The 72,089-nt window shown below is 37.8% G+C and overlaps 2 protein-coding genes and 1 pseudogene across 2 annotated transcripts; 1 reads left to right on the top strand and 2 right to left on the bottom strand.

Annotated features, from left to right (window-relative positions):
* Nucleotides 1-20,179: 20,179 nt before the first annotated feature.
* On the bottom strand, nt 20,180-20,279 carry LOC113362413 (annotated as a pseudogene).
* Nucleotides 20,280-38,152: 17,873 nt separating this feature from the next.
* On the top strand, nt 38,153-48,063 carry LOC113355967 (nudix hydrolase 3-like). The gene is made up of 21 exons (XM_026598955.1): nt 38,153-38,362; nt 38,491-38,670; nt 39,249-39,326; nt 39,499-39,595; nt 40,088-40,221; nt 40,910-40,991; nt 41,428-41,514; nt 41,951-42,057; nt 42,795-42,966; nt 43,131-43,387; nt 43,501-43,582; nt 44,407-44,472; nt 44,732-44,809; nt 44,887-44,982; nt 45,753-45,859; nt 45,998-46,166; nt 46,587-46,670; nt 47,029-47,123; nt 47,210-47,300; nt 47,386-47,532; nt 47,693-48,063. Exons 1-21 carry the CDS (start codon nt 38,292-38,294, stop codon nt 47,756-47,758), a joined length of 2,346 nt encoding a protein of 781 aa, XP_026454740.1. The 5' UTR covers nt 38,153-38,291; the 3' UTR covers nt 47,759-48,063.
* On the bottom strand, nt 48,001-49,021 carry LOC113355968 (ethylene-responsive transcription factor 1B-like). The gene has a single exon (XM_026598956.1). It carries the CDS (start codon nt 48,847-48,849, stop codon nt 48,145-48,147), a length of 705 nt encoding a protein of 234 aa, XP_026454741.1. The 5' UTR covers nt 48,850-49,021; the 3' UTR covers nt 48,001-48,144.
* Between the last annotated feature and the right edge of the window lie 23,068 nt (nt 49,022-72,089).

Genomic DNA, 72,089 nt, shown 5'->3' with positions numbered 1-72,089 from the left:
AGTCAAACTGATTATATTTCTTAAGTATGGATTCAACATAATGAGACTGACTCAGACTATAGCCATTAAAAGTTTTTCTAATCTTCATCCCTAATATGACATCAGCGGGGCCTAAGTTTTTCATGTCAAAGTTCTCATTCAACATTTTCTTTGTGGTATTAATAACATCCATGTTTGTACCTAGTATAAGAATATCATCAACATACAAGCATACAACCACACAGGCATCCTTGACAAGTTTAGTATAAACACACTTATCAGATTCATTAATTCTAAAACCACTAGAAATCATCACATGATCAAACTTATCATTCCACTGTTTAGGTGCTTGTTTCAATCCATACAAGATTTCTTCAGTTTACAAACCTTCTTCTCACAACCTTTAACTACAAAGGCTTCGGGTTGTTCCATATAAATTTCTTCATCTAATTCACCATTCAAAAACGCTGTCTTTAGATCCATTTGATGTGTTTGTAGGTTATGGACAGAAGCTATAGCAATTAACATCCTAATGGAGATAATTCTACTTACTGGTGAATATGTATCAAAGAAGTCTATACCTTCTATCTGTTTATAGCCTTTCGCTACCAACATAGCCTTGTATTTTTCAATAGTTTCATTTATATTACGTTTCCTCTTGAAAATACATTTACAACCTATGGCCTTAGACCCTGGAGGTAAATCTACAAGTTCAAAAGTACCGTTTTATCGAACGGAATCCATTTCACTAATTGAAGCTTCTTTCCACCACGGAGCTTCAGGACAAGTCATGGCTTCTTTATAAGTCTGAGGATCAGACTCGGCGAGGTATGTAATGCAACCAGGATAGGTTTTCTTAGTTTTAACCCTTTTACCTCTTCTAGGTTCTATTTCTGGTTCATCTTCCTCTAAAGGTAATGACTGACTGGATGATGGAAATTCTAGGGGATCATCTAAACATCTCTTTCGAGAATCACGTTTCATAGGAAAAACATTCTCAAAGAACTCAGCATCCCTAGACTCCATGATAGTATTCAACCCTATGTCAGAAATTTCAGAACTCACAACCATAAACCTATGAGCACTAGAATGCTCAGGATACCCTATAAAAACACAATCAACGGTTTTGGGTCCTATCTTATTTGTCTTAGGAGGAGGGATGGCCACCTTTGCCAAGCACCCCCACACTTTGAAGTAATCATAAGATGGTTGTTTACCTTTCCATAACTCATATGGAGTTTTATCTGATCCTTTAAAGGGTACTCTGTTCAGGATGTAATTGGCTGAGAGGATAGCCTCCCCCCACAAATTCGAAGGTAATCCTGAACTAATCAACATGGCATTCATCATATCCTTAAGGGTACGGTTCTTACGTTCAGCTACACCATTGGATTGAGGTGAATAAGGGTGTAGTTTCATGTATTATGCCATGTTCTTCACAGAAATCTCCAATAGGAATTAGATACTCACCACCACGGTCAGACCTAAAAGTTTTAATGGTAGCATTCAATTGGTTTTCAACTTCACGTTTATATATCTTAAAGGCTTCTAAGGCATCGTCCTTCCCTCTAAGCAAATAAACCTGACAGTACCTCGTACAATCATCTATAAAAGTGACAAACCATTTCTTACCACCTCTAGTTTGAACTGACTTCATGTCAACTACGTCTGAATGAATCAATTCTAAGGGTTTAGTGTTTCTTGGACATTCTTCCTGAATGATTTCTTAGCATGCTTAGATTCTACGCAAATCTCACACTTATGACTTTTATCTAAAGTGAATTTGGGTATGCAGCCTACGCTAGCCAGTTTATGCATTGATTTGTAATTTACATGACCAAGTCTACCATGCCAAACATTCGATGACATACACATGTAAGAAGAAGAATCATTCAATTTCACTTCAGGACAGGTTATATTAAGTTTGTAAAGACCCCCAGTCTTATAACCCTTACCCACATAATCATTGCCCTTAGTTACTATAAGTTTTCCAGACTCAATTGAAACTTTAAAACCCTTATCATCTAAAACAGAACAAGAAACAAGATTTTTGCAGATGTATGGAACATGAAGAACTTCATTCAATGTGAGAGTCTTGCCAGATGTGAGCTTCAGACCGACCTTTCCTTTTCCTGCAACCTCTGATGAAGATGAGTTACCCATATAGAGTTTCTCGCCTTCCCCTACCCTCTGGTAGGAGGTGAACAGGTCTCTGTTCCCACAAACATGCTTGGTAGCTCCAGAGTCTACCCACCAGTCCATCACATTGGTCACCAAATTAACTTCAGACACTACAGCAGAAAACTCATCCTTGTTCTTTTCAACCAAGTTAGCATTATCCTTCTTGTCCTTACGATGTCTACAGTGAACTGCCATATGGCCAGTAACTCCACACGCATAACAAGCACCCTTAATTTTAGTAATGCTAGACTCTGGTTTTCGAAACATACCTTTCTTAGGAGGACCACGCTTAGAGTTACGATTGTTACTCTCACGTTTTCCAGCTTTGGAAGATCTATGTTCAGTCATATGAGCTTTATTACTCATGTCCCTTGCAGAAGACACGTTCTTATCTTTGGAGCACAACAACTCTTCCACTTGAATCTTCTTCCCTAATTCAACCATGTTGATCTCGCCAGTTTCATGTCTTAGCTTTTTCTTGTACTCAGACCAGGAAGTTGGTAACTTCTCAATTACCGCAGATACTTGAAACGTCTCATCACTTCAGCAAGAATCTCATTAATAATCTGTTGAAATTCGAGGAATTGATCAACAACAGGCTTATCATTCGTCATCTTGAAGTCCATAAACTTCGCCACCAGAAATTTCTTGCTCCCTGCAGTCTCTGCTTGATACTTTGCTTCTAACGCAGTCCACAAATCATAAGCACTGAAATTTTCTTTAGCATTGTAAAAATCATACATCGTATCTTCCAAACCATTTATGATATGATTTTTCGTCAGAAAATTACACCGCTTGTTATACTCGATCACCTCCTCATTTAAAGCTTCAGCATTCATCAATTCATCATGTGGAACAAGTACATAATCCAGTTCATGATGGCTTAGATAAAACAACATCTTGGATTGCCATCTCTTGAAATCCTTTCCATTAAACTTCTGTGGTCTTTCAACGTCGTTCTTTCCCATTGTTACAAGGAATAATAATGTGTTAAGATTGTTGGAGTCTTGCAACAATAGAAGAAACGTCAGATGTATCAAACAATAAATATAAAGAACCGTATCAAACAACTCTACCACGAACAAATTGATGAGGGCAGAATCACAGGTTCAACAAGCTGTCTTTAACACATTAGTTCGCGGGTATACTCTAAAGTAATGCTAAACCCCAACGTGCGAAGATGTGTCCAGGATAAGACTGCCCGATATAACTTGTATTAGCACAATACAAGTTACCCAACGGGGATGGAAGTAAAACGCCGCACGAAAATAAAAGCAAGAAGATGAAGAAAAGTAGACCTAGAGATGGTCGCTGCTTGTGTGTTTTGAAAAGAGATTTTCGAGTTGTATTTATAGGAAAATTAACTTGCAAATCAAGTTAGGTTTAAGTTTTTTCTTATAAAACGAGTTTTGTTTCTTGTAAAACAATTAACCACAAAAAAAAAGGAATTTTCCCATAAATAAAACTCTTAAATAAATTATTTATCAAGTTAAAAACTTGCAAAAAATAATTTCAAGTAGACACGGACTTGGTGCTTGGTACACGCGCATGAACATGGGTCGAAACATGTATTTTTCGAAACACCCGCTCCACCCACATTGTTTTACAACACATCCATGAGAACATGGTAATATAGTGGAGCACCTCTTTAGTTTTCCACAATGTGGGACTAAAGGTTCCATTTCATTCACTCAAAAATGAGTGAGTATCCTTAGACTCTTAGGTCATGAGATCAAATCACACTAAGACCAAAAAATCATTTATTAAATAACTCATTTTCACCAACAGTTTCACTTCGAGATTACACAGATTTTGATATGAGTTTTTGTAACCTTATCAAGATAATATTACATGAACTGCCTTATTATGCTATTAACATTTTCATTTTTCACCAACCGACTCTTTATATTAATTTATAGGGTGGTCGCTTAATCAATGATACCTTCACTAATGAATTGATGTGGGCCTTCATTTCTAACCGTGCTCTCAGGGGAATCAGTTTACTGGTTCAAAACTAAAAATGACCAAGTATATGTCCCAACTCCATAAAGGCAAAGGAATAGAGGTCATGGTGTCTAATGGTTATTTTGATGGAAAATTACATCATGTTTGTTTTTTCCTCTATGTAGAGGCTAACCTCTATTAGCCTCTATATAGTGGTGGGTCCCATTTATTTGGTGTTTGTTTTTTCCACTACCTCTATAAAGATAGAGGCAAATCTCTATCTATGTAGAGGAAATCAAATAGCACCAATGAGGTGCTATTTTTGAGCCTCTACCTCTATTAAACCTTCAAATGACTAATATATCCTCGAACAAACCTATAATGTCCAAAAATAATTCCTTAATTTAAAATCTAAAATTTTACATGTTTCAAGAAAAGTGATACTTTCGCCCGTTTCAGAAAAAGGGATATTTTCGCTCTGTTTCAGAAAAAATTGATATTTTGCTCCGTTGCAGAAAAAGTGATACTTCCCCCGTTTCAGAAAAAGTGATACTTTCACACCGTTTCAGAAAAAGTGATATTTTCGCCCCGTTTCAGAAAAAATGATACTTTCGCATGCTTCAGAAAAAGTGATACTTTCGCGCCGTTTCATAAAAAGTGATATTTTTGCTCCGTTTCAGAAAAAAGTGATTTTTTCCAAGTTTCAGAAAAAGTGATATTTTTGCCCTGTTTCAGAAAAAGTGAAATTTTTGCCCTGTTTCAGAAAAAGTGATATTTTCGTTCTGTTTCAGAAAAAGTTATGTTTTTGCCCCGTTTCAGAAAAAGTGATTTTTGCCCTGTTTCAGAATAGGTGATTTCTTTTTTCCGTTTCATAAAAAGTGATACTTTCGCCCGTTTCAGATAAACTGATACTTTCGCCCGTTTCAGATAAAGTGATACTTTCGCCCGTTTCAGATAAAGTGATATTTTTGATCCGTTTCAGAAAAAGTGATATTTTTACCCCGTTTCAGAAAAAAGTTATACTTTCGCTCCGTTTCAGAAAAAGTGAACATCTTTGGTTGTATTTTCTAATACATTTTTTCCTTTTGGAATTTTTGAACATCTTTGGTTGTAATGGATATTCATGGATTTTTTGAATATTATAAGGGTAAAATGAGAAATATATAAAATTGGGTACACAATATAGAATTGTTAGATAGTGGTCAAACAAACATGATTTTAAGAGAGATTATATAGTGATATTTATATAGATATAGAGGTAAACCTCTATATAAAACACTCTACCTATATAGAGGAAAAAACAAACGCGTTGTTAGTAAAAGACAAATACTTTTTAAGTTTAAAGAATAGGTTGTTTTAGTGACAATGTAGTTAGTCGTGGAGGTTTCGAAACGAGTTCTAATTTATTTATTTTTAATTTGATGTAATGGCACATGAGCACAACTGCACAAGTAATGTGATTCTTAGTGTCCAGTCCAGTTACTAGGGTATGGTTTTGAGTTGTCGTTGTTACCGTATAATGTGATCTTATCAACTCGTTTGAATGTTTGAACGAACTACTTTAAGAAGCCAAATAAATAAAAAAAAAATTGTAATATTTATTACCAAACAACCATTCGTTACTTGATACAGCTTAGATTGCCATTGTCCTGTATAGGCACACTTTATGAATTAGTATTGTGATCATTTATGAATTAGTAGTGTGATCATAAGTGCTGAGAGTGAACTTGTTTTTCTGATAACTTTCTACCGAAAGGTACAAAGGAAAAGTTAAAATATTGTGGAGGGGAACTGAAAATATTCTTAGCTAATACATACTAAATAAAATAATTTAATTATATTAACAATCTGAAACAACTAGTATGTGAGTGGGAACGGTGATAACCTTTGTTATTGATTATCAGATGTTAATACCATTAAATGTTTTCACTTTGGATAACGAAAGAAAAATCAGTATCCGTATCAGAAACAAATAATTGGAAAATCTTTTTCTATTTATAAGGGTTGGTGATCTGTCAAATTTAGTTTAAAATTAAGTTATCACCGTTTAATTAAGTTTTATTATTTGAGCTGATGGCTGAAACGTATTTTATGACTAACCTTACTTTTTGGCAGACATATCTAAGATTCTAAATGCAGTAGAGGGTTGTGATACTGTATTTGATACACGTGAAGAATTTAAGGGTTACATTATACTTTTCTTCCCCTTTCATGGTTAAGAAATCAACCCAAATGAAGCTTAGGTTAAAAAAAAAAGTAGTGAAATTACTTGATTCGAGTTAATTAAGCTCCATATGAAGGGCAACCTTGTTCGTTTTCTATTATTCTTTAGTTTTCATTGCATCCTGTAATCATATAGATATCAAGTAACTTGGTGTCGTATTAAAACTATCGTTCATTTACTTTCCTTATTAAACTTGATGACACTTCATTTTTTTTGCCAGGATTGAGAGATAAACTAGCCTTTTAGAAGCAACCATGTTACCCAAAATTTAAGATTATTTTTGAAGCAAAAATCACTAAATTAACATTTAAAACCAACCTTAATTTTATTGTCTGATTTGTATTTGCTCAAATAAAAATTTGTCGATAAACTGTAACTTCTTTATATATTTTTGCTTCCTCAAGAAACTTCAAATGAATCAATAATACAGTTAAAATGAGTGTTGTTAGAGCATTGCTCGGTCGAACTCGCAAGCGCTGCTATCTCAAGCTTGTTTGTCAAGTTTAGTTGATCAAAACTATAACTTATAGCTATGTCTCGGATTAGGATAGAATGTGTAGTTGAGCTTTAGACTTCATGGCGTTCATCGATTGAAGACGAAGATCTACTGAAGAGAACTTGTATGAACTTCATGAAGGAGACTAAAACTTATCTGTCACTCAGAAGTCTATTCTATTCTATCTCCTAATGAGACTAAGTCGTATAGCTATATAGACTTTTATATTATACATATTTGATATTTCGAACCGAGTTTAACTCGCTTATCTATTTCTCAAAATATGTGTTGGAAGATTTTTGCTTTAGCTACGTTCATCATATTCTTTACGAGTTTAGTTGGAAACAATTTATTTGTTGAAACTAAATAATAAGTCAAAATATGATCATGTGAAAATTGCCTTGAAACATCTTACATGATTTGTGTAAGACAATCATTTGATGTTGACTCGGAAAGTTTCGTATTGATCATTCAATCACTTGAAAATTACTTATAAGCTAATAGTTTGTGTGAGACAGTGTTTGTGTGTAAAAACAGTTTCTGCTGGTTTTGGTCAATTTGGGTGTGTGGATGAGAAACGAGCCTAAACCTTAAACAAATGCACTGCACGGGAGTACTTTAGATTCGAGAGATCAATCTGTACAATCCTGGCCTAAACCAAGAAATGGCCATTTGAGGCTTGCTTCGGTCACAAAGTGAAGGAGAAGGGTTGGTCTTAGGGAGGGAAGCGAAGAAGGTGTTGAGACCAGAATGGTTAATTCTTAAGGTGTGGCTATTTAATGACTTATATCAGAATGTGGAAATGGCTTGCGGAATGTAACCTATCAGTTCTCTGGTGTTTTCTGGATATTGTGTTGTTGTTAACCAAAAACTTGTTTTTCGGTTGAAATAGGTAGAACCTACTTATACAAGTCATATTGAACACACCCTGATCTCGTAGAAAGTGGTATGATTGAGTGATGGAGAAGTGGGGAAATGTGTAAATGCCAGAGACCACGTTCCCACTATGAAGGAGACAGGTTAGTTTACACCCACTACTTCTTTCCTCCACTAATTGCCCTGCTTTCTGACACTTTCTTGTAACGGGCGTGTTACACGCCGCACGCTGTAAACCGCCAGACCAATACCCTAATGAGCATCCCCCACTTTGTGACATGTTTGATGTCTCGGGTGTTTTCGTGGAAAACGTGTAGCAGTTTGCTATGTGTGGCAGGTCAAATTCAGAAGACTTGCCATAGGAAAATAGTACGTGACACTATTTAGGCTTGCCTTGGATGGTCACCTAAGACTTTCCACATGCCTGTCAATTCGGTGCCGAATTTAGACGACTGAGATTGTAACTCATGAGAAAGTATGGCCATTGATTATGTCCACATTCTGTTGGTATCTTTTAATAGTATAGTGGAGCCATTGACACATGCCAGTGACAAAATTAGGGCTTAGCGGCATGGCCGAGCTAGGATTTGGCACCGTGGCCAAAATTAGGGCTTGGCGGCATGGCCAAGCTAGGATTTGGCACCGTGGCCAAAATTAGGGCTTGGCGGCATGACCAAGCTAGGATTTGGCACCGTGGCCAAAATTAAGGCTTGGCAGCATGGCCAAGCTAGGATTTGGCACCGTGGATAAAATTAGGGCATGGCGGCATGGCCAAGCTAGAATTTGGCGCCGTGGACAAAATTAGGGCTTGGCGGCATGGCCAAGCTAGAATTTGGCGCATATTGGTGTTAGACCCAAATATGGCTTCGGTAACATTGGCTCCATTTTCAATATCAAACTTAATTCCCTAAGGAGCATTACTTGGCTTGGTTGGCGTGGCAACCTTAGCTAAGTTAGGGTTTGGCCGAAACCCTAATTTGCGCGTGTGGCATGTGACCGCGGCACGGTGACGTTTTTGTGCAAACGACGCCATGGCCACACCATAGGAATTATGGTGAAGCCAAAACGTGGGGATGGTCACAAAAGCAAGGGAGGATATGAGTGGCCATAGCGTGGCGCCATTTTTAGGGTTTTCCGGTCCCACATTGCTCATGGCATGTTGTGGGGCCCAAAGTGGCGTAATTTGGGCCACGACCAAAATTAGGGTTTCAACTAATGCCACTAAAGGAAATCGTGTTCTAGTTGGGAAACCTTGACCAAACTCTATTATGGCATTGGCCACGAACAGAAAGTGGGCTAGCACGTAGACGCGCTATTTATGGCACGTTAGCACGTTCGGCATGCTGCTGTGGCAAAGTGGCATGTTTGGCATGCACATTCAATACATTGACGCAGCATGGCATGTTTGGCATGCCATTAGCATGCGTAGCGAGATGACACGTTTGGCATACATGTTCGCATGCCATTGACATGTCGGTGCGGTTTTGGAAAGCCAATTTGGCATTGTGACCATCTGACACAATTTTGCCTCTTTTAATACTGTGGCAAGTTTAGAGCGACCTGATTGGTCGATAAAAATAGGGTCTGTCCAAGCACGGGTGTGGCCACACTTCCAGGTGCACGTAGCGGATTTAAAGCGACCTGATTGGTCGACGAGAAATATGACCGATCGGGCAACATGGGATGTGGCTATTTGCAAGTGGTGCCGACTGGCCTATGGCATGGCCACACCTCCCTTTGCTGCAGCTCATATTCCGTGGCTCCTTTTATTCCTTGTTTTATGATTTTGGGTAGGATTTTGCACCTACTAATCCATGGCGGATTAATTGCCTAGTTTACCTAAGCTTAATTTCGACCGGCGGGGTCTAATATACTGTGCAGGGCGCAAAACCCTAATTTTTGCAAATTATTCAGGGTAATATATGAATCTTATGAATTATCACAAAATTGATTGAATTCCATGTGTTGACACAGAGTTCTTTAAGTTTATTGCTAGAGAGCAGTATGCTTTCCGATTGAGTACTTTTATGAAAGGACCTTTGATACTTGGAAATTCGTGCTACTCTGCTGCGAGTGAACACAAATTTTCATGCCTTAACAATATTAAGGGTTCAGCCGGCGAACATAGCATAGGAAAAATACTCGGCAGGCTCCGACATTAGTGAGTAATGCAGCTAGGGGCTTATATACTCATTAGGCTCTATACTAGTGAACAATTCATCTAGGAGCTTGAGTTTCAATATAGTATGAAGAGAGACATAGACACTCATCAGATTTTGATATATTCTCCAAATTTCCTATGGAGTATAGACATATCAATGTCTACTACATCTGATGCCGGGTCAGGTAGATAGACTTTTACAGTTTTCGCCTTATACTAAAAACCACTATCAACATTAAGTCCCCTGCTTAGCACGTAACAATGGCATTGTTACGGGATAAGAATGACATGGTGACAGTCAAGGATAACAAATCGAAAGGGCAGGACATGAAGAGGTTACCAGGAAAAAATCTGACTGTCCTTTGGCAAGAGGCATGAACAATCCGTGATCTTTGTGTCAACGCGCCTCTGGCTTGGCCACGGAAAACTGGTGTTATATAGTGTTGACACCGCAGAGCATTGCAAGTTGAGCGACTGGCTTGGCTACGGAGTATTGCAGGTTGAGCGGATGGTGTTCCTCGTGTTGGCGCTGCTGGTTCGGTCATGGAGGTTGGTGCCATGGAGCGTTGGCACTGCGGACCCAGCTGCCTTCTTCCATACAGGGCCCAAAAGGAAAATATTCCTCTATTCGAATTCCAAAAGCGCTATGCATATAAAAGGGCGTGTTAACTTCCTTCCCTTTTATTATTCGCTCGTCTGCTTCTTGTGTTCGTTTGCAACAGCTCGATCATAGGCGTGCCAATCGTCCTCGTATTTTTAGCTCTGAGTGTAATATCCATGAGTAGCTGATCAAACTTGGACATTTAGCTCAGTGTGAATGGATTTCTTTGTTAGCGGTGGTAGAGCGAGCGTCAAAGGCAACAAAGCAATCTCCAATAGTTATAATTAATAGCAAGGCGAGCCAGGAGAACTCAAGGTAGGTGTTGTTTTCTCTTTTGCGCATGTAGCCACCCAACAATACTATCGATCTTCTCCAGAATGTGTAATAAGGTTCTGACTCCAGAAGAATGAGTATCTAACCTTTTCAGTGGATTTCAAAATTTACTAAACTTCATTGCACTCCTGAGACGGATGAAATATATGCTCGGTAATGATCATGTCAGGGCTAATATTGGAGAGTGTAGCTGCGTTGTTGATCCATCTTGGACTTTAAGTTATTTGGTGTCTAGACTGTTGAGCCGGTGTCTGGAAGGATTATTCTTGCCTTTCTGGTTGCGGTGATGATATGTCGTGGATGCTTGTATGGTCGAAATCTTCCGGAACCGTTGGGTGAAGTAAACGATCTGAGAGGCGTTGTATTGCCGATGTGCTGCTATCAAGTATCCAAGGACTTCATTCCAAGCGACATCCTTCGAACCATATTCTGAATCTTGGACTATTGTATCGAATGGGATGCGATAAGAAATCCCCAGTTACACTTTCGTCTGGTCATAAATCTGATGGTGTGGCCGGATATGTGAATATCTCTGCGGCGTGCTTTGCTTCTGGAGTCTTTGATGCATGTGTACGGCTACATGTTGAGAAATTCTTCTATTGCATTTGCTGGTTAGCTGGTTGACGAATTGATGAAGGCGGAAATCTTTTGGATTCGCCATTTGTTGATCAGTGGAAGGGAGTCTCACTTGATAGTTCTGCATTGTATCCAATTTCTGGCAGCCCATGCACCCCTTCCATAGGAAATTGGAAATCTAGAAACACCGAATTTGGCTTTGTCGTGCGGCTTCATGCAGGCCTTGGGTAGGCGGTGTTGAGTTATGAGTAGGTGATGTGTCAGACATGGTGTAGTTGGTATGTATGGATTGTTGAGGCGTGACTTTCCTCTTTGATTCTTCACTAACAACAACGCTTATGAATGGTTAAGCCAAATATTGCTTGTTGGTCAGGCGCCTTCCAGACAAGGAGGTGGTGGTATCCTTGCGTTACATCTTTGAAGAGTGGTGACCTTGTCACGGTTATGACTTCTTGGTTGGTTGTCCCTTCTGAGTTAAAAGGTTCTCGACAGTGAAGGGATTCCGTGTTGAGTTTCAATCCCCAAGTGTGGTTTTCGTGGTTCTATCTTGTATGGTCAGTGGGTTAACCATGATAAAGATGTCACCATCTTGCCTCTGTATTGGTGGATCCATTACTTCCTCCATGGGGAACTAAAATATACACAAGTTCGGATTACCTTTGTATATAGTGGTTGTTGCTATGATGAAGCTCTGGCTGGTATCAACAAACGAGCAGCAACGGTTCTTTGCAGCAACTGTGATCAGAAGAGACTGCGTTTTCATGGGAACAAAAACAAGCTGGCTGGTGCTTGGATGACTACGGTCACGATCCTTGACAGGGAGGAGTGGTGACTACGACCATGGATCTTGGAAGGAATGAGCGGCATCTATGAGCACGAACCTTGGACGACCACGGCCATGAACATTGACGGGCTTTGATAACTCAAGTATGTGAGTTTATTCTCTCCTTTTTTTAAAATTTATTTTCGGTGAAGCGGCGGCATCGAATCGGCTCCTGGAGAGAACCGTTGAAGCGGCTTCTGGAGTGAAACGCTGAAGCGGCTTATGGAGCGAACGCTGAAGCGGCTTCTGGAGCGAAACGTTGAAGTGGAGCAGCTTCTGGAGAAACGTTGAAGCGGAGCGGCTCCTGGAGCGAAAAGTTGAAGCGGAGCCTGGAGCGCAACGTTGAAGCGGCTCCTGCATAGAACGTTGAAGCATCTCCTGGAGAGAATTCTAGTGAGGGCGCTATTAACCCTTGACTTCGAAAGACGAGTTGACACGATATGGCAGATGGGAAAATGGTGCACAAACAGTGTTGGTCGACAAGTCGTGTTTTCTCCTCCTGGGAAAGAATATGCTACTTCTGTTTGATTTTCTTTTGCAACTCTCAGAGTCTTGATGGTTACAATGTTGAAGTCGGAGGCCGCGTCAATAAGTACGCTTTTAAACTCGACACCTTTCAGGTGAGTAGTGGTTAGGAGTCCCTAGTTACATTTACCAGTCGTACCTTCCAAGAGAGACTGGGTTTTCGGGGTAGCTTCTCCAATTAAATACAATCACATGCCCGACGCAACACGGTTGAGGGCTGAAAATACCTGCTCCATCATAGATTACACGGTTTTGTGAACAGAGTCCCCAAAAAGCGTTAATGCACAACTCCACCAATTGATGTTCAGTCACATTTTGATCATGACAGTCTAACGCCCGAATTCTGAATCCCTTGACATAATCATTCGGATGTTTGTTGCTTTGCTCCATTTGAGTTGTTGCCATGTCCGTCTGAGTTTTGGAAAGAACTTCGTGTCTCTCCATTAAATCGACAATGGTAATGGGAAGGTTGGTTTCCTATGGCTCCTCCAATCTCTCGTCCTGACGAAGAAGTGGTGGCAGCCCTGGTGATGATTGGAGGCGTCATGCTCGAAGAAATATTAGGAGTAGCGGCGGCTCTGGCTCTGGTAATAAGAGGCGTCACATAAGAGGGGATGCTTCCGGTGCTGCTGTTGTTGGTGGTAGAGGATATAACGCCATGGGACGTGTTGACTGTGCTTGCGGATGGTAAATTGGTGTTGGCCATTCCATTTTTTCTCTCGTCCGATACGGCCACATACTTTATTCGCTTAGGGATCTCTCCACAAAACTGAATTTTCAGGTTGCAAATCTGAGTTTATTGTGTGACGCAATCCTGGCCGCAAGAAGTCCCCAGTCATCCTTTATTGTCTTTGTAACATCTCTATGTCGATCCGCGGCAAGGCGGAGAACCTCCAGTCCCCAGGCGTAATTCCCTAAATAAATTTTTTCTTGTACAATACGCTTTAGAGCGTTGCATTCGTTGGTAGGATGATGACTAAACCTGTGATAGTGGCAATATCTTGAGTCTAGCATCTCCTGATAAGTTGGTGGACGCCCTACCGGGGGTAGTTGGACTACTCCTTCTCGCACCCAAATCTCCAGTAACTCTATAACTCTTTTGATAGGCGACGGGAAGCGTGGATATTTTGAGTCTGGCTTCTCCCGCATCAGTAGTTTTTGTGGCGGAAATTCTTGCAAGCTTTGGCATGAAGCTCTCTTTGAGGACTGAATTCGCTTGAGCGAGCATTGATTCATGAGCGGACCGTTTACTTCTACCATATTGCTGAAAGGTAATTTCTCTTGAGGGGCCTGCGTTAGCGACAGCGACACGCGGTGGCTGAGCTGGATATTGTTTATTGGAGCAGTGTTCGTTTCCATAAGAGTCTTCGTAGATTTTCCCCTCTTTGGGTGCTTCTCTATTCAGCAAAGCAGTCATGGTTGCGAACTGTTGGACAATTCTTTGAACTTCTGCGAGGGTTTGGAGATAAATGTTTTCCAGCAAGGCTTCATAGGACGGCTCTTTACCTTTGTCTTGCAGATGTTGTGGCGAACCTGGCAGGTCTCCTCCCCTGGTCTTGTGAAATTATCATGGCTCTCTGTGTTGGCAGAATCCAATTGGCCGCTCTTCTGCTGCTCCTTTATGATGTAGCTGCGTGCTCCGTTAGCATCCTCATTGGTAGAGGCGCAGGCTTTAGCCAAAGATTTAACATACTTCGTATTACTCTTGAAATTGGTGGGATCCTTCGGATAAGCCTTTGTTGATTTGTCCCACAATCGGCTTATTATACTTTTCAGGATACAAAGTGTCTCGTTTTTCCGCCTGGTAATATCGACTTGGCTAACAACCATATCCTCTAGCATTTTTGTCATGTCTTCCATGGTAGTTGGCTTCCATCTATTCATTGCTTATGCAAGGTTCGAATGACCCGAATACATCTGGAAAGAATCTTTGACTGAAATGGGTTTCAGTTAACGATTGAATTGAGCCTAAGACCAATTGGGATGAAAATGAAATTGAGAATTGAATTTGCAACCGAGAGATTTAATCTCCCACTGTGGTCGCCAATTGTTTGTGAGTAAAAATTGTTTCCGCTGGTTTTGGTCAATTTGGGCGTGTGGATGAGAAACTAGCCTAAACCTTAGACAAATGCACTGCACGCGGGTACTTTAGATTCAAGAGATCAATCTGTACAATCCTGGCCTAAACCAAGAAATGGTCGTTTCAGGCTTGCTTCGGTCACAAAGTGAAGGAGAAGGGTTGGTCTTAGGGAGGGAAGCGAAGAAGGTGTTGAGACCAGAATGGTTAATTCTGAAGGTGTGGTTATTTTATGACTTGTATCAGAATGTGGAACTGGCTTGTGGAATGTAATCTATCAGTTCTTTAGTGTTTTCTGGATATTGTGTTGTTGTTAACAAAAAACTTGTTTTATTGGTTGAAATAGGTAGAACCTATTTATACAAGTCATATTGAATGCACCCTGATCTCGTAGAAAGTGGGAATGATTGAGTGATGGAAAAGTGGGGTAATGTGTAAATGCAAGAGACCACGTTTCCACTATGAAGGAGACGGGTTAGTTTACATCCACTACTTCTTGCCGCCACTAATTGCCATGTTTTCTGACACATTCTTGTAATGGGCGTGTTGCACGCCGCATGTTGTAAACCGCTAGACCAATACCCTGATGAGCATCCCCCAATTTGTGACATGTTTGATGTCTTGAGTGTTTTCGTGGAAAACGTGTAGCAGTTTTTTATGTGTGGCAAGTCAAAGTCAGAATAGTACGTGACACTATTTAGGCTTGCCTTGGCTGGTCGCCTAAGACTTACCACATACCTGTCCATTCGGCGGCGAATTTGGACGGCTGAGATTGTAACTCATAAGAAAGGGTGGCCATTGATTATGGCCACATTCTGTTGGCGTCTTTTAATAGCATAGTGGAGCCATTGGCACATGCCAGTGACATGGTGGCATGGGCAAAGCTAGGATTTGGCGTCGTGGCCAAAATTAGGGTTTGGCAGCATGGCCAAGCTAGGGCTTGGCGGCATGGCCAAAATTAGGGCTTGGCGGCATGGCCAAAATTAGGGCTTGACGGCATGACCAAGCTAGAATTTGGCACCGTGGCCAAAATTAAGGCTTGGCGGCATGGCCAAGTTAGGATTTGGCGTCGTGGCCAAAATTAGGGCTTGGCGGCATGGCCAAGCTAGAATTTGGCGCATATTGGTGTTAGACCCAAATATGGCTTCGGCAACATTGGCTCCAGTTGTCATATCAAACTTAATGCCCTAGGGATCATTACTTGGCTTGGTTAGCGTGGAAACCTTAGCTAAGTTAGGGTTTGGCCGAAACCCTAATTTGCGCGTGTGGCATGTGACCGCGGCATGGTGACGTTTTTTGTGCAAACGGCGCCATGGCCACGCCAGAGGAATTATGGTGAAGCCAAAACGTGGGGATGGTCACAAGAGCAAGGGAGGCTATGAGTGGCCATAGCATGACGCCATTTTTAGGGTTTATCGGTCCCACATGGCGCGTGGCATGTTATGGGGACCAAAGTGGCGTAATTTGGGCCACGACCAAAGTTAGGGTTTCAACTAATGCCACTAAAGGAAATCGTGTTCTAGTTGGGAAATCTTGACCAAACTCTGTTATAGCGTTGGCCACGAACAGAAAGTGGGCTAGCACATAAGTGCGCTATTTATGGCACGTTGGCACGTTCGACATGCTGCTGTGGCAAAGTGGCACGTTTGGCATGCACGTTTAGTACATTGATGCGGCATGGCATGTTTTGCATGCCATTAGCATGCGGAGCGGGATGACACGTTTGGCATGCCATTGGCATGTCGGTGTGGTGTTGGAAAGCCAATTTGGCATTGTGACCATCTGGCACAATTTTTCCTCTTTTAATACCGTGGCAAGTTTAGAGCGACCTGATTGGTCGATAAAAAGAGGGGTCGGCCAAGCATGGGCGTGGCCACACTTCCAGGTGCACGTAGCGGATTTAAAGCGACCTGATTGGTCGACGGGAAATAGGGCCGGTCGGGAAACATGGGATGTGGCTATTTGCAAGTGGTGTCGGCTGGCCTATGCATTGGCCACACCTCCCTTTGTTGCTGCTCCTATTCCGTGGATCCTTTTATTCCTTGTTTTCTGATTTTGGGTAGGATTTTGCACCTACCAATCCATGGAGGATTGATTTCCTAGTTTACCTAAGCTTAATTTCGACCGACGGGTGATAGACACATTTTTTTGTCTGATATAATCTCAATTGTATATATTGTTAGTGCTCGATTTTGTATTTATTATGGCTTTTTGTGTCTTTGTAGGTGTTTTTGGAGAAATAAGCTTTTGCGGGAAAATTGGCTCGAAAAGTGGTATTTGCGCTCGTGGGAGAAAATTACTATTCGGACTCTCAGTTTGGATAAGGGGCACTTACTGATAAGGGGTATCCTCTTTACTATTTACTGTCGCATGTTATTTACACCCCATCAGAGGATAGGGGCACCCCCTTTTTCTTCATCGTTCAAACACAAATTTTGGCGGGAAATTATATTATTATCTGCGTGAATTTGGGAGCATCAGTTGGACGTGAAATAACGAGATTCAATGGCTGATTTTTGATGGGCTGACTTATCAAGAGCAGACAGGCCTATTATGAGAGTTTGGATCGATTGAAATGGGATGGATAATCAGTTCTCGACAACACAGGGATGGATAGTTTTCTCGGGTCCTGGAAAAGACTGAAGAGAGATTTTCATGGAGTTTTTTTTCACGGGATCGTACGGTGATTGGCCTGTTTTATCAAAACAGGGAAGTTGGGGGATTTATTCATGGAAAGAAAGAAGATTTCTTAAAACAGAGTAGATGATTATATATCGGGTACTTTTCTGTTTCAATATGTGGAAGTTACGTGGAAGGATGGAAATAAGAGAGTGTATAAAGATTTTATTAGGGTCTTGAGAGAGTTCTGGAGGCTTGGACAACTCAGTTTACGCGTAGAAGAAAAAGGAAAGGCAGAAAAGTCCGTGACTTGCAGAGAAAAGAACGGGAAGATAATTGAAATCTTTCTCGAAATATCGTCACATGTAGAGTATATATAAGTTGTTTCGAGTCTCATATAGGGGGTACAAATCCTTTCAGAGAAGTTTAGAACACCACAGAGCTCCAGAGATCGAGTTGCAGGAAAAATACAATATTCTGCTGCTGCTGCTGAAGAGGAAGAACATTGACGCACAAGTATCTGTCGCAGAACACTATCGCTATTCAACAGCAGAACCCATCTATCGTTTATCAACAGTAATTGCATTAGGTCTTTAGCTACTGTTTCCTCTTTGTAACAGAGATTCTGCAACACCTTCACACTGTTGCGAATCGGCTGTGTTATCACTTTTTCACCTCCTTGTACACTTTTGAGCTATAAAAACATATTTTGAGAACATGGTTAATATGAGGAGCTAAACCCCATTGCTGAGGCACTAGAGGAAGTTATTTTTCCAACAAGAAGTGGTATATTCTCTTTTATCTATTTATTGCAATTTTATTATGATTATTTTCCTTGGACTAATATCGAATATGATTTTTATTTGAGTAATTGTGATCTATTTTGATGGAGTATGCTTAGTTTAAGACTTTTGATGCTTCATACTTGGTATTTACAATTATTGCTTTTGAAAATCTACTTGTTGCAATAGTAAGAATCAAATTGAACGAGAAAATTGCATGAATACAAAGATTGGATTAAATCACTTTAAACTTGGAAAATAGTGGAATCTTAGCGTTAGTGTTCTTTTAATATTAATATCATCTTTGATTGAGTTTGCTATAACTTTTAGTGTGTTTTCTATTTTAGTTTTAGAATTTAAGTCTATATTTTATCCTTCGCGAGTCTGAGAATCGAACCACTTTTACCACTATCTACAAATCACATCAATTTTTGGCGCCGCCGACGCGGACTTGTTTTTAGGGTTTTAGTTTTTTTATGTTTTTGGGTATTTATCTTGTGTCTACAGGTTCTGGATCATAAAGAAAATTGAGCCAAAGAGTTTGGTGATTTCATAAAGACTTGGAGCTAAAGATTAAAGCAAAAAGAACAGAAAAGAAGACAATTTTATTTTAGAAAATTTTAGTTTAGGGTTTGTTTATTTTTTTAAAAAAAAAACTGTATTAGGGTTTATTATTTTTAATTTTTCTTTTTTTTGGACTTTTGGACTTTGGGACATTATTTTTTTTATTACCCTACGGAAGGGTACTTTAAATATAAACTGTTTGCAGAGAAGGAGGACAATTACGATATTGTCTCTGCACCTTGGGTTCGTACACTAGACATCGGAGTCAGTGGCCCGAGTCGACTACAACCGATTCATCCCCCGTCTGGAACGGGAGGTAAGATTCTAAACACTCGCGAATCCCCTGTCAGCGAGTTACTGGACTCCTTCGTATGCATATATGTTGAGGACTGAATACGGACATTTATTTTTCTAGTAAAGGGCAAGGCCTGGCCATACAAGATAAGGGTTCGGATTTCATCACCGTTCTCTTCTTGCCCGCTTTAGGAACACGTAACCTACGCGAACCTAAGCCTAAAATTTTGACTAGAACGAGACCGATAGGGTAACGAGCTTAACAGGAAAGTCATTCGAAAAATATTGGTTACTATTTTAAGCATACTTCGAAGTTCTTGACGGTTTCTGTAAGTTGAATGCGTGACTGCGCCGCCTTGTAATACCGGTGAGGCCTTGGGTATCAAAGCTCCACCGAGCTTCCCTCGCCTCTATTCAACTTACTTTAACTCGGATTGATTCCAGAGGGGTTTGCTTAAATTGTAACGAATTCCCTTTCGAAGGATTAGAAGCTGGTCTAGAAACAATCTAAGTGGAGCCATCATGCTTTTTGTTTGCTAGAAATCAATAGGTTTGATTTGGTTGAGTCGGCCTTGTTTTGTGATTGAATACCCTTCTTTTTTTTTATGCCTGAACGTAAAAGAGACGCCTAGGTAGATTTGTTAAAGAGAAACCTAGTAGTTCGAAGCGTCTCGATTACCTTAATCTAGAAAGTACGATTTTGAAGAGTCTGTTTTTGAACGTCCGCTTGAGAGAAATCCCTATATTCGATAGTGCCAGAAATGGCAACTTTGAAAGCTTTGTTGAATCCACTAGGACTACTCGTCCTTCGTGTATTAAGTTAGCTGAAACGGAGGCACCCTATGAACTGAAACCTGGGACCTTACAGATGCTCCCAATCTTTTTAGGGAAAGAAAATGAAAACCCTTATTACCATGTTAGGGATTTTGAGGAAATTTGTAGTACTCTAAGAATTAGAGGCTTAGATGATGATGCTTTGAAACTTAGGTTATTCCCATTTTCCCTGAAAGATAAGGCCAAGTCGTGGCTATATAGTTTGGACTCCGAGTCAATTGAGACATATGAACAACTTACATCTGCCTTTTTCAATAAGTTTTTCCCTAGGCACAAAACATCGTCTATTAGGACGCAAATATGCACATTTTCACAACAAGAGGGAGAATCTTTATATAGGTATTTGGAAAGGTTCAATGATTTATTATCCCAGTGTCCTCATCATGGTTTAGAAAAGGTTAGGCTAGTTCAGATCCTTTATGAGGGTTTAGATTATTCCACAACGACCATGGTTGAGTCTCTATGCACTGGTGGATTTGAAAACCAAACTGTTGATGCGGCGATGGAATTTTTTAATGAAATCGCCGAAAAAACCCAGCAATGGGAAAATAGTAGGGCACCCCAGAAAACAATTCTTTTAAGTAGAGGAAACGTTAATAGGGTAGAAGGAGGCTATGAATCAGATGCCAAAATTGCTGCTATAGCAAAAAGGTTAGAAGCCTTAGAAGTGGGCCAGACTAGTGGTAGAGTGGAGCCTTTTTGGGAAGGCCAGAATATTGAAGAGCAAGCCAATGCTCTTTATAATAACACTAGATTTGATAACCGTCAAAATTGACCCATATTCAGAAACCTATAATCCTGGTTGGAGAAACCATCCGAACCTTTCGTGGTCTAAGGGCCAAAGTCAAGGTCAGTTTAGTAATTCTAATGCTCCCCCAGGTTTTGGCTATACTAAGAATCCTTCAGGACTAGCTCAGTTTCAGAATCAGTCAGATAAGAAAATCCTAAGTTTAGAGGAATCTCTCGCCTTGTTAACTCAGCAAACTGCAAAATTTCAGTTATCCGTAGAACAGAGTCTACAAGCTAGTAACAGGATAGGACAAGAAAATAGTCAGGCTATTTCCGAGTTAAAAACCCAGGTTGGTCTGATAAGTGATTCTTTGAGAGAAAAAGGTAAGTTTCCTAGTCAAACACAACCCAACCCTAGAGGAGTTCATGAATTAGGTGCAAAACCATCGAATCAATTGAATGTGTTAGAACCCTTAGAAGTGGTAGAGTTGTAGACAATAAGGTAACCATGCCCGATAGTGAACATACTGTAGTTCACCCCTCAGATCTCACCTCTCAGGACCAGTAGCTGAAGAGACTGATAAAGTTTCTGATGATGTGAATTCGGTTCCTGAAAGGTCTGATTTTAGCCTAGAGCCCCATTTCCTCAGCTATTAGTACCAACAAAGAAGGAATCGAACTTTAATGACATAGTGGAGGTTTTTAAGCAAGTTACCATAAACCTTCCCTTATTAGATGCAATTAGGCAAATTCCTGCTTATGCCAAGTTCCTTAAGGATATGTGTACGCGAAAGCGAAAACTTAGCGTCCATAAGAAAGCCTTTTTAGCTAGTCACGTAAGTTCAATCATTCAGAACACCACAACTCCAAAGTACAAAGACCCAGGTTCTCCTACCATTGCTTGCACAATAGGTAACTTCCGGGTAGAAAAAGCTTTACTTGACTTAGGAGCCAGTGTGAACTTACTGCCATTCCATGTATACTTACAGCTAGGACTTGGTGAAATGAAACCTACTCAGATGACACTGCAGTTAGCTGATAGGTCTGTTAAAATCCCTCGAGGTGTTATCGAGGATGTTCTTATTGAGGTCGACAAGTTTATTTATCCAGTGGATTTCGTGGTCCTAGATACCCAACCTGTCCCTGACCCAGAGAACCAGATACCTGTGATTTTAGGTCGCCCATTTTTAGCTACGTCTAATGCCATCATTAACTGTCGAAATGGTGTGATGAATTTATCTTTTGGTAATATGACTATGAATATGAACATTTTTAATGTCAGTAAGAAACCTCATGATCTAGATGACACATGTGTTGAAGAGGTGAACATGATAGAAGGCTTGGTTCAGGAGTCATTACTAAACATTTTGTTTGAAGACCCATTAGAAAGTTGTCTATCCCATTTTAGTTTAGATTTTGACGACGATAGCACTATCGAACAGGTGAATGCTCTATTAGATTCTCCCCCCGTGTTAGACACTGATAGATGGAAAGCTAGGTTCGAACCATTACCAGTTTCTGAGACTACCTTAATTCCTTCTTTAGAAAATCCCCTGAAGTTGGACCTTAAACCACTACCCGATACTCTAAAGTATGTGTTTTTAGGCCCATCTGAGACTTTACCTGTGATTGTAGTTTCCGATTTGGATAGTGATCAGGAAAGTAGGCTAGTAAATGTACTTCAAGACAATAAGGAAGCTTTAGGGTGGACTATAGCAGACATTAAGGGTATAAGTCCTACGGTGTGTATGCATCAGATTCATTTAGAGGAAGACTCCAAACCTTCTAGGGAGATGCAACGTCGACTGAACCCTAACATGAAAGAGGTAGTTCGAAAAGAGGTGCTTAAGTTGTTAGATGTGGGTATTATCTACCCAATTTCAGACAGTAAGTGGGTTAGCCCCGTTCAGGTTTTCCCCAAGAAATAAGGTATCACTGTAGTCCAGAATGGTAATAATGAGTCAATCCCAACCCGAGTGACCACGGGATGGCGTGTGTGTATTGACTATAGGAAATTGAACAAGGTCACAAGGAAGGATCACTTTCCCTTTCCTTTTATCGACCAAATGCTAGAGAGGTTAGATGGACATAGTCATTATTGCTTCTTAGATGGCTACTCCGGTTATAATCAGATCGTTATTGCCCCATAAGACCAAGAGGAAACCACTTTTACCTGTCCCTTTGGTACCTTTGCGTATAGACGCATGCCTTTCGGGCTATGTAACGCCCCTGCGACTTTTCAGCGTTGCATGATGAGCATATTTTCCGATATGGTAGAAAAGTTTTTAGAGGTCTTTATGGATGATTTTTCAGTGTTTGGTTCGTCTTTCGATGAGTGCTTGCAGCATTTGTCATTAGTGTTGACTAGGTGTAAGAAAAAGAATCTAGTGCTTAATTGGGAGAAATGTCATTTAATGGTTCGATCAGGAATTGTTTTAGGGCATATCGTATCTTATAAGGGTATAGAGGTAGATAAATCCAATGTTGACCTTATCAAGACTTTACAGGTCCCAATAACCGTAAGAGATATTAGGTCATTCTTAGGGCATGCAGGTTTTTACCGTCGTTTCATTAAGGATTTTAGCTTGATTTCTAGACCTCTTTGCAATTTGCTTGAAAAATATGTTAAGTTTGTCGTTGATGATGCTTGCTTAAAGGCTTTTGATAAGCTTAAAACTTTACTCACTACTGCCCCGATAGTCCAGGCACCTAACTGGAACCTACCCTTTGAAATTATGTGTGATGCTTCAGATTATGCTATAGGCGTTGTGTTAGGTCAGCGAGAAAACAAATTACTCCATGTGATTTACTATGCTAGCAAAACTCTGAATGATTCCCAAATGAACTATACAACTACCAAGAAGGAATTGCTAGCCATCGTGTTTGCCTTGGATAAGTTTAGATCCTATTTATTAGGTTCTAAGATCGTAATCTATACTGATCATGCTGCTTTGAAATACCTTTTGTCTAAGAAGGATACCAAACCTAGATTGATTAGATGGATCCTTTTGTTACAAGAATTTTTTCCAGACATTAGAGACAAAAAGGGTGCAGAGAATGTAGTAGCAGACCACTTGTCTAGGCTAGTTGTTAGTTCCCCTAATAACTCCCTTCCTATAAGGGATAGTTTTCCTGATGAACAATTATTCTCTGTTTTCCAATCACCTTGGTATGCAAATATAGTGAATTATCTTTTTACTGGTCGAATGCCTCAAAATTGGGGTAAGCAAGATCGTTCTAGGTTTTAGCCGAGGTTAAGCATTTCTTTTGGGACGATCCTTATCTGTTTAAGTATTGTCCGGACCAGATTATTAGGAGATGTGTATCTGAGAGTGACCAGTCTAGTATTATCTCCTTTTGTCATGAACATGCATGTGGGGGCCATTTTAGTGCTAAGAAGACTACTGCTAAGATTTTGCAGTGTGGATTTTACTGGCCTTCGTTGTTTAAAGATTCCCATAGTCATTGTGTTTCTTGTGAGCGTTGTCAGAAGTTAGGAACCATTTCCCGTAGAAATATGATGCCTTTGAACCCTATTTTAGTAATTGAGGTCTTTGATGTGTGGGTAATTGATTTTATGGGTCCATTTCCTATTTCGTTTGGCTATCTTTACATACTTGTCGCTGTAGACTATGTGTCTAAGTGGGTTGAGGCGGTTCCGTGTAAAACGAATGACCACAGGGTCGTAGTCCAGTTTTTGAAAGAGAATATACTTACACGTTTTGGTACGCCGCGATCTATAATTAGTGATGGAGGTTCACACTTTTTGTAATAAACCGTTTGCTCTTTTAATGAAACAATACGGTATTACCCATAAAGTAGCAACCCCATATCACCCTCAGAAAAGTGGTCAGGTACAGGTTTCCAATAGGGAAATTAATTATTCTAGAGAAAACAGTTAATCCAAATAGGAAAAACTGGTCGTCGAGGCTTACTGATGCCTTATGGGCTTACCGTACTACGTTTAAGACACCCATTGGAATGTCACCTTATCGTTTAGTGTTTGGCAAGGCATGTCACCTGCATGTTGATTTAGAGCATCGAGCCTATTGGGATATTAAGAACTTAAACTTTTCACTTGACAAGGCAGGAGCTCAAAGAAAGCTCCAGCTCAATGAGTTGGACGAGATTCGTAGAGATGCATAAGATAGTGCTAAGGAGTATAAGAACAAAATGAAACTTGTGCATGATAGGAATATTTTACGAAAGTCATTTTCTCCAGGTCAAAAAGTTCTTCTATATGACACTCGGGTGCATCTACTCCCCGGGAAGTTGCGCTCACGATGGACCGGTCTATTTGTGGTCCGTACTGTTTTTCCTCATGGCGCTGTTGAGATTGAGACACTAGATGGTAGTAGTTCTTCAAAGGTTAATGGTCAGAGATTGAAGCCATTTTTAGAACCTTTTCCTACAGGTGATGTTGAGGAGGTCCCTCTGGAGGACCCTGTTTACCTTGATTGACCATCGAGGCGATTTTGTATGTTGTATATTATTTTTGTAGGTTTTTGGTTACACTTCACCCAGGTACTATCTTTCTGACTTCTCTCTTTACTATTTCCTCATGTTACTTATATTTTTGGTATTTTTCTTTAATTAGAAACATTGAGGACAATGTTAGATTTAAGTTTGGGGGTGGGGTAGAACTTTTTGACTTTTTGTTACCTTTTCGTTGCAATAAATAAACTCCAGAGCCTAGAAATTTATCCTTATTAAGGATGGCACTACCCAATCTAAGTGGATGGAAGCATTTTGGTTGTAGGAGTTGAGGGACCAATCTGATTAGACGGAAACATCTAAAGAGTCTATTCATAAAAGCACAGAGCTCAGGTGTTAGAATTAACATGGTAGTTTCGCCATATCTCATTGAGTCCTTTTCACTTTTATTTTTATTTTTTTATTTTTAAAATATGTTTCTCTAAGTGATTAGGTGGGGCTCACGATTCAAGTTGTTACCATTGCTAGGGTGAAATAGAGTGATGAGATAACCATTAAAAAAAAGTTGAAAATAAAAAATAAAAAAAAATTGAGACCAGACCATCAGACCAAATGGAATAAGTTCAATAAAGTCGACCACTGGAACCCTTGTATATGCCAGTTGTGTTGACCTAGAGTTAGGATTATCGACCATTGGTACCCTTGTATATGCCAGTGTGTTGATATTAGTCAGACCGGTATCTCAGTCCATTAGGATAGGTTCATTATGGCAGTGGCCTTCAGACAGATATGAGAAACACCGTTCACCTTAGTCAACATCAAAACCATCTATGTTTTTCTATATCCATCTTCTTAATCTATCCATGTAATTTTTTTTGATTCTGAGTTTGGATGCGACTATCTGAGTAGAGATCTGTCACTTTATATGAATTTTAGTATGCTTGAGTGCGAACTCGTGTACAACAATTGGAATTTCGCATCCGGGTACTTCTTGCCTGTAGTCAATAAGTATGACAACCAAGGAGATTCTTTAGTGGCTTCCAAGGTTCTGTGTAGATAGCTAGGGTCTGGAGTATAAAGCTTTTGTGGGTATACCTCTGGTAAGCCCTCCGGACACAACACTCCGCCACTAGGGCCACCTAGGGTTTAAAGGCTTATTGCATACGCTAAATGCAATCGACGATGCCTGCGACAGTGAGTTAGGATTTTATTTCTATTTTATTTTTGCTCGAGGACTAGCAAATAACAGGTTTGGGGGTATTTGATAGACACGTTTTTGTGTCTGATATAATCTCAATTGTATATATTGTTAGTGCTCGATTTTGTATTTATTATGGCTTTTTGTGTCTTTGTAGGTGTTTTTGGAGAAATAAGCTTTTGTGGGAAAATTGGCTCGAAAAGTGGTATTTGCGCTCGTGGGATAAAATTACTATTCGGACTCTCAGTTTTGATAAGGGGCACTTACTGATAAGGGGTATCCTAGGGGCACCCCCTTTTTCTTCATCGTTCAAACACAAATTTTGGCGGGAAATTATATTATTACCTGCGTGAATTTGGGAGCATCAGTTGGACGTGAAATGACGAGATTCAATGGTTGATTTTTGATGGGCTGACTTATCAAGAGCAGACAGGCCTATTATGAGAGTTTAGATCGATTGAAATGGGATGGATAATCAGTTCTCGACAACACAGGGGAGGATAGTTTTCTTGGGTCCTGGGAAAGATTGAAGAGATATTTTCATGGAGTTTTTTTCACGGGATCGTACGATGATTGGCCTGTTTTATCAAAACAGGGAAGTTGGGGGATTTATTCATGGAAAGAAAGAAGATTTCTCAAAACAGAGTAGATGATTATATATCGGGTATTTTTCTGTTTCAATATGTGGAAGTTACGTGGAAGGATGGAAATAAGAGATTGTATAAATATTTTATTAGGGTCTTGAGAGAGTTCTGGAGGCTTGGACAACTCAGTTTACGCGTATAAGAAAAAGGAAAGGCAGAAAAGTCCGTGACTTGCAGAGAAAAGAACGGGAATATAATTGAAATCTTTCTCGAAATATCGTCACATGTAGAGTATATATAAGTTGTTTCGAGTCTCATATAGGGGGTACGAATCCTTTCAGAGAAGTTTAGAATACCACAGAGCTCCAGAGATCGAGTTGCAGGAAAAATACAATATTCTGCTGCTGCTGCTGCTGAAGAGGAAGAACATTGACACACAAGTATCTGTCGCAGAACACTATCGTTATTCAACAGCAGAACCCATCTATCGTTTATCAACAGTTATTGCATTAGGTCTTTAGCTACTGTTTCCTCTTTGTAACAGAGATTCTACAACACCTTCACACTGTTGCGAATCGGCTGTGTTATCACTTTTTCACCTCCTTGTACACTTTTGAGCTATAAAAACATATTTTGAGAACATGGTTAATATGAGGAGCTAAACCCCATTGCTGAGGCGCTAGAGGAAGCTATTTTTCCAACAAGAAGTGGTATATTCTCTTTTATCCATTTATTGCAATTTTATTATGATTATTTGCCTTGGACTAATATCGAATATGATTTTTATTTGAGTAATTGTGATCTATTTTGATGGAGTATGCTTAGTTTAAGACTTTTGATACTTCATACTTGGTATTTACAATTATTGCTTTTGAAAATCTACTTGTTGCAATAGTAAGAATCAAATTGAACGAGAAAATTGCATGAATACAAAGATTGGATTAAATCACTTTAAACTTGGAAAATAGTGGAATCTTAGCGTCAGTGTTCTTTTAATATTTACATCATATTTGATTGAGTTTGCTACAACTTTTAGTGTGTTTTCTATTTTAGTTTTAGAATTTAAGTCTATATTTTATCCTTCACAAGTCTGAGAATCGAACCACTTTTACCACCATCTACAAATCACATCAGCGGGGTCTAATATACTGCGCAGGGCGCAAAACCCTAATTTTTGCAAATTAGTCAGGGTAATATTTGAATCTTGTGATTATCACAAAATTGATTGAATTCCATGTGTTGACACAGAGTTCTTTAAGTTTATTGCCAGAGAGCAGTATACTTTCCTATTGAGTACTTTTATGCAAGGACCTTAACCTTGATACATGGAAATTCGTGCTACTCTGTTGCGAGTGAACACAACTTGTCATGCCATATCAATATTAAGGGTTCAGCCGGGGAACATCGCATAGGATAAATACTCGGCAGGCTTCGACATTAGTGAGTAATGCAGCTAGGATCTTATATACTCATTAGGCTCTATACTAGTGAACAATTCATCTAGGAGCTTGAGTTTCAATATAATATGAAGAGAGACGTACGCACTCATCAGATTTTGATATATTCTCCAAATTCCCTGTGGATTATAGACATATCAATGTCTACTACATCTGACGCCGGGTCAGGTAGATAGACTTTTACAGTTTTCGCCCTATACTAAAAACCACCATCAACATACAACTATTTTCGTCTTCTAAGGATGTTTCAATGATTGAAATGGGAGTTTAGAACAAAAACCTTTGTCTGGATACAACACAGTATGCGTACCTAGTATGCAAACCGTTTTGATATGATTCAAGTCCGGGAACCTTGTTTCCATACCTAGTATGCTAACGGTTTTAACTGTTAAAGTCCGGGAACCAAGTTTGCATACTAGTATGCGAACGGTTCTACCTGAGTTAAGGTCCGAGACAGCAGTATGCATCCCCGTTTGCAAACTGCTGGACAAGACCACAGTCCGGAAGCTATAGTTTGCGTACCTGTTTGCAAACTTAGTGGTTAAAGTTATAAAATCGGTTAAGTATGTTGTTCATACTCGAGAACAAATGCATTTATGAATTAAGGAATGATGTAACGGACCGGAAAATGATGCCTTTGGCTCGTTGCCCCGCAGGCCGTAACTCCTCCGGTGCGCCATGATGAAGCTATGATCTGGGCCTTAAATCTAGGCAAATTCACGTTCATTGCCCTTGAAAGCATGCTCGTGGAGCATGATGCAGCTAACTTAGCTTCCACACCGTTCCAGACTTACCCTTGTCCGCAAAAGGGTGTAAGGCCAACGCAAATGCATTTTGCATGCGTTACTGGCTTTGCCTCACCGTAGGAGTTTCATCACTGAATTTCCTATCTAGCCGAGAAACCATCATACTACCGAGTCTTGTCCATGCATAAGCATATGCCTTGGGCTTACGCATAGGCCATTGAAGGATTCATGTCGTACTTTCCTTAGGCTTATGCAAGCTACGCTAACTTGCATATCAATGTAGCTTACCTTCGAGGCCATGCCCAATGCACAACTGGTACATGCCTAAGTTGAACGACTTGATAGGAAGTATGAGCATCCACTGGCTGGTACGCAACTTGCCTCATCAAGATTGGCCGCAATCATCTCTTGCATTGAGCTACCGAGCTTAGATGATATGAGGGGACAACGTGCTGGACCGACAATGCTACAACTCATTGCGGCTGCCTACGTACCCTTCACTACTCTAAAGGGATCAAGCACGTACCGTATTTCATCCACGAAGGGACAGTAACTTAAGCAAACTCATTTGCAAAGCCGTGGCTAAGCAATAATGGTAATGTTCTGGTCCGTATATGCCATTCCGTCAAGATGCACAATGATTATGCATCATCGGGTCCACGACGTGGCATAGTGATGCCTAAGAATCAAATGCCCTCTTCGCAAGGATACGCAGCTATAAATGAGCCTTAGGCATCATTTATACTCTTTCGACTAAGCTATGAAGCTTACTTGGTACATAATCCGCATATGCACCTTCAACCAAGTACCCCTCCCTATATATGTCTTAATGGAATTTCTACAAGTATGGAAAGGGGACCAAAATGACATGCCTGCTCCGCTGCTCATTGCAATGATTGCATGCAATTATTGCGCATAATGATTGCACAACACTCGTTCGTCCAACCCTCTCTGGCCTGATGCATAATGATTACGCACCACTCGTTCTGTCGTATTGCATAATGATTATGCAATATTCTCTAGGCCAGCCCTCTCTAGCGTGGTGCACAATGATTGTGCGATATTGGATCTAAGCCAATAGCCTTCACAATGCGCAATGATCACGCTGCGATCTCGTTGCCACATACCTAACTGGCCTAATGCATCATGATGATGCAACATTGGACTTCTGTCAATATGCCTACGCAATGTGCCTTCCTTGGAACCAAATATGGCCCCGGGCCAAATGCATCTCACTATGCAAATGAAGCTTTGGATGAAGCTTCATCACAAGAAAATGACGCATCTTTTAGCACGCTCCATGCTAAAAACACGGGTGTTACAAATACAATCTTTGCAAACCATGGCTTAATGTTCATAAATTGATTCTTACGAATTGAATCAATCCGATTTTGATTCAATTGGTTCATACATATATTTTATGAAATAGTGAACAATTGAACACCTCTATATGAAACATAATTAGATTTATTTGATTATCTTTCATGATTGATTGATCATCATAGTTGATTTAGAAGTGTTAGATTAATGTGGTTAAGACAAAAATGTTCATATATCTAACTTTGGTAAACTATTGTTGAGCCAACTCAATATACACGTTTAGATACGGTTACCCATATCTAAATGAAGGTATATTTCATTTGTGTGTAACAAGCTAAGACCATCTAACATTGGATATATATTTCTTTGGTTTTAAGCAGACTTAGCTTGAATCTTAAATCAGGTTTTCATCTAACGGTGAATATTGAATGCTTTGTTACTAAGCTATCTTAGCTTTGATTGAAAGTAAACCCTGATTTGAAAGACTATATAGAGAGAACTCTAGCAACTTTAAAATTTAATCCCGACACTTTTATTGTCCTAGTTGCGACTAGAGTCGATTCTCCTTTAACCTAGGTTTTTCCAAAACCATTATAGGTTAACGACTTGAAGACTTCATTTGGGATTCAATTCGTGAAGCTAGTCCCGACTATTTTTTCTATGTAGTTGTGTGTTCTGATCTTACTTATTCTATCATATTGAGTACTATCTTCTCTAAGATTTTCCCGAGATTTATCTCCGATAGGTAAGATATAAAAATTAATCACAAAGCTTTTCGTTTCATTCTTTGTGATACCACAATAACTTATTCTACTACCATATAGTTAAGTTATTGTGAGGTGATTGATATTTATTGGATGTTCTTCGGGAGTATAAGACCGGATTATCAATTGGTTAATGTTCACCTTGATTTATTAAAAGACGAAACAAAAAATTCATAGGTACTTATGTGGGAGACAGATTTATCTATCAGAATAGACTTATCTGTAGGAGACAGATTTGTTTATAAGTCTTCGACTTTGGGTCGTAGCAACTCTTAGTTGTGGGTGAGATCAGCTAAGGGAATCAAGTGTGCAGAATCCGGCGTGGTTCAAGAGGCGTAAGGAACGCGATTGTACCTTAATCGGTGTGAGACTTGGTTAGGGCTCAACTACATTCCAGTCCGAAGTTAAGTTGTAGTAGGCTAGTGTCTGTTGCGGCTTATTGCAGTGGTGTTCAAATCTGGACTAGGTCCCGTGGTTTTTATGCATTTGCGGTTTCCTCGTTAACAAAACTTCTGGTGTCTGTGTTATTTCTTTTTCGCATTATATTTGTTTATACAATTGAAGTATCACAGGTTGTGTGTAGTTCAATCAATTGGTAAATCCGACCTTGATTGTTGGATAGGAATTGATTGGCACTAGGACATTGGTCTTTGGTAACTTCCAAGTTATTTCTCATATCAATCGGGCTCACAGATTTCTATCTGTTCGATTGTAGATTGTATTGAGAAATTGAGATATAGCTCTCTAATATATTTCTTGATAGAGCTCGATTTATAAGATGGTGCTCTCGGAATTATATTGGAGTTATTCCATAAAGACTCCCGAACGAATTATTGGTGTGTTTCTTTCAAGTCATTTAGATTCAAAACATAACACAAAAGGTATATTTATGTATCTCTAGTATTGGATACTTGATCATTTTTTAATAATTAAAGTGTACGTTCCTAAAAGTTGACTCAGGTACATTCTTAGCTCCACTTACCCTTGACTGCTTCAGAGTATGCAAGCCGCTGCTACGACTTCATTTCATGATCATAGTAGACCATTGATAAATCTTAATTACTCCATTAAAACAGGAATAACCATAACATTAATTAGATTCATTGGGAAAGACTTATTAGATCCCACCTTAACTCTGGCACGTGTCTTATTCCCGGATTGTCCGAAATTTACCATCAAACATCCTAATACGAATATCACCGAGTCTTTTAACCGATAGTTTCACCCATTGCCAGTAAACACTTTGTCACTACACCACACATACTGAAAAAGCGGGGGTACAACAACCACACCCAATATTTCGCTTAGCAATCTGTATAGACTAACTCCAATATACTTCCAAGAGAATCAACCAGACTCAATCTTAATAAAGTATATAAAAGAGTTATAATATCCCGATCTCTTGATTTAATCCTTACTCAAGCAAATAGAAATCTGTGAGTCTGATTAAATATAAGAGAGATAACTTGGACGATACCAAAGACCAATATCCAAGTGTCAATCAATGTAAATCAACAACCATAGGTCGGATATTCTAATTGATTGAACTAACGCACAACTTGTGATATTTCAGTTATATAACAAAATATAATGCGGAAAAGAAATAACACAGACACCAGAATTTTGTTAACGAGGAAACCGCAAATGCCGAAAAACCCCGAGACCTAGTCCAGATTGAACACACATTGTATTAAGCCGCTACACACACTATCCTACTACAAACTAAATTCGGTCTGCACTGTAGTTGAACCCCAATCAATCTCACACTGATCCAAGGTACAGTTCGCTCCTTAGGTCTCTGATCCAATCAGGATACTACGCACTTGATTCCCTTAGCTGATCTCACCCATAACTAAGAGTTGATATGGCCCAAAGTCGAAAACTTTAATAAAAAAATCTGTATCACACAGAAAAGTCTACGATAATAGATAAATTTGTCTCCACAGAAATACCTACGAGTTTTGTTCCGTCTTTTGATAAATCAAGGTGAACATGAACCAATTGATAACCCGGACTTATATTCCCGAAGAACAGCCTATAATTATCAGTCACCTCACAATAATCTTAATCGACGCGGCGAAAGAAGATATTATGGAATCACAAACGACAAGACGAAGATGTTTGTGATTACTTTTACATCTTGCCTATCGGAGATATCAATCTCAAGCCAATATTTACGATTATAATCGTATGATCGAATATGCAAGATCAGATCAACAACAACGAGAAAGTAGTATCGGTCTGGCTTCACAATCCCAATGAAGTCTTTAAGTCATTAACCTGGTTTACAAGAAGAAACCTAAGGTTAAAGGAGAATCGACTCTAGCTAATACAACTAGTATCACACATAAGGTGTTGGGATTAGGTTTCCAATTTGCTAGAGTTCTCCCTTATATAGTCTTTCAAATCAGGGTTTGCAATCAATGTTAGCTTAGTAAAAAAGCATTCAATATTCACCGTCAGATGAAAACCTGATTAGATTCAAGCTAATATCTTTCAACCGCTAGATCGAAAACCTAACTTGTTACACACAAATAAAATGTACGATTTTAGGTTTGTGTAACCGTACCCATACATGTACATTGGTTGGTTCAAGAATAGTAACCAAATGGTTAGCCGTATGATCACTTTCATATTAACCATATTCTTCTTTACCATAATTATTTCAAATGACTCAAATGAACTAGTTAGAGAGTTTTTCAATTGCTTAGATCTTATAGAAGTATACAAGACACAACCGAAGCAAAAAAATGATTTGATTCACTCGAATCGATTCATAAACTTTATAGCCACGATTTGCAAACTTGCATTCCTTAGTTTATATAAGTTTAAGTTCACAAATAATCGTCTTTAGAAATAACCACCTCAAGTACACAGACTTAGTTCATGGACTTAAGTTCCCGAAAGAGTTTACAAACTCCAGCAGATTTTCTCGGGTCGAGAACCTCCGACGGTTCGCGGACTGAGTTCGCGGACTGGTTTTCCGGTTTTCCTGATCAACAAAGTACGCATACTTTGGTTCAAGGAATAATGACTTATACATATATGTGTTACCACACAATGCTTATATCCAACATTAGTTATATATCCTAAACTCTCATTTCAATCATTGAAACATTCTTAGAGGACGTTATATAGTTGTTATTCACAAACCATTTCTCGTCAAAGCCATTTTCAAGTGATTGAAACATAATATGACTTTCATTACTAGGTAAAGATGAACTTGGTCAAAGCGAAAGCTTACCAACACATATTTCGAGAAATAGATAGGCGATATGAACTCGGCTCGAAATAACAAATGTGTATAATCAAAGTCTATATAGCAAAACAACTTTTGTCTCAAGATAGGAGATAAAGTAGATAGACTTTTAAGTGATAGATAAGTTCAAGTCTCCACATACCTTTTAGTCGATGAAGCTCCACCAGTTCCTTGAGTAGTTCTTCGTCTTGTATGATGATCGACATGGAGCTCTTGAGCTCAACTACACTTTATATCCTAGTCCGAGACTTAGATATAGTAGACTAGAAATCAAGACTTATAGTTTTAATCACTAACATTGACAAACGTGCTTGAGATAGCAACGCATGCGAGTTCGACCGAGCAGTGCTCTAACACATACCTATAGAAATATGACCGGTATGCACACATATATGTCGTGGTGCCGCTATCCAAAATCCAACTTTCCTCTTGATTAAAACAGCAACAACTAAAAGACAAAAATCGCTTTCATAACTAGCATCATCGACAGGTTAGGTTGACATACGAGACCTTGCGCCAGACCATCCCTATTGCCTTTCCACTTTCAATTAGTCTAATGTGGCCTGATTTGCTACACTACCATCAAGCACTCTTACCGTGTTTATTCTTCTCGCCAGCATATAAAACACCATCTTCCAACAAGTTACCCTTATTACTCTTCATCTCATTTTCTTCATACAAGAGTGCACTTATAACCGACTCAAAACTCAAAGCATCTTTTCCATGCTTTAAGTGTTACTATGTGTTTATCAGATGGTGGAAGTGACAAGATAAGACGAAGTGCCTTATCCTCATCATCTACTGTTACTTCTAACCATCAAGTTCAAAAATAATTGAATTTAAAACTCCAAGATGATCAATAATAGATATACCTTTAACCATTTTCAGTGTGTGAAATTTCCCTTTCAATTACAATCTATTCGATCGCGTGTTAGTCATATGCAAACTTTCATGCCTACTCTACAGGTCATTTGCGGTAGTAATCTATGAAACATCAGTCAAACATTTTTTCCCAATAACTATCGTATCTGACTTGCGGCTGCTAAATCCACTTTATCCCAGTCTTCAGCTTTGACACCGCTTTCTTACCTTTCTTTCATCGCCTTGATTAATCCTGATTATATCAAAATATCTTAAACTTATATTTGCCATAAACCAAAGTTAATAAAACCATCGAACTTCTCTACCTTGAACCACGTATAACCCGCATAAAATTTTGTGATCATCTTCCCCCTCTTATACCCAGCTATTGATGCCGTCATGTTCAGTGTGTGGGAAGGTAAGAGTTTTCTTTATAATCACCTTTACGATTAGTTGAACAAATTGTGCTCTTGTTTGTGGTTTTTTACCCAGTTTAATTTTTTTTACCAAGTTTGGGGCTTTCCAGGTAAATCTGTATCTTCTGTGATTATTATTTATCGTTATTCTCTTGGCACTTTTCTTTCTTCTTCATTTATCCAAAAGATCCAAGTGTTGTGGTGAAAGTCCCAACATAATTTCTGGTTAGCTTCCCAAAAAATAACACCTCTGTGATGCCTGACCTTCATAACGTGACTCCACAAGCTATAAGGTTTATCCAACGCCCAATTAAGTTTGCAATTTGGGCCTTATGTAAAGGAAATCTAGTCCGAAATTTATCAAATACGGATATCTAATAACAATCCAAATAAATTAAGCTTATATATCCATTATGTGCCACACTAAATTACTAACAATTTTTAATAACCACTGTTAAAACACACTTAAAACTCTTGAATATATATCGATCCTTCAGATTCCTTCTAGCACATGAGAAAAGTTTCTTAAACATATAAAGTTTTTCAGATATAATATATTAGAGAGAGTCTAGTCCAGTTGACCCAGTCTTGTGTCTGTTTGGTCATTTTTGGGAAAATATATTATAGTTTGGTCCTAGAAATTATGGTTTGGTCCTAGGATGATGTCATGGATGATGTAAATGTCATCATGTGGTGGCAGAAATACCCTTTTTGGACCACATATATACAAAAAAAGAGTAGAAAATATTTCATTCTCAGATCTACTTTTTCTCTCCTCTTTATTTTCAGATCTAGTTTCTTTCCTCTCCATTTTTGTTCTTTTTCTGCTGCTGCAAGAAACAATGAAGATTTGTGTTTTTTTTCTAGGGTTTTGATTTGCAGAGATGATGAAGACGATTTGTAGAGGTGATGAAGACGAAGAATCATATAAAGATTATGAAAACGACGAAGATGAAGATGTTTTTTTTGATTTCTTGCTACTGTTTTTGATGTTTCTGCTGGTGTTGAAGACGAAGATGATGATCTTTTTTGTTTGCTGCTCGTGTTGATCAAGATCTCGATTTTTTGATGTTTTTAGTGTTGATGATGATTTCCGTTTGTTGCTCGTGTTGAAGATCTCGATTTGTTGATGTTTTTCGTGTTGATGATGATTTGTTGATGTTTTTTCGTGATGATGATGTTTTGCTGCTGCTGTTGAAGACGACGAAGATGATGAAGATAATGATGTTACAGTTCATTCCATAAATGAACTATGTTTTTATATGAAGTTCACTTTTGGAATGAACTCTGTTCTTTTATTGGTTTTTATATGGAGTTCATTTCTGGAATGAACTCTACTTTTTTAGGTTTTTATATGGAGTTCATTTCTGGAATGAACTCTGCTTTTTTAGGTTTTTATATGGAGTTCATTTCTGGAATGAACTCTGTTCTTTTTAGGTTTTTATATGGAGTTCAGATACAACCATAAACTACAAATCAATTTTTATTACACGGTACACGCAAACATGTTTACAATCCTTTTTCTTCTCAGGGTATTAAGAATGACATCCCTAGTCACACAACTTGTAAAATCAAAATAAAATGTTAAAAGTCTGTTTGGATACACATCAAGAAGTAGCTTTCCGACCTCTATAAGTTAAAAAACAAAAAGTTAGGTTGGGAATAAAATCTCAAAACGACTTTTAAAAGTAGACAAGTCTAACTTTTTGTGAACCAAAATATTTTTACTTTAAATGTTTGCTTCCAGTATCCAAACGTTAGGGGTGAGCAACGAATGGGCGGATGCGGATTTGGTATCACCCGCGTCCAATCCGTCTAAGTGCGGATTTGACATCACCGACGTCCGAACCATTACGCTTCGAATTTAACACCCGCGGGTGAATGGATGAGCGGATTTGATACGAATGGATTCGCAGATTCATAAAAGATATAAACGAAAACAAGTAAATGCTGAAGATGATTAATATAACTTAGTTTTAAAACTTAGATTACTGAGATATAAATAATTAACATAACAAGAGTAACATAATGTCTTTCCAACAACCAAAATTATAATTTTTATTGACATGAAGCCTGACAGACTCCGATTTGGAATCCCTTTGAGGAACTTCAGTGCATCTCATTATTAAATTATATACATTATCTACCAATTTTGAATGTAATAATCTTCATATATGTATGATACTAACATTATCCTTAGGGTCGGGTGTCCAACAGATGAGTGATGTTCCACCCCCGTTCAATCCGCAAAAATGATCGATTTCAAAAATTCATCCGTGTCCAATTCGCTGAAATGCTGATCGGGTTTCCACCCCAAAATGTGGATTGGATTGGATAAAACCCGCGGATTTGGATGTTTTTGTGCACCCCTGCCAAACGCCATAGAGGATGCGCACTCGGATTCAAGCCTTACAACCATAAGGCCCATAACCAGTTTCAATAATGCGAAAAGATGCTCGGGGAATAAAATATGGATGGAAAATTCCACAAAAGAAAATAAATAAATAAATAAAGTGGCGCACTTCTCTAGTTGGTGGTAATAGCATATAGTTGAATGAATTCCTGAAATCCGATAATAATTCTTATTTTTTTGATTATTATCCGCTTCGCCATTTGCAAATTATAATTCAAAGTATGGCACAAGTAGAAGAACACTTCGATGTTCTTACAAAAACTGGTGAAAAAACCGGAATTACTAAACCCAGGTAACCTGTTATTAATCTAAAACCATCAATTTTAACAAAATATTAGGGTTTAACTTGGTTATTGAATCTGAATAGAGATTTTTGATTCAATTTCGTTATTTAAATTTATATGGTAATTTGTTTATCAGGTCACATGTACATAGAGATGGGGATTATCATCGAGCAGTTCATGTATGGATATATGCTGAGACTACTGGAGAGTTACTTGTACAGCGTCGTGCTGACAATAAAGATTCTTATCCAGGGTTGTGGGATATATCTAGTGCTGGTCATATTTCTGCTGGAGATTCATCCCTTGTATCTGCTAGGTAATCAACAGTTTCGTAGATAGATGCAATTGGTTCTTTCTTCAGTTTCTATGCTGCATTGTAATGATAGATATCTAAACTCTGGCCGGATAGTTACTTTGAATCTGTGGCAGCCTGATAATATGGTATTGAGGAGGATTTATTCTTCTTGCGTTATATATCGTTAGGAATTTGCATAGCTACTTAGGAAGAAAAAACTTAGTTGTAATGCTGATCTATTGTAAGTTGATGTAAGAAACTAGAAATTGAGATTAGATACAGCAGTGACGAAACTAAGCTTTTGGCTTATAGTAAAGTGGTCCACTTTGTTTTGTTTTTTTCTATTTGACTCGAGTGTTAGTGTTACAAAGTGGAATTTAAAGCATCTAAGAATATGAAGTAATGTAAGGAGCACTATGTGAAATAAATAAGTAAACACATTGACCATTTCTTCTCATTCCAGTTCTTTTTATTGACTAAGCAGATATACTATTATGCTTGATCGTCGCAATATTTGCTAGTTTTTATTGGTCTCACTTTTTTTTGTTAACATTTGATCATATCTATATTGTGAACATTACCATTTGCCCTTTCTTCAGGAGGGAACTTCAAGAAGAACTAGGTGTAACTCTACCGAATGATGCATTTGAATTGATATTTGTTTTTCTTCACGAAGCGTAAGTTGAGTTATTCTCTTGAATGGCCTAATATTTTATAAAGTCATTATGAACAGAACGTGATTAGGCATTTATTCCTGGAAACCAAAGATCTCAATCACTAATTTACTAATGGAATATCCTACTGAAAAAATCAGTTAATGTTGCTGACAAGGTTTACTTTGCGATGCAGTGTAACAAATAATGGAAATTTTATCAACAATGAATTCAATGATGTGTATCTTGTAACAACCGTTGATCCAATCCCGCTGGAAGCTTTTACTCCTCAGGTGAGATTATTACATTGGTTATTTACGAAAATTGCTTTTGAGATCCATTACTCCACTACTATAATCTAGCTTATGTTTTCCTCTTACAATCTTTTTTGTCAGACACCGACGTTATAAGCCTTTATTGATCTTTTTTTCATCTTTATATTTACTGCAAATAAGCATTTTGGTCCATATTATGCTTGCACATCTAGTCTTAACACTCTTTTACTCCAACTCATAACATGTTAACAACATCTTTCTCTTCCAATATATTCTTGCATTCTTATGTTTGATACTTTCGTTTCTGACATCTCCTTGTTAGGCTTGACCTGATGATTCATTTGTTGGCCCTTCAAATTTTTATCTCTTTTTTGTTTGTTGGTTATGTAGACCCTGTCTGTTAATTCTATACCAGATTTGTTTAACCGCTTCGACCTAACATTTTTTTTCCTTCGTTAAGCTTCAGAACTGAACCTATTCATTTTCTTGTTTATCCATATTTTTTTGTAGGAAACAGAAGTTTCTGCAGTTAAGTATATTAAGTGGGAGGAGTATAAGAGCTTACTTGCGAAAGAGGATCCTGATTATTGCCCTTATGATGTTACTGGAGGATATGGTCAATTATTTGATATTCTTTCAAAAAGGTTAGTTGCGAGAAGTGAGTGTGAAGTCACAATATCCATGTTTCTTATGCTTTCTGTGAACCTTTATCTGTTTTGAGCTCCTGAGTTTTGACTTTTTAGTTTATTCTATAATTAAAACTTGGTTAATCATGTTTTTGCTCATCCTTGTATTGGTGTGCAGCTGACTCAATATTAGACTCAAACGTTAGAATTTTTAGAATGTCGAATTATAAAATCTGGATAGACTGCACAGTCCTATCCAAGACTATCACTAACAAAGAAAAAGGGAAGTGATTGCCAATAATAATACCTAATAGTCAAGGTGTCTTTAATGGTCAAATTAAGGGACTCTGTTGACTGATACTTTGGCGGCACGCCACAAATTGGTCTCTGAGACCGTTGGTTCCTACTTGTGCTTTGTCTGCCTTTCCATGCATGGTCATAGGTGAGAGTGGAGAGCTTAATCGATCACAATGTGCCGGCACTTAATAGTTGACCATTTTTTTTCTTATGGGAATGTTTCTCCTGGCCTTTGGCTTCTTTTTATGTTACATGCAATGTTGTTCACTTGAAGTCACTTAACCAAGTAAACCAGCTTATGCTTGATAGTAGATACAGTAGCTACTATCTAGAATTATCTTTCGTACCACTTAGCAAATTTCCATTTCGTTGTCCATGTTGATCATTTTCTTGTGCAATACTTCTGAAGGTACAAAGACAACACGGAAGAACGCATTCTATCTTTGCAAAAGCAACTTGATCGATATGCTTCTATTTCTCTCGGTGCAGAGGTGAATAACTCTTTCTTAAATTAGAGTTTCACTGTTATAACTTTGTTTCCTGAGTATGTGGTGATGATGATAAGTATTTCCCTGATGAAAGTCACTAAACCTTAACATTAGTATTGTATGCGATTTGATATGATTATCCCAGCTTTCATCCTAGTATGATCCACAACCTTTTTATTCTATTCTCATGAATTTTACCAGCCACACAGTTTATCTTGCGAACCAACTTTTTTTTGGTGAGTCATTTGTGGACTCTTTTTTTTGCCATCCAGTTTATCATTCCTAAATAAGCTTGGGTGGTTTGATCCTATTGATGTATCAACAGTTACAACATATATATTGACAGTGTTATATGTTTTATTGGCTAAATTTGTTTCTGTGGTTCTTACTTCTGATATTGGCATTCTGCTTTTTCTTGGCTTCGTTTCTTGGGGTACAGTTGTCTGGTGTTACTGAAGCAGACAAAGAAGCTCTTGTCCTACTTATTAAAGCAGCGGAGGTCATGGACGAAATTTTCTACTCACAGGTGTAGTTTCTGAGTATAGACATACCTTCAAAGGAGGTTCTGTTGAAATGCTTGCATGATTGTATTCCTAAATATTGAAATGTTTCAATTTGTCTCCATCTTTTAATTTATTCATCACTCAATCACCTTACATTCTCTTGGTATATCGTAATAATTAGTTTTCGCCCAAAAATAGATAAAAATAACTATATAACAAAATTAAATAAATATGTGTTACCTTCAAGTAACTGACTTTCCCTGTTTTTTCTGGAAAAAATTGGTGACTACTCGTCATACTGACAGTTTCATCTCAATGTTCATTGATCTATATCTATGTCATTTTAATGTGGCTGATTTTGAAGAGCTAGACCGTACCTCAGTTCTGCCGGCAACCATGAGGCAGTGTTTCAATTAGTCATTGTCTAATGCTGATGCTTTTAATATTTTTTGTTTTTAGGTTTGGTGCTGCAATCCAGCACTCAGAGATTGGCTGAAAGAACACTCTCATCAATCTAAGTTGGACAAATTGAAATGGATGTATTACGCAATCAATAAGAGCCCTTGGTAATAATTATTCTATTCTTTTGTAGGATTATTATTAAGCATGTTTGTTGCAGTTTTTGCTCTTTACAGTAGTTAGGCTTCTCAATTGAAAGCCTAGTTAATCTGTTCCTCAAGATTTTGCTCTTTTATTTTCATATGTTATACATGTAGAATGCAATTGCAAATGTATCAGTGTTCAAGCAATGTTAGAATTAAATACTCACAACCCTTTCACAGGATCGGCCTTCACAAATTTAAACATCATTATATTTTCTGACATGAAGACCCAAACTTGCTAAGAAACCAGACCAGCTTACTCTTAGACCCGAAAATATTCTGATAATGTTACTGGATAGAAGTAAAGTAAAAGTCATCCTCACCCCTCAAGATCATCACATTGTTGTTCCTTCTCTATTGTACTCACGTAATTTTCCTTTTATCTAAAGACCATTTTATCATAGGAAACTGCGGATTCAAGCAAAACACATTGAGAAATTAGGCTCTAGAACCACCTGGACCGGCCACCAAAATACACAAAGTCACAAACAACAATATGCTAGTATTTCTGAAACACAAGAATATGAACCCAGAAAAAATTGGTATTCCTAACAGATAAACCTCAGCTCTGGCCTACGAGAACTGTGACATGCCTTTTTTTTTGTATGAAGAGTTTTTGGTCTACGACTGTCTTATTCCATAGTAACAACGTATAACATGATATTTTATTCTCTTCCATATGCCTTTCTTTCGATTAACAGGTCTTCCCTTGACGAGAATGCAGCATTTATGACCTCCGCAGATTCTGCAGTCAAGTTGCTTGTAAACTGTACAAAACACGTACCTGGGTGGAAAGGTCTAGAGTATAAAGCTGCATTTCCAGTAGCAAAACCCCCTGGTGCAAATTTCTACCCTCCTGATATGGACAAAAAGGTAAGCCATGTGCATACTGCTTACAATGATTTGGTGCCCTTGACATATTATTATTTTCCGTGCTCCAAATATTGGCTGCTGCATATGGAATATTGCAATTCTGTGTACGGAAAGGCTAAACTTGTAGACTTTTCGTTGATTTTTTTTCTTCTATTTTTTGACAGGAGTTTGAGTTGTGGAAGAGCAGTTTAAGTGACAATCAACAAAAAGATGCAACTGGATTCTTTAATGTAATTAAAAGGCACAGTGAATCTGATTTTGCTGATTCCCTCCCTGAAAATTCACGTGGTAGTAGTAATCAGGTCTCAGCGTCCAGCAATGATGATCTTCATATTGTACCATTTTCTCAAGAGTATAACCCATTTCTTATGAAAGCTGCTGAGCTGCTTCGTAAAGCAGGGGATTTGACAGACTGTCCAAGGTAAGCAGTTCGCAGAATATCTCAAGGATGGTTAAGGTGGACTATGTTGTTATTATATATTTCTTCGGTGTAGTGATTAAGGATACTAAACTCACCATTGTGCTCCTATACAGTTTGAAGAGGTTGCTGAAAACCAAAGCTGATGCTTTTCTTTCAAACGATTACTACGATTCTGACATAGCTTGGATGGAGTTGGTTAGTAATATTCATTATGAACAAAAGTTTGTTTTTTAAAGAGTTAACAAGGTTTAATTTACTTTGCTGTATACTGTATAAATTACCAAGTTAGTATATGTTTTTGAGTATTCTTGCATGCATGATCTTTCACTTTCTTCTTGAGATTAGTTGATGCTCGTTTATGAGTTGGTTAGAATACTGAAGCTGATGTTTTTGGTGCATGTTAGAATTCTGTCTTTTCAGTCATTTTCATATTGCAAGTGATCAAAGTAGTAAAAACTAAAAAGGTTATTGCATAAGACTGACTATCTGTCTCTTCTTTACACTTTTCACTAATTTAGCAATTCTCTTATCAACTAAGTACATGATAGATGAAGTAAGGTTGGAAAACAATGTTTAGCTGCTTCGGTAGACATTTCGAGCAAGGCTTGGCGCATCGGGATCGGACTCGGATCGGTGGCTACTGATCCCGATCCAGAGATTGGATTGGGGATCTGTGATCCACGCCAATCAACTACGAGACATAAATGTAGCGGATCGGCTGATCCTGTCAGATCCTTACAACGATTTTATGGTCGGTCCATGTATGCTTTGATCAAAGTGGGCACGAAAAATCAATCGTAGTATCATAACTTCGTAAATCTTGATGAAGATTGATTTTCATGAATGTCATCGCAATGCTACCTTTTACTGCTTAGAAATTCCACACTTCGCATGATCTTTTTTTGGTTTTGTTTAACAGCTGACTTATTTTTAAGTTTCATGGATTAAAAATCCTTTATTTTTTTTAATGCTCATTGCATCTCATGACCAACATGAGTGTTTGTTTTATCCTCTTTCAGGATTCTAAATTGGATATTACCATTGGTCCGTATGAGACATATGAAGATGGAATTTTTGGGTACAAGGTAGAGCTCCAGACCTTTTCTCTTACCTTTATCTGCACAAGTGTAAAACTTTCTAAGTTTGGTTGTACACTGCTGTACGGATTCATGGTAGTCCGTAATCCCATATACTGGCAATTTATCTTGTTTACATTATCAATTCTATTTGTTTCATGTCTTTCCTGCTTTAGTTGCATTATGGAGTGAGTTTATTATTGTTTGAATCTCTGATTTTGGTTCTGCTTTTGCTTGTGAGCTTATTAGTTACATTATATTTTGCTAGGCTACGTTTGAAGCATTCATTGGAGTGAGGGATGACGAATCAACTTCTCAAGTTAAACTCTTCGGGAATCATTTAAAGGTTCAGTTAGCTCTATCTTTAAACCATTTTCCGTTACTTCCATCAATATATTTTCTAAGAGGGACGGGATTGTCTAGGTTCTGGAACAAAATCTTCCATTGGATGATTCATACAAATCTAAAGACGTGGTTGCTGCTCCAATACGTGTAATTCAACTTTTGTATAATGCAGGGGTGAGTTCCCTATCATCCTCTACTGATATTGTTTACCCGATTAGCTAGGATGCGATTTTGAGATTTTGCTTACTTACATCCAGGAGAAATCAAAAGAAATCCCTAGTACTGGGCGAGCATTTTGCTGAAACTTTGCCTGAAATACTAATTCTCTTAAGCTTTTATATTTAAATAATAAATGATGTTATTTATTAAAGAACTAGTAATGCATGTGGGAATTCGTAAAAATGAGTTTAATATGGAAAGGAAGGTGCGAGTTACTCTTAGTAGGGAACATAAAACACATGAGACCTCTAATTTCTAATGAATGAATAGGAACTACTGTTGTTTAGATATTTCGGTGGAGTTTTTTTAGTTTGGCGATTCAAAGGCTGGTGATAAGCCAACTGCACTTTCTTGTGAAGCTGACAGTGGTTTCCCTCATCTTTTCTCTTTGGTCTTTCTGTGTGGATGTTCTTTTTATTGTTCTTAATCATCAATAATTTAACACTAAATCAACCAAAAGAGAAAATGGAAGGCAAATTACTTTCTTGGTAGAACCATTCAAATGTCACTGCATGTCTTCTATCTTTTGTATGCTTGGTATGTGAAAACTTAGTGGTTCAGTCAGCTAAACCGCAGTATTCACCGCGTCAAAGAAGCATTTATGGTGCAAACTGAATATATCTCTAAGAACTTCGCATGCCATAGATATCTTGGTTTTCGAAATAGCCGTGGAAATTTATTTTTATTTTAAATTACATAGAGATACTTTCTGATTCTTTTCTCAGGATGTGAAGGGTCCTCAAACGGTGGCTTTCAATTTGCCAAATGATGAGCGTATAGTAAATGAGCGTGGAACGTCAATGGTTATGCTCAAGAATGTTTCGGAGGCTAAGTACGTCTTCTATGTGTTATTGCGACCAATTTCCTTAACTACAGAATAATTCACTACAGTTCTTATGCAGTCGTAATGGCTCCATTGAGCAATATAAGTTGTGGAATCTAATACCTGTGAATTGTCTATGGTTGTTAGGTTCAAGCATATCCTTCAGCCTATCGCTGCAGTATGTATTGCAGCGGATCAGAGAGAACTTGTAGATTTTGATTCTTTCTTCACTCATACAATTTGTCATGAGTGCTGTCATGGGATAGGACCTCATACCATAACACTTCCAAGCGGTCAGAAGTCCACAGTGAGATTGGTGAGGGGACTTTATCATTTTTAAATTCAGTTTTCAACACTGCTTCAGCTGCAATGGCATTTTCCTATTTAACCACACCTTTTACATATAAATACAAGATGGTCCAAATCTATCACCGTAACATAGGTTACAATGATTTTGTCTGAATGAAAAATGCTCTAGGAACTATAATACGTCGGGAAGGTGTCAGAATTATTGAGTTTGTATTGTCGCATCAATTGAGTATCCTGAACATTCGTTATCAACAACTAAGTACCTTGAAATATAATAGTAGAACCACGGAGAAGTTATATCCATAGTGATGGGAGCGGTCAAGGTTGCCTTAACACATTCTTAAGAAGCTCATCTGCGCATATTGAAATATTAAATATGTATGTACAAAGGTTCTTCTGACATGTTTTTTCTTGATTGTTGGTGAAGGAACTGCAAGAACTCCACTCAGCTCTGGAAGAAGCAAAAGCTGATATTGTCGGCCTTTGGGCACTTAAATTTCTTATCAACCAGGTTAGTTACAGGCTTGCAGTGGACTCTTTTGAAGTGTTTGTTGCATTTCAAGATATGGGTTATTTCAGACTACACCGAACAATAGTTTTTCCGCCTGAAATAATTTACTATTTGAGATAACCAACTATGCCATCTCCTGTCAACTCCTTGTGGAGCATGCAGGGATGCACACATCTTATTTCATACTTGAGAAATTTAAATACTGTAGGAGAGCTTTCTGTTTAATCTTGAAAATAAGAGGGCCATCACATTTTAGAAAAATTCCATCTCTCTCCACTACCTTTAGCAACACAAATTCTAGTCTACTCTTTACTCTTCTGCATCAACCTCATTAATTTTGCTGAATTCCTTTTTTCAGGGTCTGCTTTCTAAAACCTTGTTACAGTCTATTTATGTTTCCTTTCTTGCGGGATGCTTTCGGTCAATACGTTTTGGATTAGAAGAAGCCCATGGGTATTTGATTTCATCTTACTTCAATTTACCAGTTCGAATAAACAAGGTTACTTTGTTTATCCAACACATTCACTATATTAAACCAGGAAAGGACAAGCTTTACAGTTCAACTGGTTATTTGAGAAAGGTGCCTTCATTTTGCTTGCAGATGGGACCTATTCTGTCAATTTCACTGAGGTATGAAAATTAGTAGGTTCCTAGTTTTCCCTTTTATAGTTTATCTGTACACAAATGAAAATTCATATGATATCCCTTGTCATAGGTTGAAGCGGCGGTTGAGAGTCTTAGCAGAGAGATACTAACCATTCAGGCAAAAGGAGACAAAGCTGCTGCTGACTTGCTCCTTCAGAAGTATGGAAAAATGACAGATCATCTTCGAGCTGCAATGGATAATCTAGAAAAGATTCAGGTAGTGGTTCCTTTCGTGGTGAAGTAACTCTAAGTTGTATTATTGTCTCAACAAACCAGAGATGTGCTCCTAAAACTATTACCATGCCTATATTATTTTTTTTCTCATGATTTTTTGGGACTCCTGGTTTGGTTACTCATTGTTTTCCTGATGGCTTCAGGTACCTGTGGACATAGCACCTGTTTTCACTGTCGCTGACAAGATAATGTCTCGAAACCTTGTTTGACAACGGTTCAGCTTCTTGTTCAGATCAAGCAAACAAATTCATAGAAAAATCATAACATAAGCCCGATATTTTTTCAATATATCCAAGCGTTTTGGGCACTCAGTTTTTCGTCGGTAGGCATATTTGAACGATGATCATATAGGCCATAAGATAGTTTGTGTAATCAAAACATTTCACCTAGATTTCGCCCAAAAGTTTAAGCAAGAAAATATAGATGATTCGATCTGTTCTGAAATTCACTATTTGGAGACTAATAATGGAGTTCTTCCACTAACAATAATAATTCAAACACTTTTATCTCTCAACTTGTAGTATATAATTTACAAAATCAATAATTCCCTCTAAATCCATTTTTTAACTAGCTAGGGTAAGATTAATGAGGGTATTCAAGAAGATAAATTAGTAGAACTACATGTACTGCAACTTTGATAAGAACTTAAGAGTTCGTCCAGAAATTCAGTTCCTAAATCCTCAAACTCAACCAAGTTGCCATGTATGGATGACGATGACGACGACGATGACGACGGTAATGATCTCGATGATCTTGTTTTGTTTTTCTTACTATTGCTCCTTTTTTTCTTCTTCAAAGAGTGAGACTTTTTAAGAGCTAAAACCGGTGAAGACCCGTCTTGGAAACCATGTTTGATATCTTTCAATGAATCACGTACACGTTCAGCAGAAAAATTAAGAACGGCCATGGATCCTCTGATAGAAAATGCAGCTTGATCATAAGCTAAAGCAGCTGCTTCGGCACTATCGAATGTTCCAAGCCAAACTCGAACTCCGTTTCTAGTAGAATCTCTTATTTCCGCTGCGAATTTTCCCCACGGTCTTCTTCTAACACCTCTATAAACTTTTTCCTTCGTTTTATTAATCTCTTCATCTAGCTTACTATCGTCTTCTTCCACTATTTCTTGCTTAATATGATCGGCTTCGGCTAAAACATTAAACAATAACATTTCTTCGGAATCGTTTTCATTGAAAGGCAACGATTTTTGATCCAAGATAAATCCATCAACCCACGAAACTGAAGAACCCGTTGTCATGGACGATGATTCGGGTGAGAATTCGAGGAACTGTGATGAAACCATTTTAGGTTTTTCTTTCTTGGTTTGTAGAATTTGCTTGGTCTTTTTTAGGAGCAGTAATAGTCTTCGTCGAAATTTGGCTTGGAAATGCTGAAGCTATATATTGCCAAAATAATAGGTGAGGATAATAAATGATGAATAATTAGTTGCAGTATCGTACTGTACAAAAATGGTAAGAAAGCTAAAAGATAAGAGAGAGAAGGGTTTAGATTTGTGGAAAAAGAGGATATTTTAAGGGTAATTTAAATTCGAATAATACTAATTATAATTCAACACGTGCAAAGAACATGGCTCATTTTTATTTTTCTGAACGTCCAATATTTATGGACCAAGTTCGTTGTGTCCTATAGAACACTAGTTTCTTCAAAAGAGTTAAGTATGGCTGTTGTATCCTTTGATGAAGGATTAAGATTTTGTTGTAGTTGTTAACACAACGTGACTTAACCCTCAAGTTAACACAACCTGTATATTTGGAAGTCTCTGTATATTAGGGAATTGTGTTTATTTGGGAAAGATAGTATCTTAACCCTCAAGTTAGTTATGCATATATATGCATTGAGTCTCTGTATATTCTGTGTATTCAAATCAATTGAAACTGTCTTGTTTAACCTCGTCATCTTGTCTCTCTTCTCTTTAGTTAAAACCTAGTAGTTAACCCTTTAGCCTAGGAGTTCTATCTTGGTATCAGTAGGTTAGCCGATCCTATTTCAGTCATGACAGAATCATCAACCACATCTTCTACAGCCTCTTCTACAGTTTCTGCTATAATCAACTCTACCATGTCTTCCCTGCAGTCCTCTACGATGTCTTCTTTTCAGTTCTCTCAGCCACATCACATGATCACCGTAAAGCTAGACGACACCAATTACTCCCTGTGGCGTGCTCAATTTCTTCCTTACCTTCAGGGACATGACTTGGATGGTTATGTCACTGGTGCAACCCCATGCCCTACAGAAACTCTTACTGCTGATCTCCCAAACCCTGCCTATCTTTCCTGGAGAAAACAGGATAAACTCTTAGTTAGTTGGCTGTTTTCTTCTCTTACCCCGACTACTTTTCGTCATGTCCATCGATTAATAACGTCTAAAGAAATCTGGTCATCTCTGGAATCTCTTTATGGCTCTAAATCTGATGCTCAAGTTCATCATCTTCACTGTGAACTGCGAGCATTACGGAAAGGTTCTCAAACTATGCGTCAGTACATAGACCGTGCTCGTGATCTTGTGGATAGCTTGGCAGCAGCAGATACCATTGTCACAGACAAAGAGTTTCGTCATTGTCTCTTAGCTGGCTTGGACAGTACCTATGATGCTATTGTCACATCATTAACCACCACGATGAGTTCGTTGTCTGTTGAAGATTTTCTCATTTTTCTCCTGACATTTGAACTACGTATTGATCAACAGACAAAGCTTTCCAACTCTCAACCAGTTGCTAATCTTGCTGCTCAGAATCGACAATCTTCGTATCATTCTTTTTCATCATCTGGATCATCTTCAGCACCCAACTCTCAGTTCTCTTCCTTTCGCTCTACTGGTAACAACAGAAATCAAAATCACCATGGGCCTGGTTCATCTCAGCCTGCTCGTTTTCAGAATCAACGTGGGCCTGCTTCACCTGACAATCAACGTGGGCCTATGACCTCTGATTCTTCTTCTCCTCGTTGTCAACTTTGTGGGCGTAAAAATCATGAAGCCCAAGACTGCTGGAACCGTTATGACAAGAGTTTTTGACCACCTAGGCGTCAACCACCATCCTCTGCACCTCGGGATTATGATGCTTATGGACCTGGGTTTTCATCATCACCTTCTTGGACGCCTGATAGTGGTGCTACAGATCACATTACCAATGATTTCTCTCGTCTTCAATTTCCTACTGAGTATACTGGCCCTGATCAAATTCAGATGGGTAATGGTTCTTCTATACCAATTTCTAATGTTGGTTCCTCAATTTTAGGGACTCCCAACCGTAAGTTGCAGCTTCGTAATGTCCTCTTTACACCCAAAATCTCTCATAATCTCTTATCTGTTTCTCGTTTCACTACTGATAACAATGTCTTATTTGAATTTCATCCAAATTTTTGTCTTGTGAAGGATCGATGTACCGGGAAGGTTCTTCTTCGCGGCATTAGGAAGGGTGGTCTCTATCAACTTGATGTTTCATCTCCAGTTCCTCAGGCTTACATAGGAGAACGTGCTAGTTTACAAGCCTGGCATGCTAGAATGGGTCATCCAATGATGCGCACAGTTCGCAAAGTTATTTCTCAGTTTTCTCTTCCAGTTTCAAATCAAACTATCAGTTTTTGTTCTTTTTGTCATGAGCATAGAAGTCATAAATTACCTTTTCAATCCAGTACAACAGTTTATTTGAATCCATTAGATTTAATTCTCTCCGATGTATGGGGACCCTCTCATATTTTATCTAATGAAGGATATAAATATTATATTATATTCATTGATGCGTATAGTCGTTTTACTTGGATGTTTCCTATGTCTCAAAAATCTGATGTTTTCTCTATATTTTTCTTATTTCAAAAGCATGTTGAAAATCTTTTTGGTCGAAAGATAAAAATATTTCAATCTGATAATGCTGCTGAATATCGCAAACTCACTCCACATCTTCAAGAACTTGGAATTTTTCATCGTTTTTCATGTCCACATACTTATGAACAAAATGGTTTGGTTGAACGTCGTCATCGTCATATTCGTGAAACTGGTCTTACTATTCTTAACATGGCCTCTGTGCCGTCTTCCTATTGGTATGACTCCTTTTACACTGCCTGTTATTTGATGAATCGTGTCCCTTCGACTTCTGTTAATAATTCTTCTCCATATGAAGCTCTTTTTGGTATTTCACCTGATTACACTTCTCTTCGTGTATTTGGCTGTCTATGTTATCCTCACTTGCGTCCGTATAGGTCTCATAAGATGGATGCTTTGTCTTCTCCATGTGTTTTTATTGGCTATAGCCCCTCTCATAAGGGTTATAAGTGTCTTCATATTCCTATGGGTCGAATATACATCAGTCGACATGTTGTTTTTGATGAGACTACCTTTCCCTTTGCATCCGCGTCGTCACCTTCGCCGTCGTCGACTCCTTCACAGGTAATTCTTCCCTTGTATGCTCTTCATAATTTTGTGCCGTCATCAGTGCCTATTAATCATCAGCCGCCAGTCTCCAATCATCAGCCGCCAGTCTCCAATCATCAGCCGCCAAACTCTGTCTCCAATCATCAGCCGCCAAACCCTGTCTCCAATCATCAGCCTCCAAACTCTGTCTCCAATCATCAGCCGCCAAACTATGTCTCCAATCATCAGCCGCCAAACTCTGTCTCCAATCATCAGCCGCCAAACTCTGTCTCCAATCATCAGCCGTCTGTCTCTGTCTCCAATCATCATCCGTCACCTGCTGTTACTTCTCAGCCGACAGCATCCTTCTCTAATCATCCGCTGCCGGTTTCTGTCTCTCATTCTCAGCCGTCACCTGCTGTTATTCTTCCGTTGTCGCAAACACCTGATGTTGTCGATTCATTGTCTCCTGTTCCTGATTCGTCCGACTCTCAGTTATTGTTGCCGTCTTCTTCTGCTGCTCAATCTGTAACTTCAACAGATGCTTCCCCTGTTACACACCCGATGACTACAAGAGCTAGAGATGGTATTTTCAAACCAAATTCACGATATGCTCTCATCTGTGATTCAGTTCTTGAACCGTCTTGCATTTCTCAAGCTCATAAGGACCCTGACTGGCGTACATCATCCGACGATGAGGTCAATGCATTACTCCGAAATGGTACTTGGTCCTTAGTCCCGTATCATCCTTCTATGAATGTTATTGGTTGTAAGTGGGTTTTTCGAATCAAGCGTAATCCAGATGGTACCATTGCACGTCGTAAGTCTCGCCTAGTTGCCAAAGGATACAATCAACAAGAAGGAATTGATTACTCTGAAACGTTTAGTCCGGTTGTTAAACCATGCACTATACGTATTATCCTTACATTGGCTTTATCCTCCAATTGGCCCATTCATCAACTTGATGTGCAGAATGCTTTTCTTCATGGAGAACTTCAAGAGGAAGTCTACATGAAACAACCTCCAGGTTATGTTGATTCTCGTTTTCCTACACATGTTTGCAAATTACATCGTTCTCTTTATGGACTTAAACAGGCTCCTCGTGCGTGGTATCACAGACTTAGCAATTTTTTGTTGCAAATTGGTTTTGTCACTTCCAAGTGTGATTCGTCCTTGTTTATTCATACTGGGACTCATGGTGTGATCTATTTGTTGGTGTATGTGGATGATATCATTGTCACTGGCTCTAGTACTACAGGTATTTCCTCTATTCTCTCTCGTTTGCAGCAAGAATTTGCAATTAAAGATCTTGGTCAATTATCCTATTTTCTTGGGATTGAGGCAATTCGTACTTCTTCGGGGCTCTTTCTCTCGCAACATCGTTATGATCAAGATCTTCTTATTCGAGTAAAAATGGATGGCGTTAAACCAATTACTACTCCGCTAAGCACTTCTGGTGATGTTTCCTCTGATCGTAGCACTTTATTAACAGATGCTACTGAATATCGTAGCATTGTTGGAGCTTTACAATATTTAACTTTTACTCGTCCGGATCTTGCGTTTGCTGTCAATAAGGTTTGTCAATTTATGCATGCTCCTACAGAGTTTCACTGGGGATTAGTTAAACGTATTCTTCGTTACCTCAAGCATACAAGTACGTTTGGTATACTCCTTAAGCCATCCCCTTCTCTACAATTATCTTTCAGTGCATATACTGATTCTGATTGGGCTGGTTCTCTTGATGATCGTCGTTCTACAAGTGGATATTGTGTTTATTTGGGTGGTAACATTATTTCTTGGAGTGCTCGTAAACAAAAGACTGTTTCTCGTTCTAGTACTGAAGCTGAATATCTATGTGGATTCAGTCGCTTATTTCTGAGCTTCGTATATCCACACGCTCTCCTCCCATATTATGGTGTGATAATCTTGGTGCAACTTATCTCACAGTTAATCCTATATTTCATGCTCGGACGAAACATATAGAAATTGATTACCACTTTGTTCGTGATCAAGTAGCTTCCAAGCTTCTTGATGTCCGTTTTATATCCTCTAAAGATCAAATTGCGGACATATTCACCAAACCACTTTCTAGTGATCGGTTTTCTCTGTTAAGGTTCAAGCTTACGGTTCAAGATAACCCGTTACGCTTGCGGGAGGGTGTTAACACAACGTGACTTAACCCTCAAGTTAACACAACCCGTATATTTGGAAGTCTCTGTATATTAGGGAATTGTGTTTATTTGGGAAATATAGTATTTTAACCCTCAAGTTAGTTATGCATATATATGCATTGAGTCTCTGTATATTCTGTGTATTCAAATCAATTGAAACTGTCTTGTTTAACCTCGTCATCTTGTCTCTCTTCTCTTTAATTAAAACCTAGTAGTTAACCCTTTAATTTAGGAGTTCTATCTGTAGTCACATGCGAAAGGTTCTATGACGTTCATTTGGTGCGTCACAAATATATTCATTTGGTGGATAATATTTCTTTCGATCTGTTTATCTAATGGAAGAAAAAGCTTTTGGGAGGTTGAGTGTCTTAACTTTACATTGACAACGAAAGCATGCCATGGACCCAACAACGCAAGAACAGATTCCAGACCGATCGCTATGGATAGATGGACGTCCAAGAGGGAAATGAGGGCAAACTGATGAGGACTTGTCTCTCTCTAGGCTCTAGCTTCTAGGGTTCGCTGTATTTGGTCCCTTGTCTACTCCTTTCATCTGAGATTTATTTATATATACCAAGGCCCCCTAGTTCTCGTGGTGAGCAGCTATCGGTTTTTGACATAATATCCTGATCGTACAGCTGGCGCCGCCGCTAGGTTGTGAGAAAACCCATCGCTGTATTGAAGGTACCGTAGTCACGTGCACCATGGTCCCTCTCCTTTATTACCGGTACAGTGCTTGACTTGAAGACTATTTTTTTGAAAAGTCTCGTCTTGACTTGAAGACGAGACTTTCTCCAAGATTAATTCTGACAAAGGACTCCGATTATCATTCGTGAAAAGTCGTCCGATATAACTAACGACTTTCCGGTTATTAAATGGAAAAGTCACTCAAGGTGACGGCCTTACTAGGAGAGTAGCGAAAAAGGAAAATGATGTTAAAGGACGGTTTATAATTACATCCCAGTTACAAAACGTAATTGAACATAGTACATTTGATTACCAAGATTTTTAGCGGCCCTAAACGAAAAGCGAATATAGGGGCCCTAAAAAAAAATCAACGATTGTTTAAGGTAAAAAGACCAATAACATAAGTGTGTTTTTTTCAAAAAAAAAAAAAACAAAACAAAAACAAAATATGTAATAAAATTTTCAAATGGAAACGACTAGACAAAAATAGTTAATCTACGAAAAACTGATCTTTCTGACCTCTTCAATGCGAATTCATCAATTATCGATAACATTGCTATGTCATTTAATTTTTCTTATGACATTGTCAAACGAAGGTAAGATTTGATCAACTTTAGCTTTGAAAAACTTCTTTCTGCAGAGGCAACTGTGATGGGAATTGTCAATAATTACTGTCTATTTCTGATCTTCAAAAATCTATGCCCATACATTGAAACCCTAACTAGCAATTGGCCAAAATTAGTACTGCCTACTTCTTATGAACTTAAAAAACCCATACCCATACATTGATGTCATGTAGATTTAAATATAAATAAAAACAAAATTGAAGAATCCTCTGTTGAAATAGTTCTAATCAATGAACTTACCGCACCGAGGTGAATGTCGAGAGATGCAGAGACAACCGTTCTGCAAATGACGAAATCAATTTATGTGAATGGATTTAGACAGTTTTTACTTTCGTATATACTAGACAGTCAGATGGGATAAAAATACGATATTTTATTGGGCCAAAATAGCTTAGAAATGGACTGACAGTAGTTTCTTTCTTCTTCTTTTTCTTTCACTCTGGTGGGCGAACACACAACTATTATTAGTATACATATAAAAGAACAGGGGGGGGGGGGGGGGGGGAGTATCATCTGAGGGCCCTAGGAAATTGCCTATGTCTCCTATAAGCTTGGTACGTCCCTGATTGTTTCTTTCCTGCTAATAATCCGCCAAATATACCAAATCTTCTCTTTCTAGTACTTGATTTATATGATTTCCAATTCCAATTTGTAGTCTTAAGCCCAGTCAATACCAAAACTATCAAAGAAGAAATAAGGTGACGTTGCAGTGGAGAAATATATGAGAATTAGGTTCTTGACCACAAGGATAGTGGAGACTGCACCTTTCCTACTCTATAAAGAAAATCCTAGTTTGAGCACATTTGTAACACAAGAGCCAAACCGAAAAAGATACTTCCAGAAGAATTTAAGAAGAAGAATCCCACACTGCTTATGAGGAAATTTTTGAATAAACGTGGGGCGTTCATATAATACAGAAACCAGATAATTTTGTTGTTCAGTGCACCTTTTAAGTCATAGGAAGGATAGATTTTAAGTTACGATAAATTATAGATGCTCTTTATTACAATCGTATCGAGTCATGAACACAAAAGGATTGAATATACAAGCGCCAACCAAGTATCTTTAGACGATTTTCAGTTCTTTAAGCCATGTTGTATGTAAAGGACACAGATCTGGCTTGCCTTCGGAAATTGCCTCATGGCTAAGCGAATAGAACCAACCGTTCCTCCAGTTAAACTACATACATAAAAGTCGATAAATTAAAGATAACGAAAAATAAACAAAAAGTCCAATCTACTAACATTAGTGCAACTTATGCATCATTGTAGAGGCAAGGATCACAAATTTTTACCTCTTTCACGGCAGTAGGGAAGTGAGAAACAGCTATTGCGTAAGCACACAACCTTTCCTCCATGGCATCTTCAAACACTAAACCTTTATCGGCTGCTGCAGCAACAACTAGTTCTAAAATGAGTTTAGATACCTGCACATAAAATTTGTCTCAGATGTCAAATAATCATCATCTACTGAAAGTTTAGATTGTTCAATCAGTTCTGCATGCGGATAGGCGAAAGAATTTGAGAGACAACTATGCATAGTTTGTAATGCCGAGCTCAACATTCTATATCCATGAACACTACACATATTCATGATATATATCCAATACAAAAGTTTTACTTGTAATTACAGACCATATAGCATACCATGTCATACTCTAATTACATCAATCCCAATTCCTTCATTTGTTTTGCTTCGATGAGACATGTTCCTAGGATGTTCTGAGCCCTGTAATTACTAGTTTCAACAAGCATAAATGTTTTCTCCACTTTTCGCAGTTCATGATTTTAATACACAAGCCATATTTTTATACTTAAGATAGTATTAATGCATAAGAAATATATTAAGTTATTATGGATACATTATTGTGTTTTTTTTTTTTTGCTGAATCACATTTTTATTAGAAAAAAAGGCAAGGCCTACTAAATTTTTACAGGACTGACTCTAGAAGTGCAAAATAAAATGAAGGACACTAAAGAAACAATACACCTTCCCTGTTATAAGACTCAACAAAACCTGTAATAAGCTACATTTGGCATTTCAATTCTTCTAAGAAATGAAGGTCTTCCCATGTGCATAATTCTTGCACCAACTTCAAGTATTGCACCCCTTTTAGCTAAGGAATCAGCTGAAAAATTAACTTCTCTGAAGCTATGATCAAACTGAACATCATCCAGAACTTGTAGCACATTTATGCATCTAATTTTAACAAACCATGGTACAATTAATCTTGGTTTTAAACAGATTGATCATAGACAATGAGTTATATTGTACTATTACTCTCTTGCATTTCAGATATACTGCCAATTCTATAGCACACATAATTGCATACACTTCTGCTATAAAGTTAGCAATCCCTATACCACCAGAAAGTGTAACTATCACTTGACACTCACAATCTCTTGCAATGATACCAAAACCAGCATTCTCTGGATTCCCAAATGATGCACCATCACAACAAAAGAGAGTATATCCAGTTAGTGGAGGTTTCCAATAACATTCAATTATCTTAGTAAAATTGATACTTCTATCTCCAAGCTTAAAGAATGAGATTATCTGACTGTCATAGTTCTGATTCCATCTGTTGCTTTTTATTCTGTGTCCCCCCTCATAAACCAGCTGGTATATTCTGCTTTTAAATCTGTTGATATTGGGCTTCACTTCATTAAAAAGTTTTTCATTTCTCTCAAACCATAATTCCTTCATAGTAGCACAAGCTGTAGTCGGCCATATTTCCTTCACCAAAGGACTTTTGTTCTTAGCAGCTTTACAAATGTCTTCAAAAGATAAGGGATTTTTGAATTCAAAAACTTCATTTAACCAGGACCAGATAGCAATGCTGAATTTAAAACCCCATAGAGTATGCTTCATACTGTCTTGCTCCTCCAAGCAAATGCAACATATTGATGCCATTTCAAAGCCTTTGTTTCTCATAATTTCATCATCAACATACACACCTTATTGGAGATTCCAAAAATTACTGGCAATTCCTGGGTGCAAAAAGGATTTACAAATAAATTTAGGCCATGATAGAACTGGTTCTCTGATTCTTATTTTTTCCACTGTAGTTTTAGTTATAAATTCCCCACTCTTGTCTGCAGCCCATACTCTTTGATCTTCACCTCCACTAACATCTGGCAATGCATTTGCAGAAGTGAAAGATTGCATCTCAGATGGAATGACACATTTATTGTCTTGCAGTAGCATCTTCACTTTCATTCCAATGTTTTCCTTAACATAGTAAATCCTATTGCAGTAATCAAAGGATCTTGACCATACCAAATATCATACCATACAGAGATGTCATTTCCATTACCAATACACCACCTGACATCTTCTTTTAAGTAGTTCCAAGCCCATTTTAACTCCTTCCATACAGATGATTGTCTCCAATTTATTGTCCACTGGCCCATTTCATCCTGAAATTTAGCATGAAAGAATAATGCCCATTATTCTTTTGAATTCAAAATTCTCCACACCATCTTCATTAGAAGTGATTTATTAATTACTTCAAGTCTTATAATATCAAGACCAACTTCTGCATAAGGGGTGAAAACTTTTCTCCAAGCTAATGTTTTGAATTTTCTGCAATCACTATCTCCAGTCCACAAGAAGTTTCTAATGATTCTCTCACACACTTTGATCACTGAAGATGACCATTTATATATGGACATGTTATATATAGGTTGAAAATGCGGGGGTCTAACAACCACACCCAATAATTCGTTTGGCAATCTGAGAGGACTTACTCCAATACACTTTCTAGAGAATCAACTAGACAGTCAGACTCAATCTAGAATAAAGTATATCAAAGAGTTTAATATCTATAACTCTTAATTCAATCCGCAATCAGCAAATAGAAATCTGCGAACCCGATTGAATATAAGATGAATTACTTGAATGGTACCAAAGATCAATGTTCAAGTTTCAATCAATGTAAATCAACAACCAAAGGTTGGATCTTCTAATTGATTGATCTTAACGCACAACCTGTGATATTTCAATTATATAACAAAATATAATGCGGAAAAGAAATAACACAGACACCAGAATTTTGTTAAAGAGGAAACCGCAAATGCAGAAAAACCCCGGGACCTAGTCCAGTTTGAACACCACACTGTATTAAGCCGCTACAGACACTATCTTACTACCAATTAACTTCGGACTGGAATGTAGTTGAACCCTAATCAATCTCACACTGATTCAAGGTACAGTTGCGCTCCTTAGATCTCCGATCCAAGCAAGATACTACGCACTTGATTCCCTTAGCTGATCTTACCCACAACTAAGAGTTTCTACGACCCAAAGTCGAAGACTTGATAAATAAATCTGTCTCTCACACAGAAAAGTCTATAGAATTGAATAAATCGGTCTCCCACAAAAACACCCAAGAGTTTTTCTTCCGTCTTTTGATAAATCAAGGTGAACAGGAACCAAATAATAAACCGGACTTATATTCCCGAAGAACAGCCCAGTATTATCAACCACCTCACAATAAACTTAATCGTCTAGAGAAACAATTTATTGTGGAATCACAAATGATGAGACGAAGGTGTTTGTGACTACTTTTGTATCTTGCCTATCGGAGATATAAAGCTTAAGCAAATTTTACAATTGCACTCAATCACGATAGAAACGGCAAGATCAGATCACACAACTACAAAAAGAATAGCTGGGTCTGGATTCACAATCCCAATGAAGTATTCAAGTCTGAAAATGCTAGGGTCTAACAACCACACCCAACAATTTGTTTGGCAATATGAGAGGACTTACTCTAATACACTTTCTAGAGAATCAACTAATGAGTCAGACTCAATCTAGAATAAAGTATGTCAAAGAGTTTAATATCTCTAACTCTTAATTCAATCTGTAATCAGCAAATATAAATCTGCGAGCCCGATTGAATATAAGAGGAATTACTTGAACGGTACCAAAGACCAATGTTCAAGTGTCAATCAATGTAAACCAACAACCCAAGGTTGGATATTTTAATTTATTGATCTTCACACGACCTGTGATATTTCAATTATATAACAAAATATAATGCGGAAAAGAAACAACACAGACACCAGAATTTTGTTAACGAGGAAACCGCAAATGCAGAAAAACCCCGGGACCAAGTCCAGATTGAACACCACACTGTATTAAGCCGCTACAGACACTACCAATTAACTTCAGACTGGACTGTAGTTGAAATCTAATCAATCTCACACTGATTCAAGGTAAAGTTGCGCTCCTTACATCTCTGATCTCAGCAGGATACTACGCACTTGATTCGCTTAGTTGATCTCACCCACAACCAAAAGTTTCTACGACCCAAAGTCGAAGACTTGATAGACAAATCTGTATCACACAGAAAAGTCTATAGGATTGAATAAATCTGTCTCCCACAGAAATACCCAAGAGTTTTTGTTCCGTCTTTTGATAAATCAAGGTGAACATGAACCAATTGATAAACCAGACTTATATTCCCGAAGAATAACCTAGTATTATCAATCGCCTCACAATAAACTTAATCGACTAGCGAAACAAGTTATTGTGGAATCAGAAACGATGAGACTAAGGTGTTTGTGATTACTTTTCTATCTTGCCTATCGAAGATATGAAATCTCGAGCCAATTATTTCAATTGTACTCAACCCGATAGAAACAACAAGATCAGATCACGCAACTACAAAGATAATAGTTGGGTCTGGCTTCACAATCCCAATGAAGTCTTCAAGTTGTTAACCTACAGAGTCTCGAGAAGAAACCTAAGGTTAAATGAGAATCGACTCTAGTTATGCAACTAGTAACACACAGGAGGTGCGGGGATTAGGTTTCCCAGTTGCTAGAGTTCTCTTTTATATAGTTTTCAAATCAGGGTTTGCAATCCAAGTTAGCTTGGTAACAAAGCATTCAATAATCACCGTTAGATGAAAAACCTGATCAACCAAGTTAATATCTTTCAACCGTTAGATCGAACTTAGCTTGTTACACACAAATGAAATGTACCCTCATTTAGGTTTATGTAACCGTACCTAAACGTGTACACCATGTTGGTTCACAAATAGTTAACCGGGGTTATCCATATGATTACTCTCATATCAACCTTATTCATCTCAACCATAACTAGTTCAAATGACTCAAATGAAACTAGTTAAAGAGTTGTTCAATTTTTATAGAAAACACAATTGAAACCAAATCGGTTTGATTAACTTGAATCAATCATGAACATTATATCCACGGTTTGCAAAGATTGCACTCCTTATGATTTAATTATTTTAAGTTCATGAACTGACCGATTTGACAAAGTAACCAACTTAAGTATGCGTACGGGTATGTGTACTTAAGCAACCGGATTTGAGTTTGTTAAGTTTCCAAACTCAGCAGAAATTTTCGGTTCGAAAACTTCCGCCAGTATGCATACGGGTACGCATACTTATCTTTTCTCCTTCACCAATTTGGTGTACACACATATGCATACACTTGGTTCCCGGTTTGTGGATTTATACACTAATGTGCGAACACACTATATATGCTTATATCCAAACATGGTTAGATTCTCAACTCTTTATTTCAATCATTGAAACATTCTTCTATAATGACAATAGTTGTTTTCACACACCATTAGCATCAAAGCAGTTTTCAAGATATTGAAATAATCATTATCGAAACATTCAAAGCCTACATCAAATGATTATATCACACAAACCATGTAAGATGTTACTCGGCAATTTTCTCATGATATAAGATGAACTTGGTCGAAACGAAAGCTTACCAACACATATTTCGAGAAATACGTAAGCGAGATATACTCAGCTCGAAATCTCAAATGTGTATATAGAAAACTATATCGTAATACGACTTATGTCTCAATATAGGAGATAGAGTAGAAATATACTTTCCAAGTGATATATGAATTTAAGTCTCCATACCTTTTATCGATAAAGTTCCACAAGCTCTCCTTAGTAGTTCTTCGTCTTCAAGTGATAAACGCCGTGAAGTCTAAGCTCAAATACACAAACTATGTCCTAGTCCGAGACATCTATAAATAGGCTAGAAATCAAGACTTATAGTTTTGATCACTAACATTGAAAAACATGCTTGAGATAGAAACGCATGCGAGTTCGACCGAGCAGTGCTCTAACATAGGTACGCTGCATAATACAGATTTGACCAAAACTAGTCTATCCTGAAAAGATAATAATTTACCTGTCCAAGCTGCCAATTTGCTTTGTAGCATTTCGACTATTGGCTAGACCATAACAGAAGTGATTTTTCTTGGTGCTAGAAGTACCCCCAAGTATTTATCAGGAAATGTTGATAAGTCCATATTCAGCTGCTCACAAATCATTTGTTTCCTCAGTTGAGATGCACCATTAACAAAGCATTTACTCTTCACTCTATTTATAATTTGACCTGAACTAGCTTGATATTCATCCAGTAATTTAAGTAAACTAGCAAGACTCTTTTTGGCACCATTACAGAATATGAACACATCATATGCAAAGAATAAATGTGTTGGATGTATTCTTTTTTTGATTACATTGGTTGTATTTTACCTTTTACAACTAATGCGGATATATTCCTGCTTAGCACATCTTCCATCAGTAAAAATAAAATAGGTGACAAAGGATCACCTTGTTTCAAACCTATTCCAACTGAAAAGAAACCACATGGACCTCCATTCACCATCACAGATGTTCTTGCAGATTCAAACAAAGTAAATAGCCATTTACACCAAGCTGAAGAGAATCCATACTTCTGTAACACTTTGAACAAAAATTCCCAGCTAACAGAATCATAAGCCTGAGATATGTCTAGTTCAATACCAACATTTCCACCTCTCCTTTTGAATTTCATTTCATTTACCAACTCTGAGGCTAAAATAACTTTCTCATGATACTTTTACCTTTAAAGTATGCCACTTACTGAGGTGAAACCAATTTATCCATGAAAATACACATTCTTCTTGTAATTATCTTTGTAAAGATTTTAAAAATGACATTACTTAGACCAATTGGTCTGAATTGATTTGCAGTTTTTGCACCTTGATCCTTTGGAAGTAAAACTAGAAAACTGGAGTTCATACCTTTGGGGATAAATATTCTTCTCCAACAAAATTCAATAGCAGCTACCAAATCATTTTGAATGATGTCCCAGCAACTTCTATAGAATATACTTGAGAATCCATCAGGTCCTGGTGTATTATCTGGATCAATATTAAAAACAATATCTCTGATTTCTTCAACTCCAGGAATAACGTTCAATTTCTTCTGATCTTCTTCAGGTGCGACTGTTGGAACAACTTCTAATAATTCTTCAACAATGTTAACATTTTTGAACTCAATTTTTTTTTTGAAAGTGTTGAACCAGCGAATCTGCAATCTGTTTTTGATCAACTATCAGATTGCCTTCTTCATCTTCAAGTTCACAAATTAGATTTTTAGAATTTATAATCTTCATTTTTGTATGGAAAAAACTTGTGTTAGCAGATCCTTCAGTTATCCCCTTCACTCTGGATTTCTACCTTAATAAAGTATTAAATTTTGCTTCCCTGCTAGCATGATCATTTTGAGCATGAACAAGTTGATCCAAAACATCTGTGTCAAAAGGATCATTATCAGATAACTGCATTGCAACTTTTACTTTCTTCTGCTTCTTGTATTTTCACTTTCACATCCCCAAAGACATTCCAGTTCCATTCATTCTTTCAAATTATGTAAAAATTTGTAGGCAGGGTCACCTTCAACTTGTTTGTTCTAACATTCTGTGACAACTTGCAAAAAATTGGGATGACTGAGCCACATCTTTTGAAAATTTCTAAGAACATTTTTAGGCTTTGTGTTAGAGCACTGCTCGGTCGAACTCGCATGCGTTGCTATCTCAAGCATGTTTGTCAATGTTAGTGATCAAAACTATAAGTCTTGATTTCTAGTCTATTATAGCTAAGTCTCGGAATAGGATAGAAAGTGTAGTTGAGCTCAAGGACTTCATGCCGATTCATCATACAAGTAGAATAACTACTCAAGGAACCGTTGGAACTTCTCGACAAAAAGGTATGTGAAGACTTGAACTTATCTATCACTCAAAAGTCTATCTACTCTATCTTCTACTCTTTGAGACAAGAAGTCGTATGCTATATATTTAGACTTTCATTATACACATTTGGTATTTCGAGCCGAGTATACCTCGCCTATCTATATCTCGAAATATGAGTTGGTAAGCTTTTCGCTTTAACCAAGTTTATCTTTACCATGTGACGAAAGTCATGATATGTTTCAATCATCTTAAAAATTGCTTTGACGAGAAATGGTGTAACAACTACATAACGTCCTCTAAGAATGTTTCAATGATTGAAATGAGATTTTAGATTACATAACCAATGGTGGACATAAGCATTGTTGTGGAAACACATTTATGTATAAATCATATTCCTTGAACCAAAGTTTGCGAACTTTTTTGGTCAAGAGAACCGAAAGAATGGCATGAGCCAAGTCCGCGAACTCAGTCCGCAAACTTCCGAAGTTCTCAAACCCGAGAATTTCTGTTGGAGTTGACAAACTACTTGCGTGAAACTAAGTCCGCGAACTCAATCCGCGAACCGGCGAAGTCCTCATACCCGAGAATTTCTGCTGGAGTTTGTAAACTCTGCCCGGTAACTTAAGTACGCGAACCTAGTCTGCGAACTTGAGAAGGTTATATATCTGAAGATGATTTCTGAACTTAAACTTAAAATACTAAAGAATGCAGTTTGCAAACCGTGGATATAAAAATTCATGAACCGAATTCGAGTGAATCAAATCATCTTTGCTTCAATTGTGTCTTGTGTAGTACATGAGATTTCCTTGTAATTGAACAACTCTCTGACTAGTTCATTTGAAATCATTTGAACTAGTTATGGTGAAGAAGAACATGGTTGATATGGAATGCTCATATGGCTAACCTTTTAGTTAACTATTGTTGAACCAACAAGTACATACGTTTGGGTACGGTTAACAAACCTAGAAGCGTGCATTGTCAAGTGTGTGTAACAAGCTAAGTTTTTGATCTAACAATTGAGAAATATTAGCTTGAATATAAATCAGGTTTTCATCTAACGGTGGATATTTATTGTTTTGTTACCAAGGTAACTTAATTGCAAACCCTGATTTGAAAGACTATATAAGGGAAACTCTACTATCTGTGCAAACCTAATCTCCACACCTCACGTGTGATACTAGTTTGCATACTAGAGTCGGTTCTCCTTTAACCTTTAGTTTTCTTCTTCTGAAACCAGGTTAACGACTTAAAGAATTCATTGGGATTGTGAAGCCAGACTGATACTACTTTTATCGTAGTTGTGTGATCTGAACTTGCGTCTTCTATCGTACGAGTACAATCAGATTGATTGGATTGAGATTAATATCTCCGATAGGCAAGATATTAAAAGTAATCACAAACATCTTCGTCTCATTGTTTGTGATTCCGAAACATCCTGTTTCACTACCATACGATTAAAATTGTTGTGAGGTGATTGATAAATCTAGGCTGTTTTTCGGGAATATAAGACCGGATTATCAATTGGTTCCTGTTCACCTTGATTATTATCAAAAGACGGAACAAAACCTTTTAAGGTTTATCTGTGGGAGACAGATTGATCCTTTGATAGACTTCTCTGTGTGAGACAGATTTTTTTATTGTAAAGTCTTCGACTTTGGGTCGTAACAACTCTTAGTTGTGGGTGAGATCAGCTAAGGGAATCAAGTGCGCAGTATTCTGCTGGGATCGGAGGCGTAGGGAGTACAACTATACCTTAGATCAGTGGGAGACTGATTGGGGTTCAACTACAGTCCAGTCCGAAGTAAGCTTGGATTAGGCTAGTGTCTGTAGCGGCTTAATACAGTGTGTGTTCAATCTGGACTAGGTCCCGGGGTTTTTCTGCATTTGCGGTTTCCTCGTTAACAAAATTTCTGGCGTTTGTGTTATTTCTATTTCCGCATTATTTTTTTTTATATAATTTAAATAATACAGGTTGTGCGTTTGAATCAATCAATTGGACATCCGACCTTTGGTTGATGATTTATTGATTGATCCTTGGATACTGGTCTTTGGTACCATCCAAGTTATTCCTTGTATTTGATTAGAACTCGCAGTTCTTGCTTGAGTAAATCAAATCAAGAAGAGAGATATAAACTCGTTGATATACTTTTAATTGATTGAGTCTTGTTGATTCTCTTAAAATCATGGGTATATGTTGTTAATGGATACGATACTACCGTTGTGGCAGTTGGAGATGTAAACGTCCCCAAGAATATTGGTGAGTATAGTCCTGCCGAGATACTTGTTGCAAAGCAAAATTCCGACGGTTTGAATGTCATTACCCCAAATCTTCAGCACCATGTGTCAAATTACACTAAGTCTAAAGATGCTTGGGATATCTTAGAAACCGTATTTGAAGGTAACTCCAGTGAAAAGGAATCTAGGCTTCAAAATATTAATTCTGATTGGGAGAACCTTCGTATGGCAGATGAAGATACATTTGATGAATTTAATCACAGAGTGTCTGAAATTGTTAATGCATCTTTTGCATTGGGTAAGACTATTCCTGAAAAGGACATTGTGATGAAAATTCTCAGATCGCTGCCATCTAGATACGAGCCTAAGAAGCATGCCATCGTTGAGGGAAATAACCTTGATAATCTTTCCAGAAATATTTTGGTTGGAAAGTTAAATATCTTTGATCATGAGCATACATCCAAAATAGGAAAGGATGTTGCCTTCAAAGCACAAAAGAACACTAAATTACTTGATAAAAGTAAAAGTATTTATGTCTCTGAGGATGATCAGTCAGAGGGTGATTTTTTGGATGAAGATCTTGACAAATCAGTCTCCTTGATCACAAGACAGTTTAGGGATCTTCTATTGAAATGGGTTGAAGGTTGTTGTTGAAGATGAATGACTAGATGAATGTTTAGAAAAAATTACAGGAAGGAAGAATTGAAAAAAGGGTTGAGCTCAGATTCAATTATGAGCTGGTGTTCGTGGTGAATGCGTGAGTTTAGGTAGGATCTGTAGCTTCTACACATGAAGAACAGCTGAGGAAGGAAGAAGCAAGAAACCCTTGTTTGACGATGCATCAACCATGGGCATCATTATTAGTCTATGGTATTATGCGTATTGAAGAAAATGGCCTGCTCCTATTAGAGGTAGTAGTATTACTCAAATCCATCCCTGCTCTCTTTTAATTTCTCTTACTCAATTTTAATTTCCCTAATTAAACGGTTTTCAAGAGACAAACCCAAGTCATCAGATAAACCTCACAATCGCGTTCCTCCAAAAAACAGGGATGTTGACGAGGTTGATGAGGAGGATATGCCACAATGCTTTAAGTGTAAAGGTTTTGGTTATTTTGAAAATGAGTGCCAAAATCGTAGAAAATAAACTGGGAACAAAGGTCTTGATGTAACACTTGATGAGATGTCTGAGATCTATGATTCTGATGAAGATAGGAAATCAAGTGTTGGTCTTCTATGTGAAAACATTGATTTTGATAATTATAGCAATACATATATCAACCTTGATGGTTTCGGTGAAGAAGAGAATCCAATCAAGCTGGAAGAATCAATTGACCCATCCTTTGGAAACTCTGTCTGTAATGTTTCAGGATCTACTATGTGTCTAGCTGCTTTCACACCACAAATGCCTGAATACTATCAAGATTGACGTGCTCATTTTTCTCTCGGAGAGGTCATAAACTATCAAGATGTTACAAGTACAAACATCAAGTGAGGCACGCCAACAAACTTCAACGAAGAGAAAATCGATTGGCAAGGAAGCTTAAACTTGCTCAGAAGACAGCTGAGGTATGTAAGATTTTATCTTCGTCTAAAAGGTTGGTTTCCAAAGACAAAATGAGGCCATTATAAAAGAAGGTAGTCAAATCGCTTTGATAGACAGAAGTCAGAGGATTCCTCTCAAGAGGAAAATGGTGGAAAAATTGTCGTTTACCACAGCACAAATTAATTGTGTTGATTGGTAAATCTTGTCTCATGTGCCTATTCAAAAGAGATAAGATTGTGTACCTCTCAGGCTTTAGGAAAAGTTTTTTTTCTTAGGTTGGTTTTTACTGTCTATCAAATAAAGGGTTATTATCAACAATTCTACTCTTTATAGGTCTTAGAGTTGGTCGTCCACGAACCTGCTTAAAGGTTGCGAACCCTACATTCCTTTTTCCTCTCTGATATCCTTTATATCTTAAGACTGCTTGATGAGATTGTGAATTACACTCACAAAAACCAGTTGTTTATAACTGTTCTCAGAGCATTATGTCTTTGTATGTAAAAGATGTCAACATGATTGTTAAGCCTTCAATCAAGGAAAAAGAGAAATCTCCAGTAACTCCGTCCTTGAAAACAAAGAGGAGGAATACAAGAAAGCCAAGGGCTATTCCTTCCAACTCTCAGAAGTTTTCCGATGTTCTTGATGAGTTGAAGGAAGTAATAAAGGAGCTTCGTGAAATAAAGTTTTGCGTTTTAATATCTTTGGAAATTTAGAAAGCCCTGGTTCGACATTATCAATCAAAACGGTTTGGTGATATTAACTCCTATCTCCACGAACCTTATGTTCCAATGGCTGTTGACGACAAGGAGTTCGGGAATGATAAAGAATTTCTCAAAGATATTGTTGCCTAGTATGTCTTATTTTTGGTTTAGTTGGAATAATAACTAGTGCTTTGAATAGCAATGATTGTGACTACACACAACTATTATTTGTTCATCTTTTTTTTTAGGCTTATTGGTTTAAATTCTAAAAACTTTTTGGAGGATGATGTTTTGCAGTATTAATCTTTATGATTTGTTATATTGAAATTTATTATGGGATATTGAGGTTTACGTCCGTGAACTATGTTTGTCCCATACTTTTTCAAAAGTAAAGTCGTTCGTGATCGGTATTCACGTATTGGTAAAAGAATGAATGGACTTTTGACAAATACAAAAGTTAAGCCTATATTGTCAAATATTTGATGGAAGATAGGTTAAAATCTTTTGTTTTCAAGGATTATGTCTATTAAATATCGTTATGCAAATAGTGATGGAAAATAGAATGAATCTTTGTGTATTCCGTAGTATTGATCATCCCTGATCCATATTTTATGTATTACTGTGAGGCTCCGTAATGTATCTTATGTTGAGCACTATACAACCAAGTTCATTATTTCTAGCTTAGTTTTTGTTCCATGAGATATTTTATGTCGAGCATATTGAACTAAATTAATCATCTTGTTTGGTTATTTAGTTATTGCTTCGTAAGTTTTCTTATGTCGAGCAAAACAAATGACAATTAAATTGATTACTTTTGTGATTAGTTTGGTTGTGTATTCCGATTAGATTAATTATGGGTTCTCTTGTAATTAATCTAATTTAGTATTTTCGTGTCTCCATAAGTTCTCTTATGTTAAGCTTAATCAATTGAATTAATCACTTTTTGTGTTTAATTTGATTGTGTATTCCGGTTAATTAATCATAGGTTTACTTTTGACTAATTTGATTGAGTTTTTGGATATAGGAAATCATTCTCATGGTTTTTTGTGTCCAATAAAAAATCCTTCTTTTCCTTCGAAATTAAGGTCGCTCTTGTTGTTCCTTCGGGAATGACATCAAATGGGGGAGAGTTCTTTTGAACTTGTGCTTAATGGTCATATCTTGAGGGGTGTGCGGCTGTGGAATTTTAGAGGGTTATCTTGTATCTTTAAACTCCTTGATGAATGCATTTAGCTTCGGCTTTATGATTGCATCTAAATTAGTTGGTATGTATTTTTTTCTTTTGTCATGAAATGTCTCTTTCGGAAATTTCATTATGATCTCGTTCTTGTACCTTTGACAATTTTATTGAAAAAAGGGGGAGAATTATTATGTAGGTCACATTACAAATACATATGGTTTTCGGATCATTGTGTAAAGGGGAGTGGTTTCCATGTGAGATGGAGTATTGATTAAGGGGGAGTGATAAATATCACCATAGTATTATTGTTGAAGTTGTGATACAATTGAACTTTGACATTGTGTAATAATACTATGACATTGTACAACAATGATCGAGAACTATGTTTTCTCATTGTTATAGCTACGGATCTTCAACAATGGTGATGCTAAACTTACAACCTTTGAGATCATTGGAGTACTTGGAAGTGACGAAGATTTCGAGGAATGTTGAAGATTATACATGTGGAATAGGAGCTACTAAGTTTCTTTATCTTTTTTGTATTCCATATGTATTGATAGTTTTGTCACCAAAATTGACAAAGGGGGAGATTGTTAGAGCATTTCTCGGTCGAAATCGCATGCGTTGCTATCTCAAGCATGTTTGTCAATGTCAGTGATCAACTTGATTTCTAGTATACTATAGCTAAGGTCCCGGACTAGGATAGAAAGTGTAGTTGAGCTCAAGAAATCCATGTAAATCATCATACAATACGAAGGACTACTCAAGGAACTGGTGGATCTTCATCGACTAAAAGGTATGTGGAGACTTGAACTTATGTATCACTCAAAAGTCTATTTATCTCCTATCTTGAGACAAAAGTCGTTTTGCTATATAGACTTAGATTATACACATTTGGTATTTCGAGCCAAGTTTACCTCGCCTATCTATTTCTCGAAATATGTGTTGGTAAAACTTTCGCTTTAGCCAAGTTCATCTTTACCTAGTGACGAAAGTCATGTTATGTTTCAATCACTTTGAAAATTGCTCTGACGAAAAATGGTTTGTGAATAACAACTATATAACGTTATCTGAGAATGTTTCAATGATTGAAATGAGAGTTTAGACTATATAACCATTTGGAGGATATAAGAATTATTGTGGAAACACATATATGTATAAGTCCTTATTGCTTGAACCAAAGTTTGCGAACTTTGTTGATCAAGTGAACCGGAGAAGTGCGCGAGCTAAGTCCGCGAACTGGCGAAGTTCTCAAACCCGAGAATTTCTGCTGGAGTTTGTGAACTCCATCTTGGAACTTAAGTCCGCGAACTCGAGTAAGTTATGTCTAAAAACGATGTTTAGTGAACTTATCTTTATAAACTAAGGAATGCAATTGCAAACCGTGGCTATAGAGTTCATGAACCGATTCATGTGAATCAAATCGTTTTTGCTTCAGTTGTGTCTTGTGTAGTACACAAAAAGGTATGTGAAGACTTAAACTTCATGGCGATTCATTATACAAGTAGAAGAACTACTCAAGGAACCGGTGGAACTTCTCGACAAAAAGGTATGTGAAGACTTGAACTTATTTATCACTCAAAAGTCTATCTACTCTATCTCCTACTCTTTGAGACAAGAAGTCGTATGCTATATATATAGACTTTGATTATACACATTTGGTATTTCGAGCCGAGTATACCTCGCCTATATATATATCTCAAAATATGAGTTGGTAAGATTTTCGCTTTAACCAAGTTTATCTTTATCATGTGACGAAAGTCATGATATGTTTCAATCATCTTGAAAATTGCTTTGACGAGAAATGGTATAACAACTATATAACGTCCTCTAAGAATGTTTCAATGATTGAAATGAGAGTTTAGATTACATAACCAATGGTGGACATAAGCATTGTTTTGGAAACACATTTATATATAAGTCTTATTCCTTGAACCAAAATTTGCGAACTTTGTTGATCAAGTGAATCGGAAGAATGACGTGAGCCAATTCCGCGAACTCAGTCTG

The sequence above is a fragment of the Papaver somniferum genome, chromosome 3 (assembly GCF_003573695.1).
Source record: "Papaver somniferum cultivar HN1 chromosome 3, ASM357369v1, whole genome shotgun sequence".
Classification (NCBI taxonomy): domain Eukaryota; kingdom Viridiplantae; phylum Streptophyta; class Magnoliopsida; order Ranunculales; family Papaveraceae; genus Papaver; species Papaver somniferum.
The sequence above is the reverse complement of the archived record's forward strand: the minus strand, read 5'-3'. Positions and strand labels throughout refer to the sequence as shown.

What these genes read in the sequence shown, in the direction of transcription:
- LOC113355967 (XM_026598955.1), top strand. Translation starts at nt 38,292, where the DNA reads ATGGCACAAGTAGAAGAACACTTCGATGTTCTTACAAAAACTGGTGAA. An exon ending in AGAAGTCCACAGTGAGATTG is followed by an intron (nt 46,167 to 46,586) that starts GTGAGGGGACTT and finishes TTGTTGGTGAAG; the next exon opens with GAACTGCAAGAACTCCACTC. An exon ending in ATAATCTAGAAAAGATTCAG is followed by an intron (nt 47,533 to 47,692) that starts GTAGTGGTTCCT and finishes TGATGGCTTCAG; the next exon opens with GTACCTGTGGACATAGCACC.
- LOC113355968 (XM_026598956.1), bottom strand. Translation starts at nt 48,849, where the DNA reads ATGGTTTCATCACAGTTCCTCGAATTCTCACCCGAATCATCGTCCATG.